Raw genomic sequence first — 72,089 nt, 5'->3', positions numbered from 1 at the left:
TGTGCCCCTTTGCTTCCCTGATCAATTGTCTACACTTCCTAACTTCTGCTTCATATTCCTTACTCAACTTCCCCTTTCTTTCAGTCGTTATATATTATTTTTTATAGCTGCCTTTACTGCCACTCTAAACCAGGTAGTTTTTTTAACCAGCACAGCCTTTTTCCTCATTTCTGGGACTGTGGGTTTTTGGGGCATCTAGTAAGCTGTTCTTAACTAATTCACAATTATTCATATTTTTCTGATTAAATTCTTCCTCCCAGTTGATCTGGCTCAGAGAGAAACACCAAGAGGAAGATTGATAGATAGGGTCTTATCCACTGTTTGGTGGTAGCCCAGCCAAAGCCCTCTTTGGCCCAAGTTCAAATGGATGGATATATTTTTGCAAGAATACCCTGCCTTTTAATCCCTCCCATCCACAAATCTCTGTACCACGTGTACATCAGTTTGGAATATGCTCTAGTCTATACCCCAAACTCCTTGGGCTATATGTTTTGATTCGATGCTTGTGGCACACTCTCTCCTGGAGGTTTCCTCAACTCAAGGGATTTCCCAAGAAGTCCTGCTCTGATCTGGGCTGTGCCATAGGAGACAGAGACAGCAGCTCCACTGGTAGGTCAATGCTCTATTCCCAGGTCCACGCAGCAGATCTGGAATCTGAAGTTCTGCTCTCACTTAACTTAATTCCTCTTAACCTTAAAAAAAAATTTAAAAAAGGGGGTAGGCTGAAAATAAATATCTTATTGAACATTTGATCCTAATATTTGTGCTAAGGTGCTCAAATACACAGATGATGAGCACAATATAAATACCTAGCTAGACCACACATTCACACTGTTGCTCTGTAGTGCACACTGGACTATTTCTAAAGTTACAATGATTGTCTTTGATCTAGTGTATTATAGTATCAGTGACCCTGATGTATTTGCAGATTAAAGGAATGTATCTGCTATCTCTAAGTCCAGTGGAACCATTACTGTTATGGAGTCTCCTGAGATGATGGACTATCTGGCACGGTTGCTACACTGATATTTCTGTAATAAATATTGCCTCTGCATTCTGGGAGAGGCACATGCATAAGGAATTTAACTAGCTTGAATACAATAGGCTCAAATGCCACAGAATGTTTGTGCATCAGTGTGAAATCAGAAATTCGGGGAAGGGTGCTTTCTCTGTCAAAGGGCCAGCACCAGGGGGCTGACAGAGCAGACAGTGGGAAGCGGATTGCATTTGATACGCATCAGCCAATCAAAGACAACAGCCTTTAAAGTGCTGAAAGACTGAGCCAGCCCCTGTTATATACTGTGTAATAGGCCCACTGGGGTCTAACTGGGAACATTCCATGTAAGCTGTATTAGACCCTGGATAAGTCTCTTGGCCGATTTTGAGGCCATAAATCACAGAAAAGGGATACTTCTTAACAGCTCAAATTAAGATAAAATGCCTTAATTATCAGGCCAACAGCTACCTGTGCTGTCCCCAGGGCGTATCATTACTTCTAAAGGGATCAGGCCTCTGCCTTACTGTGCTCTGTTGCTCTGTGACAGCGTGGCACAGAAACAAGCTACTCTTTCTAAATCCTGAAATGGAGGAAGGTCAACTTTCACATGGGCCTGTCAGTATGGCTGGGGATGAACAGTAAATGTTAAGTACTGGCCTGGTAGGGTCACCAGACTGGAGTGATTTCCTGCCCCAGTGCCCTGGCCCACTGCTTCAGAGCCAGGGACTAGGCCAATTATCATTAGTTAATGACTTTTCAATACCAGCCCATTCAAGACAGAGAACAAAACAAACCATGGCCATGCCGCACAGCTGCCAGCCGTATTCGGTCCCTTTTCATTCAGGAGGCCAATCTGAACTGAAATCTTGGCCTAAACAAGCAAACATTAGCCAAGTACTGACAGAGTGCAGGATGGCTTAGGGAGCTGCTGCCCACAGCCGTACTCCAGACTGCTCTTCTCACCTTCCCCTCTGCCTGGGCTGCTAGCAGCATGGCTGCATTTCCCCTCTGTCTGACCAGGCATGTTACAATCCTGCCAGAGAGCGAGTTAAAAAAAAACAAACCTTCCCCCCCTCAATTTAATCCGAGAACCTCCTCTGAAAGGGCCTTTTCTCCAGCCCCCACCCCCCCACCGTGACGGCCTCTGCACTTGGGCCCCATGCCTCCAGCACAAGGCTCGGCAGCTCTCTGTTAAGCATGCACACAGCCAAGGGGAATAAGTAACAGTAGCCTCAACATGTAAAAAACAGCTTTCCTGCACAGCAAAAGGTCGAATAAAGAGGGAGAGGCATATGCCTGACTGAATCTTCTTAACCGAGTCCAGAGCATTACAGAATTACCCAGCAGCAGAGGGTGCATGTGTAATAACTGAGCTACAGTGACTCTTCCCCTCCCCCGGGAAAAAAAGTGCCACTGAATACAAGGGGAACAGATGGATTTTCCATGGGCAAGAGCTGTGACTGTTCCTTTCAGTCAAATGTGTCAGATCCTCAGAGCCTGCTTGTAAATATTAAATCCGCTGCATTTGCTAGGATAGTGATGCTTCTGTAGGGAAGTGATTTTGCATATTTGGAGAGAAAAATACCCAGTCCAGTAGGACAATATAACATGCAACAATTTATCGGCAGAATGTGCCTTTATTGTTTTCTAATTTATCCAAAGGAAACATCGCGTTTGCTCACTTCAGAGCAGCAATGGTAAAATATTAAATTGCACTAAGACAGCAGCAATCTCTCACCACAATGGATTGCCTTTACTGGTGATTGTAAGAAAGAAAGTTGATAAGAGTGTATCAAGTTTACAGGGCAAATATATCTAGGAGGTTATTCACACAAAGCGGTGCAAGCCTCTGGGGTTATTTAGGGCTGAAATGCACTACGCATGGAAAGAACCGAGCACTGAGAGGATAGTGGTAGTTAATTAGGGAGCCTGGCATTTTAATTCCTAATCTCAGTACATCCAGAACAGAAATCTTGGGGGTTCATCAATTAAAACTATTTGGTTTAATTATAAATACAACACATGGTCCCTATGCATCTTTATTAACCCTGGAAATTTAAACTGTTTTAAATAGACTGGGAAGGACAATCTCTGCAGCTACTGCCCAAAGGCAGCTCTGTGAGGGAAGCCCATAGATGACATCATCAGATGGGAAAAACCTTGCAAGTGTCAGTGGCTGAAGTCTTCCACTGTGCCCTCTCCAGAGAGTAAGGCAGGCCAGCCACAAAGCAGAGCACATAAGAAACCATGCAAAGCCCAAAGCAACCACCCTGCCAAAAGGATGATTGCAGAGAAGCCCCTCCTGGAGCCCTGCTGTGATCCAGACCCTCGATACTCACAACCCCAACTAGAGGATGTCCCCCAAGCAATCCTATCCAACCAGCACCACAATCCCATCTCACTCCAGTCTAGGACTGGGTTAGCTCCTGGGAACGAAATAGCACTGGTTCTCACATAGCTGGGTGGGGAGGGAGGGATTGGTGAGAGTAGAGCACAGGAGGCTGGGAGTTCACTTTATGGCCCCTTCCTTCAACAAAATTTGCAGTATTTTCTTACTGCCAGAGTTGGCTGATCGAACACATGTAGGATCTATGGCCTGACAGGGTCTTTGTACCACTGGGGGGAGGGATAGCTCAGTGGTTTGAGCATTGGCCTCCTAAACCCAGGGTTGTGAGTTCAATCCTTGAAGGGGCCGATTAGGGGCAAAAATTGGGGATTGGTCCTGCTTTGAGCAGGGGTTGGACTAGATGACCTCCTGAGGTCCCTTCCAACCCTGATATTCTATGATTAGTAGGAGCATTGCCAGCAAATCAAGGGAAGTGATTATTCCCCTCTATTTGGCACTGGTGTATTGTGTTCAGTTTTGGGTCCCCCACTACAGAAATTATGTGGACAAACTGGAGAGAGCCCAGCAGAGGGCAATGAAAATGATCAAGGGGCTGGGGAACATGACTTACAAGGAGAGGCTGAGGGATCTGGGCTTGTTTAGTCTGCAGAAGAGAAGAGTGAGGGGGGATTTGATAGCAGCCTTCAACTACCTGAAGGGGGGTTCCAAAGAGGATGGAGTTTGGCTATTCTCAGTGGTGGCAGATGACAGAACAAGGAATAACGGTCTCAAGTTGCAGTTGGGGATGTCTAGGTTGGATATTAGGAAACACTATTTCACTAGGAGGGTGGTGAAGCACTGGAATGGGTTCCCAAGGGAGGTGGTGGAATCTCCATCCTTAGAGGTTTTTAAGGTCCCACTTGACAAAGCCCTGGCTGCGATGATTTAGTTAGGATTGCTCCTGCTTTGAGCAGGGGGGTTGGACTAGATGACCTCCTGAGGTCTCTTCCAACCCTAATCTTCTATTATTCTACCTTGAGCATTCATGTACCCTCTTTTGAGTGGGAGATAGTTTTGTGCCACTCACCAAATAGTTAATAATGGAAATTCGAGGAATAATTAATTATATATCACATGTAAATTAAATTACATACCAAAAGATTATGTTAACGAATGTCAAGGTTGGAATGTCAAGCTCTGTAAAGTTAGGAAATACCATAATTAAGACTGTCCAGGCAACCTTAGACCTTCAATAATGCAGCACAGACCTCTATCATGTGAGCTAACTAATTAATTACCACCGCTGGCAGCAGGAGAGGGCTGTTATCCTCAGTGCATTGCCACTAGCAAAGGACTGAAACAGCAGGTTGTATTTGCATGAGTAGCCCCGGTTTACATACAGCATGGCCAAATACTAGGATCTGGCGGTTTCATTCTGGGGAATAGTGTGGTAAAGGCTAGGCTCTTCTCTGCTAGAGATCTGGAGTCTATTCCCATTTATGTAAAACAGTGATGTAAGAGATCTTGGACACCAATAAGGGACATGAAGGGCATAGAATTATTAACAGCAGGCAGTAGAAAAAGTGAGACTTGAACTCATTGGTTCCCAACCCCCCATACATCCACTTAGGCCAAAGAGTATTTCGATGCTATTTGATTGGCCAATGATACTGTGTGTTAGCATGGCACCTAGGAGGACAAGGGGACGGTCAGAGCCAATTTGCACTTTCAAAGGTTCTAGAACCCAGAGCCCAGTCAGAACTGCACAGCAGGAGGGTGGTTCATTTAGATGCAAGTTCTACAGCAGCACAGTAGTTCTACAACAGCCCTTTCTGCTGAGACTCGGGGAGTGGTGTCAAATACCAGCTATATATAAAATAAGAAACAGCGACGAGTTCAAACCAATAAAATGCCGTCTCATCACAAAGTCACATTAGAAACTTTGTACTTCAATTATATTTAATTCAAAGTGTATATATTTCACCTCTTCCTCAGACGTATTTCTCTCACACACTAGAATTCTGATACCTCCCATTAGGGATAAAGATTACATTACAAAATAATGCAGCAAAGAATCCTGTGGCACCTTATAGACTAACAGACGTTTTGGAGCATGAGCTTTTGTGGGTGAATACCCACTTCTTCAGATGCATGTGGTGGAAATTTCCAGGGGCAGGTATATATATGCTAGCAAGCAAGCTAGAGATAACGAGGTCAGTTCAATCAGGGAGGATGAGGCCCTGTTCTAGCAGTTGAGGTGTGAAAACCAAGAGAGGAGAAACTGGTTCTGTAATTGGCACGCCATTCACAGTCTTTGTTCAATCCTGAGCTGATGGTGTCAAATTTGCAGATGAACTGAAGCTCAGCAGTTTCTCTTTGAAGTCTGGTCCTGAAGTTTTTTTGCTGCAGGATGGCCACCTTAAGGTCTGCAATAGTGTGGCCAGGGAGGCTGAAGTGCTCTCCTACAGGTTTTTGTATATTGCCATTCCTAATGTCTGATTTGTGTCCATTTATCCAGATGTACATCGGCCAAACTGGACAGTCTTTACGGAAAGGATAAATAGACACAAATCAGACATTAGGAATGGCAATATACAAAAACCTGTAGGAGAGCACTTCAACCTCCCTGGCCACACTATTGCAGACCTTAAGGTGGCCATCCTGCAGCAAAACAACTTCAGGACCAGACTTCAAAGAGAAACTGCTGAGCTTCAATTCATCTGCAAATTTGACACCATCAGCTCAGGATTGAACAAAACTGTGAATGGCTTGCCAACTACAGAACCAGTTTCTCCTCTCTTGGTTTTCACACCTCAACTGCTAGAACAGGGCCTCATCCTCCCTGATTGAACTGACCTCGTTATCTCTAGCTTGCTTGCTAGCATATATATACCTGCCCCTGGAAATTTCCACCACATGCATCTGAAGAAGTGGGTATTCACCCACGAAAGCTCATGCTCCAAAATGTCTGTTAGTCTATAAGGTGCCACAGGATTCTTTGCTGCTTTTACACATCCAGACTAACACGGCTACCCCTCTGATACATTACGAAATAATGTAACTCATCTTTGGAACAAAGGATCTCGCACATCTGGCCTCCTCTCCTAATGCCATCCTCGAGTTATCGGCAGAAGCTCCAAACTGTATCACTGCAAAACCTTTCCAGTGAGCTGCACGGTAACCCATCTGAATATGTCCAGGCTTGGTGTTTTAGCCATACTTCACAGACTTCTGTTTACTTGACAGTCAGATGTTTTCCGCCCTGGCTCTTACTGTATTCAGAAACAGTTACTTAGCTTCAATCAGCCCCTGTTAAAGCCTTTCCCTTTTGTAATCTCATCAAACTAACCAAAGGGGTTTGTTCTGAAACAGAGTGTCCCATTTTTTAACCTGGCTCCCTATATGAGATCTCTCCATGCACACTCACCCTCTCAGCCACAAAAGGGCTCTGCTTGTCCTAGTGAACTAAAAAAACCCTGCACTGTGTTTGGGTTAGCAGCAGGGGTTAATGAAAAGCCAACCCTGGGGACTCCCACCTTATCTGCAATCATGAATTTATTGAAGAATGTGTTAATGTGCTGGATTTTATTCATCAGAGGTCAGGGCTTTTCAAATTCTTCCCTGCCAGCTCCCCCCCTTTCCATCCCTCCCCAGCAAACTCACAATGCTGTTTAAACAAAGGACTCCGGACACAAAGAGCAAATTTACACAGTAAAGTTTTCTTGCAAGCCCAGTGCAGGGTCTGGAAGAATTCCAGCTTTATACTGAGAAAAGGGGAGTGTATGGGGGGCATTTTACAGGGGATAAAAGGAAACTGAGAAACGTTCCCACCAACGTGCCAGTTAGCTCCAATGTATTAAAACCCTCCAAGGACTTTTCACCAGAAGATGGGGTCCCTCTATCAGCAGAGCTACACTTCAGAACCGATTCTATCCTTGCTTGGAAAGAAAAAAATGCAGTTTGTTTTTTTTAATTGTTTGTAAACTTTACATCATGTTTAAATAGAATCTTTGTCTAGGGGTTAATAACAATATTTGCCATGTAGAAAGTGCTTTGCAAACATTGACTAAGCCTCACAACATCCCTGCTATCCCAATTTTAGGTTGCACACTCAAGACACACAGATTAAATGATTGGCTACAGGCCATGTAGCAAGTGTCAAAGGAGGGTTTATAACAGGCATTCCTGGCTCCCAATCCTACCTTCAGTTCACTAAAACACACTGGCTCCCAAGGCAAGGCTAGGGTCAGGGGATATTTTCCCCCATTCAATTTTTCTTCTGCCCTCAGGAAATGGAGGTGTCCCTTAGAGTTACTGAACAAGACCTCTTCAGATAGCATTAGTTTGTCTATCTGAAATATGTATGTCACAATACAGTTAGGAAAAATTCTGCTTAACACAAAGGATAATCTATACAGGATGCCCCAGGAAAGCCAATGAGACTACAAAACCTTTTCACATTCCGAATGTTTAAAAATTGTGCCCAACTGTGCTTGTGTGACAGAGCCTCCAGGGAGGGTGTGTAATCCTATCTGCTCAGACCAGTTTTAACTCTGCTGGACAGAGTGATGGAGAACTAGACTACAGGAAAGAATCCTGCACCAGTCACCAGGGGATGAACTAAATGATTTGCTTTAGCTCTTTTCCACTCTAATTCCTACAACGTAATTGGTTAATTCTGGTGCCATCTCATCAACACAAGTAAGGTGCAGAACAGAGAGATCAGCCAGCTGAGAGCTGCCCTGCACCTGGAGGCCCAGACGGACACATCATAGTGTCTGCACAAATAGTTCTCACATATTTCATAAACAAAACATACGCAATGTGCATTAGCCATAAAGCAATGATTGTTGGAGACCATGAACCATGTTGCCCTCGCAGGGAGCTGACTGCTTCCAAGCTACACACCTGAAAAATTTGAAACACCTGATGATTTTTATTAAAATAACAGATTATAACCATGATTCCATCTTCTAACAAGTTTACAAGTTCTGCTGCCAAAATGAAGCCTTTGACTCAAATTTCCATTGCTGCATTTCTTTTCCTTAGTTTGCTAGTGACGTGTGTGTCCTGAGCCCCATCCATGCTAACACAGAGTCAGTGCTATTCTCAAAATATCTACCACCATGCAGGGGAGCCTGGAAACACAATGGTCTGAAAAGAACCTTTGAGAAATCATATATGCTGGGGTAATAAATGCAGTATTAGGATCATCTGTTCTTCCTTCTGCTGTGCTGGGTAAGATGTGCGTGTTTCAAAGGCCAAAGACTTTCAGACATGAGGGTCCCCTGAGATATCAGACCTAAACGCCTACTACCCCAAAACAACATTAACAGTACTAAAAGTTTGTTTGCCACATTCACAGTAGCCTCCTCTAAGAAGCATGCATGTTGAGTGTGTGCTCGCGCACACACAGCTACACGATTTACACGTTGTTAGAGTTAGTGCATCATCAGGTGACTGCTGAGGGCCCCACAGATGCTCTGCAGTGGACCCAGCTAGGATATGGATGGCTCTCTGAGTGTTATGTGTACAACACATATTTAGAGAGGCCCTTTTGTGACAAGCATTCCAAAGCTTTGTGCAGAAAACAATTCAAAGGACATAATTACAAGATTTACATCAGTTAAATAGCTTGGGAAAACGGGCAAGTCTACAGCCAGCTTTCAAACTTCAGCAGAGAATCAACACAGTGCAAGCAATAAGCAGGAGGTCAGACTGACAAAAGCTCTAGAACCAGCTATTGGTTTTACCTAAATGGGGATATGATTTCTTCATTAAATTCCAGTACAAACGGGAAACTAGTGCCCGTGGACTCCAAATCACAGCACAGGATGGCAAGACAAATGTCCAGGGAGCTAGCTAAGCACCGCAATGACTACAAAAATCTTGAATCTATTAAAAGCTGTCTGTAAATCCACCATAAAGCCTAGCCAATCACAGAAATCCCATCAGCTTATTTTCAACTGTTAACTTTGCCATGGGATGAAAAGCAGCTCCCAGCCTCTCAGACCCAGAAACAGGAAGGAGATGATCACCATTAACAACTGAAAGCAGAGGAGCAGCTGTTGAGAGTTTATAGTTGGTACCAGTAAAGAGAAGCCTTTGGATACAAGCAGTTCTAGCTGTCATGCAGCAACCATTGCAGGAGCCTGCTAGAAGAGTTCCATGACTCTAGATTACTTACCAGAGAACAAAGCTAATAAAGAGCATTTACCAGAAAAAAGATAAATGAAACAGGCTTCGATAGAGCCCACGGCACCCTCAATCACTCCTCTTGGCCACTGGTTCTCAAACTATTGTACTGGTGACCCCTTTCACATAGCGAGCCACTGAGTGTGACCCCCCCCAATACATTAAAAACACTTCTTTATATATTTAACGCCATTCAGGGGCGGCTCTAGGTATTTTGCCGCCCCGAGCACGCCAGGCAGGCTGCCTTTGGCGGCTTACCTGTGGGAGGTCCCCGGTCCTGCGGATTCGGCAGCATACCTGCAGGAGGTCCACCGAAGCCACAGGACCAGCAGACCCTCCACAGGCATGCCACCGAAGGCAACATGCCTGCCACCCTTGCAACGACTGGCAGAGCGCCCCCCCGTGGCTTGCCGCCCCAGGCACACGCTTGGCGTGCTGGTGCCTGGAGCCACCCCTGACACCATTATAAATGCTGGAGGCAAAGCAGGGTTTGGGGTAGAGGCTGACAGCTCGCAACCCCCCACATAATAACCTCCCAACCCCCTGAGGGGTCCTGACTGCGTTTGAGAACCCGTGCTCTTGGCAAAGGCCTCTTTGTATTCATTGCCTAGCCAGACAAAGGGTACGTCTACGCTATGGGATTACTCTGATTTTACAGAAATCAATTTTTGGAAACAGATTGTATAAAGTCAAGTGCACGGGGCCACACTAAGCACATTAATTTGGCGGTGTGTGTCCATAGTACCGAGGCTAGCGTCAGCTTCCGGAGTGTTGCACTGTGGGTAGCTATCCCATAGCTATCCCATAGTTCCCGCAGTCTCCCCCACCCATTGGAATTCTGGGTTGAGATCCCAATGCCTGATGGGGCAAAAACATTGTCATGGCGGTTCTGGGTAAGTCATCAGGCCCCCTCCCCTCTCCCTCTGTGAAAGCAATGGCAGACAACTGTTTCATGCCTTTTTTCCTGGGTTACCTGTGCAGACACCATACCACGGCAAGCATGGAGCCCGCTCAGCTCAACGCAGCAGCCATGAACATTGTAAACATCTCACGCATGATTGTGCAGTTTATGCTGAACCAGAACCTCCAAAACCAGGTGAGGAGGAGGCGACAGCACGGCAACGAGACTGATGAGGACATGGACACAGAGTTCTCTCAAACTGCAGACCCTGGCATTTTCGAGATCATGGTGTTAATGGGGCAGGTTCATGCTGTAGAATGCCATTCTGGGCCCGGGAAACAAGCACAGACTGGTGGGACCACATAGTGTTGCAGGTCTGGGACAATTCCCAGTAGCTGTGAAACTTTTGTATGCGTAGGGCCACTTTCATGGAACTTTCCGACTTGCTTTTCTCTGCCCTGAAGTGCAAAGACAGCAAAATAAGAGCAGACCTCACAGTTGAGAAGCAAGTGGCGATAGCCCTCTGGAAGCTTGCAATGCCAGACAGCTACCAGTCAGTCGGGAATTAATTTGGAGTGGGAACATCTACTGTGGGGGCTGCTGTGATGCAAGTAGCCAAAGCAATCATTAAGCTGCTGCTACGAAAGGTAGTGACTCTGGGAAACGTGCAGGTCATAGTGGATGGCTTTGCTGCAATGGGATTCCCTAACTGTGGTGGGGCGATAAATGGAACCCCTATCCCTATCTTGGCACCGGAGCACCAGGGCACCCAGTACATAAACGGTAAGGTGTACTTTTCAATGGTGCTGCAAGTACTGGTGGATCACAAGGGACGTTTCACCAACATCAACGTGGGATGGCCGGGAAGGGTTCATGGAGCTCGCGTCTTCAGAAACACTAATCTGTTTAAATGGCTGCAGCAAGGGAATTACTTCCCAGACCAGAAAATAACCGTTGGGGATGTTGAAATGCCTATTGTTATCCTTGGGAACCCAGCCTATCCCTTAATGCCATGGCTCATGAAGCCATACACAGTAGTCAGGAGCAGTTCAACTATAGGCTAAGCAAGTGCAGAATGGTAGTAGAATGTGCATTTGGATGTTTAAAGGGTCGCGGGTGCACTTTACTGACTCGCTCAGACCTCAGCCAAACCAATGTCCCCATTGTTATTGCTGCTTGCTGTGTGCTCCACAATCTCTGTGAGAGTAAGGGGGAGATATTTATGGTGAGGTGGGAGGTTGAGGCAAATCGCCTGGCCACTGATTACAAGCAGCCAGACACCAGGGCAGTTAGCAGAGTACAGGAGGGCGTAGTGCGCATCAGAGAAGCTTTGAAAACCAGTTTCATGACAAGTCAGGCTAAGGTATGAGAGTTCTGTTTGTTTCTCCTTGATAAAAACCTGCCCCCTTGATTGACTCATTCCCTGGAAGCCACCCACCCTCCCTACTTCGATCACAGCTTGCTTTCAAAGGAAATAAAGTCACTATCATTTAAAAACCATGTATTATTTATTAATTGATTATAAAAATAGGGAGAGAACTGACAAGGTAGCCCGGGTGGGGTATGGGAGGAGTGGAAGAGTGAAGGAAGGAAAAGACCACTTCAAAACTTGTTGAATGACAGCCTTTTGCTTGGGCTGTCCACTGGGGTGGAGTGGCAGGGTGCACGGAGGCTCCCCCCCCCGCATTCTTGGGCATCTGGGTGAGGAGGCTATGGAACATGGGGAGGGCAGTTATACAGGGCTGCAGCGGCACTCTGTGATCCTGCTGCCATTCCTGAAGCTCCACCAGACGCCGGAGCATGTCTGTTTGATCCCGCAGTAGCTGCAGCGTTGCATCCTGCCTCCTCTGATCTTCCTGCCGCCACCTCTCATCTCGAGCGTCCCTCCTGTCCTCGGTTTCGTCTCTTCTGCCCTCACGTTCGTTGGCCGCTTTCCTGAACTGTGATACTGTGTCCTTCCACTCATTCAAATGAGCTCTTTCACTGCAGGTCGACTGCATGATTTCAGAGAACATTTCATCTCGTGTGCGTTTTTTTCGTCACCTTATCTGAAATAGCCTTCGGGATGGAGGAGAGAGACTTGAAAAATTTGCAGCTGTGGGAGAGAAAAAAGGAAGAGAAGATATATTTTACAGAACAATGTATGTACTCTTTCACAGTGAACACCACTATTCACATTACGTAGCACATGTGATTTCGGTACAAGTTTGCATTTTGCATCTTAATATTGAGTGCCTGCGGATTTGGTGTTAGAAATCACAGACGCAGGGCTGGGCAACGGAATTCAGCTTGTTTGCAGCCATGGTAAGCTATTGTCTTTAGGTTTCTTCAACCTTCATAAAAGCAGCACCCTCCTTTCCCATACCAAGCAAAGCCCGTTGAGTGCTGCGGTTTTTGTATTAACGTGCAGCAGCAGAAACCAAACTAACCCCCACCCCCCAATCCAATTCTCTGGGATGATCACTTTACCCCTCCCACCACCGCGAGGCTGGTATCAGGGAAGATCCCTGCTAGCCAAATGCAAACAGCTCAGTGCCAATGCCCCCCCGCCCCCAGGCTTGGCTAACTGCAGGGAGGATTTCTTTTCAGACACAGGCAAACAGCCCCGTAAGAACAGCCACTTCTGCCCCCTTAACTAAAATTCCTATATTTCAACCAGGTTACCATGAACGATATCACTCTCCTGAGGATAACACAGCGAGATAAAGAACGGATGTTGCTTGAATGCCAGCAATCACCGGTACCATACGCTGCCAGCCTTTGTCATGCAATGATACCAGATTACTTGCTACTAGCATGGCGTGGTAAAAAGTGTCCTACCATGGAGGACGGAATAAGGCTGCTCTGCCCAGAAACCTTCCGCAAAGGCTTTTGGAGTACCTCCAGGAGAGCTTCATGGAGATGTCCCTGGAAGATTTCCGCTCCAGACACGTTGACAGACTTTTCCAATAACTGTACTGGCCGCGAATGCATCCCAAGTCCTCAGGGAAATTCAATCATTAAAAAACACTTGCTTTTAAACCATGTTTTATATTTACAAAGGTACACTCACCAGAGGTCCCTTCCATGGCTTCATGGTCTGGGTTACCGCCTTGGGAGGCTACTTCAGTCAGGCTGAGAAAAAGATTCTTGCCGTTGGGGAGAACGGTGTGCCGTGTGCTCTCCGCAAGCTCATCGTCGTCCTCCTCATCTTCCCTGTCCACAAAATCTTCAGGCATGGCTGAGAGTACCCCCTCCTCGGAATCAATGGTCAGGGGTGGGGTAGTGGTGGCGGGCCCCCCCTAGAATTGCATGCAGCTCAGCGTAGAAGTGGCATGTCTGTGGCTCTGTACCGGATCGTCTGTTTGCTTCTTTGGTTTTCTGGTACACTTGCCTGAGCTCCTTAACTTTCACATGGCACTGTACTGAGTCCCTATTGTGTCCTCTCTCCATCATACCCTTGGAGACTTTTTCAAATGTTTTGGCATTCTGTTTTTTGGAATGTAGTTCTACTAGCATGGAATCCACTCCCCATACAGTGATCAGATCAAGTATCTCCCATATAGTCCATGCTGGAGCTCTTTTTCGATTCTCAGACTGCATGGTTACTTGTGCTGATGTGCTCTGCATGGTCACCTGTGCTGATCAGCGCTCCACGCTGGGCAAACAGGAAATGAAATTCAAAAGTTCGTGGGGCTTTTCCTGTCTACCCAGCCAGTGCATCCGAGTTCAGATTGCTGTCCAGAGCAGTCACAATGGTGTGCTGTGGGATAGCTCCCGGAAGCCAATACCACTGAATTGCGTCCACACTAACCCTAATTTGAACTGGCAATGTCGATTTCAGCACTACTCCCCTCATCAGGGAGAAGTACATAAACTGGATTTTAAGAGCTCTTTATGTCGAAGTAAATGGCTTTGTTGTGTGGATGGGTACAGGCTTAATTTGATTTAGCACTGCTAAATTCAACCTAAACACGTAGTGTAGACCAGGCCAAACTCACTGAGGGCCATATAGAGATTGCACTAGATGCAGCTGTAAAGACGTCAACATTCTTCATATGAGCTCCAGGACCCCAGTAATAAAGTAGTAAAGAGACCCTGTAAAAACCAAGAGATGCCAAGATGACAGCCATTGCAAATCCCGAAGACAGAGATGGCAGGTCGCAGCCTGACGTAGCCCATGTTAAATGCCAGACCAATCTCTCTCAAATAGCCCCAGTAACTGGCAAGGTAGGAACGAGCCAGATGGCAATAAGGTGCCATCATGCAGATATTTTTCCCGGAAACAGAGGGCTGGAAAGGAGCTGGAAGCCATCAATATGAACTGAGGAAAGCGGGAATCTTCCAGGTACAAAACAAACTGTTTATTTTCAATACGCCATTGCCACAGAATCACTGCCAGCCACAAACAGCTGTAGCAACCTAGACAATAGCGAGAAGAGAAAAAGTGATTCCAATATAGGTACAAATCAAAAGTTAAACTCCTACGTAGAGACCAGTTAAATTAGCCCACGTTAAACCTAATTCAGCGACACAAAAAAGAAAATATTAAAGCTTACAGAGCTCTGCTATGGGGTATCCATCTTGAATTGTTCTGGAGGGCACTGTGGGCTACAATTTTGCTGTAACGTATTCACTCAGGATAACTACGTGTAAGCTACAGCATCCGATTTTAGTGAGATTCTGCTTTTCCTCAGCTGACCTGACTGAAACACACAGCAAGTGACCTAGGCTAGTGTTTAACTGGGTCTTCTCTCCCTCCATGCAGAACTTGAGCAAACGGCCTTAAAAGCACTAACTCAGGAACCTTTAAGAAATCAGCGGCCATTGCTTGGAGTTATGGATTTTTAGATGCAGTTGCAAAACTAGGATCTCTCAGATGCAGAAATGCTGCCACACTAACAGTTCTGATCTGCCCAATCTAAAGCAGAAGTGCCAGACTCCCTGAAACCCACTAGGGTTTTTACTATTGCTATTGATTGTGTGTGGCAGGCACTCAGATACTATGGTGATGGAGTGTATAAAATCCTTGGGGCTTGTCTACATAGTGGGAGGGGGTTAATCTGCAGCTTTTTGCTGTACATCAGGTAACGTGCATGACAAGTTGTTGTCCGGTATACATGCTACTACTATATGTCCTCTGCTCACGTGTACCATGGTGTATACACAGCAGCAGTTTGCTGCCAACTGAGGGCATGGCATTCTCTGAGGATACCTCATGCTCCTTTGCTTTGCTGCTGGGATTTTTCTTACTGTGTTTTGCAGATGCTGAAGCAAAGCTAGTTCAAAATCTCAAGAGTTATCTGTCTCCACCTCAGACTTCCTTTCTGGGCAAGCTAGCACCATTTTCTAGTTGCCGTCAGCAGCATGGACCCAGCATGGACTCCATGCCACTCTGCTGGCAGCCTCAAATGCACAACGGCTGCTTGGACTGTATTTCAGCACTCAAAGCTGGATGAATTCAGCTTGGGACTTCCCCTCTCCCCACTAAACAGATGATGTGGCGGCAGCAGCAGCTCCTCCAGCAGCAGCAAGGTCTTCGGCAGAAGCAGAACCAGACGCAGAAGACCCTGAGCAAGTTAAAGTAGCGGGCCAGTTCCTGGAGCAGCTTCACAGCATGCAGAGGGATTTGTTTCTGGGCCCGGGAAACCAGCACAGATTCATGGGAATTGATTGTTCTGCACACTGGGATGACCAGCAGTGGCGAAACAATTTCAGCATACAGAAAGCAACCTTTTCAGAAATACGTGCTGAACCCTGGAACTACAGAGGCATGCAGTGCCCTATCCCATGAGGTGCTGCATACCAGCATGTGGGGACCTAAACCTATGGACAAACAGGTTGCAATTGCCACCCTCAAATGCTACAGGTCCATAACAAACTAAGCAAGTGTGGGGAGACGGGCTACAAGGGTCATTGGCATGCAGAGGTGTGATGCCATGGGAAAAGGTATTGATGGCACTGTGCTATAAAACCTGGTAATGTCAAGTTATTGATGACACTGAACCCATAGGATTCACAAACAGTGCTGGGGCAATTGATGGGACCCATGTGCCTATTATTTGCCTCCCTCCTTCCATCAGGGCTCAGAATGAGGTATTTCTCCATGGTGCTTCAAGGACTGGTTGACCACTGTGGCAGGATTACAGACATACATGCTGTGTGGTCTGGAACAGCAGCTGATGCTAGGATCTTTGGGCACTCAACTGTATTTAAATTAATGAAGAAAGGGTCTGGGAGGGGAGAGTGGTCTCTGAGTGCACCACTGCAGGGGTACTGCGAGGAGAAGTTTTTCCCAGTAGCCTGAATTGTCCAGAGGCTGTAGAACAAGGCTGGGTGCTGGTTTGCAGTACTGCACTGCAGCAGGGCATTTTGACTTTACATTGCCTCCAGGAGTTGTGTCTGCAACGCCCAGTCTTTTTCATATTGTCTTTGGCCCTAGCAACTGCCATGCTGTCCTCAGCCCCCGCAACAATCACCCTAGAAAGCTCCTTCTCAGATTTCCCCTCAGATACTCCCTCCACCTCTCCGTATTTTTTTTTGAGGGGTGGGGGAGTTGGCACTCTGTAACAATGGCCATGAACATTTCATCCTGTTTTCCATTCTCTCTCCTTCAGGTGTCCCAGGTGCACGGCTGTGGAGAATGGCCATCTCCCTAAGGGACTGACTAGTGCAAGTGCCATAACTGGTGGGGTATTTTGAAAAATGACAAGTGGTTATTGTTCATATTGCAGCAAGGCTTTGATAGCATTTTTTAAACGTGCATTTCTGGCTTTATTTCCTGACAATCTTCCCAGTTTTGGGTGTGTAGTAAGATGAGGACCTGAAACAAACTCTTGTGTCAGAGGCCTAGTCTGAGGCCTAAAGCCTGAACCAAAGTACTTCCAGACACTGCTAAGCAAAAGCTGGGGTGTGAGCCAGAGCCAGGCCTCACTCACAGAAATTGGTGAGAAGAGGGTTGTTAGAAGCAGGTGCGTTCACACATAAGAGCTAATAAGATGAACTTGTGCCAACATGGCACCTGGACAGCCTGATACAAGGACACTCCATAGACATAACAAGGAACAGGCAGGTGTATCTTAAAGACAGGACAGTATGATGGATAGATCTGTATGTCTGAAACAACATGATCAAAGGGGAGACAGCAACCTAATGAGCCAAGGGGCTGTACCTCAATACATCAGGAGGGATGAGTAATCTGTCCTGTAACGGTATAAAAGTAGGTCCCAGAGTCTGCATCTTTGTCCAGCCTAGAGGGCAGTGGAGTGTCCCACCACTGACTGAGCTGTGTCCACTGCCAGGGGGCACATATTCATAGTATGTCCTGTAGAGTCTATAGGAATCTATTACTGTGCTTCGTTTGACAATAAACCTGGCTGGGTGCCTTTGTACCTTACTAGAGTCTGTGGTCATTGGGGATTCTCTCAGGGTTTGCTGTGTCAGCGATCTGCGCAGAGCCGGGGCAGCACACAGAGGGAACACGCATGCAGCCGACTGTTATCATCATCGAACAAGAGCAGAGCTACACACTGGTAGCAACTAACAACGGGTAGAACCTTGGAGATGATCAGTGATGCGTGTGCTGGGATTTCTGACCAGGTGGTACAGGCTGGGTGACACTGCTGTTGTGTGTTGGAGGCTGAGGGGGAAAAGGGTTGGGAATTAAGTTCCTAGTCTGGCATTTGCTTGGAGGTGCCTATATGGTGTCTGAGGGGCTAGCTGAGTAAATCTGGGGTGAGCTGGATGTAATCCTCTCTGCATCTCCTTTAGACTCACCTGGCTCTAGGTGCCATTACAGCAAGGCAGGCAACTAGGAGGCTGAGAATGACCTTACTCAGAAAGGTTCTAGGAGATCAATAGGCGATCTTCCTAGTGTTCAGCACCTTCAGCATGGCAGACACGGAGTGCACACATCTGAACAGACCAAACTAATTCATTTCACAGCAAAGTTAACTCACCGTGAAAGAGGACTCCGGAATTCACAATAAACGCAGAGTCAGAACTACAAGGAACAGCCTCATGCGCACACAAATGTTTTCAAAGCAGATTAATTTGAAAATCTGCAGATTAAACCCTACATACAGACAAGCCCATTTAGTCTTAGAACCTATAGAGCAAGGACTTGAGAAAAAAGGAGCAGACAGCTTGTAGGAGCAGCTCAGCAAATCCACCTTTTTAATCGGGTTCTGTGGAGAAAATGTAGTTAGTATAAGATGTATTTCATCCCATGTTCATTTCACCTTTAAGGAAAGAACTCCAGAAACGTTGCCTAGAGTTCTCTCTCAAGACTGCACATGAACCAGAAAATTAAAACCACATTAACTAAAATCTTAATAAAACCAGGGAAGTGAAAGGTGTGTTTTTTCTCACCACTTTGCATGTTTTCCCTGGACCTTCTGCGAGTACAAGACTGTACTTTTCATGGCAAGAAATAGGAGTCCATAGAGTCATGAAGAATATTAAAATTCATACCCTCAACAGGGTTTCAAAAAATAAAAATGAACAAGATTTTTAAGAGCTCAGCATTACAAACTATTTAAAGCATAATTACCAGATTTAACATAATGCAGTATTGTAAAGATAGTGAGATCTTCACAGGTAAGATTAAAAAATCCCTCTCCCTGTTGATCCCTGGATCTAAGCAATTCAATGAGAGATGATCACATATCCTTGCAGGTAAATTACATGTTTAATTTACTCAAGCGAGATTTTAAAAGAAATAAAGCAATCTCACTACAATGACTTGAAGAGGGTCTCAATACAATTTTTGTTTTTTCTATTCTACTTGAGCTGAGAGTCTTGCATTTTCGATGGGACTTTGGTTTACAGAAAATAGAGGTGATTACGAAAAATCTAGAGGGCCTTCTATGGGACATATTATATTGGTAGCTTAGTTATACGGATACTCAGATGCATTATGTGAGTTACTAACTACCTAATGAAGCATAAAGAGATCCTGGTAAGACATAGGCACAGTGGCTGGTTCCTCCTGTCACACTTGCTCACCAAAAAGTGAAATTCTGAGTTTTTAAGCTGCTAACTGGAAAAAATTGTGGAGTTGTCTCCAGCATTATCCAAAATCACTCTTGAAGCTACTCCCAAACGGAAAAAAAATTGGTTGCACTTTTTTGTTGTTGTTGCTGTGCTATAAGTATAAAGATGTAAAAAGTTGTTCCCCACTCCAATTATATATTTATGGGGGTTGCGTGGGTTTTTGCTTGTTTTCCACATTAGAAAATATCCAGTATTCACTCTCCCTTTTTTGCTGGAGAACTCTTTGGAAGACTAATAGGAATATAGTAGCATAAAAGTGTTTAAACCTGAACTGAGAGGAGAAGAGATTTTGATCATACATATAGAATTCTGGTCTGTCTTGCTTTTTCCTTCCACCAGTTTCACTCAAAATCCTGAGAAACACTTGGAGAAAAAGCTAGGTTTGTGAAAAATCAAATACGCCTGCTCCTCTGACTGAGAACACTTCAGTTCTCTGGCCCTCCAAGGAAGCCCTTGGAAAACAGAGAAGATAAGACTTGATATTACTTGATATTACTTAAATTTATATTTTTTTTCCTGTACAAGCCACCTTTATTGTGGATTTAGTAGTCTACGCCATGCTTGTCAATGTGCTCCAGCCAAAGAACTACTCCCTGGAACATCAGGAAAGATATTATAAAGATTAAAAACAACACTTTTCTAAGAGATAATCATCCAATTTAGTCCTAACCTGTGCTAAATTGTATGTCCAATATGACACAGGTCAGATATAAAAGAATCAAAGATCCTTAGAATTGCAATAGCACAAAATTTGGCTAAGGAACTCTAACAAGGATTTATATGCACTGACATCTTGCTGAATAATAAAACTATGTGAACAGAAGGAAACTTGATGTGTATGTTGTCAAGTATGGCAAGACTCACCAAGGATGAAATTCACCCTTGTCCAGAGAGCAGCACATGGCCTCAGCACCATCTAGTCCTGCCTCCACATGGAAGCAAGTTTCACCCTAAAAAAAACAAACGGGTATCGGGCAGGCAGAGGGAAATCCTAGCTCCAATGAAGTCAATGGCAAAACTACAACTGACTTCAACAGAGCAAAGATTTCACTCTCACAATATCTGAACTGCATCATTTCACAATTCCCAAGAATCTCAGGAAAGACTCTATTCAAATAATTTTAAAACACTGCATGAAATATACAATAGCCACCATTAACATCATATTTATTGTTATTTAGTTGCTCAGTAAAACATATACAGATATATACAATATGCATGAATACAGAAGACTGCACTTTACATATTTAAAAAAAGAAAGAAAAATAACACTCAATTTCATGAGCTATTGTCACAGTCTTCCAACCAAGCATTTAAGAAATGAATTTAACAAGAGAGAAAAAAGATTACAGGATTGCCTAACACACAGCAGAGTCAAGTTTTCATATTTTACATGTGCAATAACATTTTTCAGAAGAGTTTGCTATGCAGTACGGATTACCAGTGTTATGATTCTTTTTTCTTATCCATGAACCAAATTTAGTACAAAGAAATAACATCCTTTTGCTTAAGGCTGTTTTAAAGCTGTAATATTCTTGGGTAGTGAATAGTGATAAAGTTATAACTGCCGGAATTCACAGCCTGCAGTTTCATCAATCAAAATCTATGAACGGATGGACTCAAACCAACAATTTTAATAGAGAAATTCTAAGACAAAATTAGACTATTTCGTCCATTAGCCTTAAGCAATAAAGGAGAAACAATTCTATAAGAATGGATTAAGCTCTTATATCCCATCCACTGAACAGCTGTGAGTCTAGAAATGAAGAAAAGGGTACACTGCAGCTTTAAAAAAAAAAATCAAATTTACCAATTCTATTTCTTCTTAGTATTAGAGCAAACATGACTTGCTCTACAGCAGATAGACTTGTGGTCATATTACACAGCTCTTCATTAAGGAATTAATGAACATTTAGCCTTGGTGTTGTGCCAGAAAGCCTTCAAACTGATTTCCTGGATGGAAAGGTAACTAGCCTTAGAACAACCACCTCTAAATACAGGTTTCAGAGTAGTTCGCTAAATGAAGTAGATGACAAAATTTTCATTTTTATTTCCCTTCCACCCACCATACCATATTAATCCTGAAATCATTCCACATTTGCTGAAATTCACCTTAATTAAATGAAAATGAATCTAAACTCATGTCACTGGAGAGTGAACAGCTTAACTATAGTAACAGAGAAATATTAACCCCATGAGAACATGACCTGGGGAAAACTCCCAAAGAGCATTTAATAAATAAGGCCTATTCATTCTTTTTTGACAAAGATGATTCATTACTCCCCATAACTTAAAACAAACAAAAAAAAAGATATTTTGCTCAATATGCTACTATACTTAAACTCGAAGTGTAAGTATGAGATTTCTTTTAACATATCAAAAAAGTCAGCAAACACTGTGCAGGGAGAAATTTACCTTCAAGGGGTCGGAACTAAAAGATTTAATTTCTAAAATGCTGCTTAGACTACTGCCTAGACTACGTGCCTGTGTACAGCAACTGAAAATGCCAGGCAGACCAAAGTGGACACTGCAGTATGAAGCCATATTATTTCAGGCAGCTGTTTGCAACACGAAATGAAACTTGTACACATGATAAATGCATATTTACCATAAAACTACTGTTTTTACCCCCATGAAGTCTTTCAAAATATGCAGATGCACTTTAAACTTTTTTTTTGTCTTTATGCAGCCACTTTTGCAGCATTTGCAATTCACTGAATTTCATTACTTATTGGATTAGATTGTCCTCAAAGGCAGGAATTTTAAAATTATACTGAAGAAGCAGATAGGCCAATGGGTACTACACTGGACTAGGAGTTAGGAGAACAGTGTTACAGTCCCAGCTCTGGGACTCATCTCAAGTCACTCTCCACCCTGTAGCTTTCCTGCCCTATAAAATAGAGATCTAGTGATACCTAGCTCTCACACAGCATTTTTCATCTTTAGCTCTCAAAGCATTTTAAAAATGAAGACAAGTATTATTCCAGAAACTATTTTTTTTTATAATCTACTGCTTTGCTGATATTTCGTATATGTTTAAAAAAATCAGCGCACTTGTCATCAAATCAATGGAGAAGCTGGACAGGAAACTTATTACAGGTGACAAAAACTTAGTAACAAACACTGACCTGGTCAATAAATGCATACACCTTATTCCACCAGAATTTTGCAAATAGGCACCCTGAAATCCCACTGCAATGTGCTGGTATCACCTCAATAATTACTATTAGGCAGCTGGCATTCTGTCCCTCAGTTAAGGTGAGAATAAGCCATTTACAAGCCAGGGAGACATGGTGGATGGAACAAAGCTACCAAAAAGGTTAAGCAGATCTGTAGTATTGTCCAAACAGTTGTGATAAATAAACAGGCAGTTCCGCAGACCGAACCAAATTTCCTCCCCCTCCTACTTTTTTTTAAAACTTGGCTTAAATTCCATTAAAGCTAATGAGAGAAACACGTGCCTCAAGGAAAGCACATGCATAAGTGCTTTGATGACTAGAGATGGAATTACTTATATTTAAAATTAAGTACTCTGTGGAACTGGGACTTAAACTGTGCTTTCTTGGGTTGGGGCGTGTTCTCCAAAGTGAAGCTGGGTAACAATTGTTACATCGGGATATATATTACCTCATACAATGTTATTTAGAGTAGGTGAAGGGTAGAAGATTTGAGCCTTTCATCTGGATCCAGCCAAGTGTCGTGAATACAAGCTAACTCCATATTCACCAAATTATAGCAGGGGCAAACGCCGTATTTCCAGTAACCGTTCCAGCGTCAATAAAATCTTTCTAAAAAAAGATTAAAAGTTTCTCAAAATCAGGGATGTTTTCTAAATTCTGAAACAAAGAACAACTAAAACTCAAGGACCCTTATTATAATTTCCTAGTTTAAAAAAAAATTCACCCAAGTCAACTCAGTAAGCAGTTACACAACTGGAAAATAAATCCACGTAAGGCCAATGAGAGCTTGTTCCAAATAAGAGAGCTAGGAGAACGTGACAAGTTAAATACCATCTGTAACATCATTTAATATGTTGAGAGTTTTGAAACAGCATGATTGAAAGATTTCAGTACCACAATATAGCATGAGTTTTTAAGCACAATTCCCTCCCCAGTGGTATCAATACAGAACTCTGCTTAAAAACCAATGGCCCAATGCGACCATCCAAGATAAATTCAAGACAGACCTCTGAACACCAACTCTCAAAAAGGGGCACACTGTGAATCCATGAAGCAAGTGATAAATAACCATGGTGTTTCAGTCCTTTATTTCACAGCTATGATCTAATCCTCCAGCGGTCTTAGTAACCACAAAGGAGTGGAGGAGACTGAGTGCTGGAAACAGGGGTGCTGCCACACCCACTGGCTTGAAATAGTAACAACCACCCAAATACATGGTTTCCACCTTCAGCACCCCCACTATAAAAACTGTTCCAGCATCACTGGACTGAACACATCTGAAGAACGGTGGGAGCGTTTAGTCCTACTGTAAGCAGAGGCTACGCAGATTATAGATAACGTTACGTAAAACCACACCAGTGTCCGATCATCTTTTAATTTTTGTTTTTAGCTCATTTGTTTCCAGCTTTCTGTCCTGATGAGTATTATCTGTGAAGGGCAGGAAAGAATGGTTTCCTTTTATTGTATGTATCTAATAATACTGTCCTTAAAACACGACAAACGTCAAAAAGAAACTGTCTTTACCAGCAGGAATTATGGGATCTACTTTAGGCTCCACCAGCACCCTGGGCAGTTTAGAGAATGCTAATCTCTGACATACAGGTGCACAAATGTGAGGACTGGCTAGAATGAAAAGGATACCCACCAGTACGTACTGATATGTACCAAATTTCCCAGCTTCATGCTTGGTTCCACTCCTGAAAATGCCTTATCTCACATATTCAACATTCGCAGTGACATACATTAAAGGGTAGCACTTGGAGTAATGGCACCAAAGCCCTGCTGTGGAAAAAGGGGACAAGCAGCTACACTAAAAACTTTACCAGCAATCTGAGGCACCTTCTTCTTTAGCCAAAAAATGACGCCTTTGCTTCAGTGCTGACTTGTGACTAACTTTGGTCATTTAAGGCTACATCTACACTAGAGAGCTTACAGTGGCACAGCTGTATCGATGCAGCTGCACTGGGGTTGCCACCCACCCAGGTTTTACCCACGCAGTGCGGCTTTTGGCTTCTGTGTCCGGTTGCTAGGTGCCTGGTTTTCAACCGGAAAGTCTGGTTGAAAAAGGGACCTGGCAGCGTCTGGTCAGATGTACTGACCAGACACCAACAATCCAGTTACCGCAGGGCAAGGGGAGGTGCCGAGTCATTAACTCCTGCCAGCCCCCGCTCAGCTGAGGCCGTTCCTACCTGCAGACAAGCTCCTTGTCAGGCTGCAGCAGCTCCTGTCCCAGCCCGGGAGCAGAGGGAGCCTAGCTGGTGGGTGGGGTGGGGTGCGGTGAGAGGTGGAGATGATCCAGTGAGCAACAGGGGGAGGTATCTTGGAGGGGGGGAAGGGGGGAGAAGAGGCAAAGAAGGGGGCTGGGCCTCGAGGGAAATAAGAAGTGTGGCAACCATTATCTGTGCCACTGTAAGATCTCCCACATAGCTACTCTGTGCCGATGGTAGAGAGTTCTCCCGTCAACATAACTAAACCACCCCCAACAAGCAGCAGTAACTGTGTCCGCAGGGGAAGCTCTCCCACTGACATTGCACTGTGCACACTGTCACTTATGCTGGCGAAACTTATGTCGTCCAGGGGGTGTTTTTTTCACACCTCTGAGCGACGTAAGTTTTGCTAACATAAGTGGTAGTGTTGACAAGGCCTAAGTAACGGCTGGATGGCGGATTTAAATTTAGCCTAGCACAGGGGAGTTCCTCATGTCAAGGAATCAGAGCTTTTTTACATTCACGTAACCAGGAAGTTGTTTCACAGGAAGAGTACAGTACAAACGGTGTTTGGTATGTGATTTTCCTTAAAAGGAGCCCCTGCTTCAACCGTTATAGAGATAATGTGGTATTTAAACTTCCCTTCTTCTGGGAGCAAAATTAAAGATGTGGGGACTTTAGATACACACTGTGTCCTGGAGGTGATCTGCACTCCCCAAGCCTCCCTAGTAAGAGAAAGAAGGGTGTAAGGAATCCCACTCAAACCTTGGCCCTTGGTGGAGAAGGGATTAAAATGCTTTAACTAGCAGTTTCAATTTTTTTTAAAACACGTTTGGTCAACCAGGCTTCACTGCTCCAGGCCCTATTGTTCAGAATAACACTCTATATGTGGGCTTCAAGTCAGCAAATAAACTGAATAGTTGTTTCCACTTAACAGCAGATATGAAGGCTGAATGTATTCTTGATAATAAAAAATAAATTATCTCAGGAGAGACAAAAATCACAGACTGAATACTTAATAGAGCATTAATTGTTTGGTTTGGTTTGGTTGTGACTGACGAAAGCTTGGTGTCAATATATAATATGATGACAATTTCACTTCAACCGGCATTTATTCCTGAACTGCCATTCTTCAGGATTTCCATTTTAATAAGCACTGAACAAAGCGGAGGAGGGGGTGGGGCAAAAAAAAAAAAGAAGAAAAAACAAAAAGAAGGAGAAGTGTCTGTCTTATTATGACACACTACTTGGACATACGTTGAGATGAAAGGAAAAGGCCTCATCTATAAACGTATGCCAAGATCACGGAATAATGGGGGAAATGATCTAACAGGAAAATCTTAAACAAAAGTGTGCTAACTGCAGAAGGGTTAACACTGGTAACATACTGTGGCAGAAGATTAAAAAAATTGAGGTTTACTTTAAATTAACCCTTTCCAGTCCATATGCCACTAAGCAGGTACCAACCTAGAAAAATAGTCCACGTAGAAGTAGCGGCCCTTTAAAATTGAGAGAAAAAAATAATTTCCTTTTGTTCAAGTCAGGGCAGCCACAAAAGTCCCAAATCTGTTGGAGATGTCTGAGTGCAGGGATCTCCATGTCGGCACCGCAGTCCGGCCCTTCGACTCGCCCATGTCATCCGTGCAGTGGACCGAGAGGCATTGCAAATGGCTGCCAGTCTGCGCCGCAGCTGAGGTCTTGTTCTGGGGAAGGTCGTGGGCTGGAAAGGGTTAATAGAGAGATTATTATAAAGGTCTGTGCAACATAACCACTTACAAATTTAAAACAGCAGCAAAGAAAAAGGAACACAGTTCACTGAATACTTCTGTGATCAATCAAATACAGGAGACAGAGAGAACTGGAATCAAAACAATCCAGCTGCAGCACTGACCATGAAGGGAGGGGACATGCCTGGCCTACAGAAGATGAAACTCTTGCTTCTCTCAGTAACTCAACACAAGTTTTATTATTCAGTAGTGCTCTGTTTGTAGGGGTTTACAGCAGGGGTGCCAGAACAGAGGGGAACAGAGGGCTATGCCCTCCTACTTCTTAACAGCCGTAAAGGCGAGCAACAGGGTGAGGGACAGAGAGGAGCGAGTGGGTGGAGCTGTCTTGGGGGTGAAGTGGCGGCATGGGGGGGAAGCCTCGGGGGAAGGGGCAGCTGGGGGTAGGGCCATGGCTTAGGCGCTAGTGCCCCCCCCCCCACTTTTAGGGACCTTCTGCCACTCCTGACTTACAGCAGGACTCTACATATATGAAGGTACACATTGCTAGTCCCGTTTACTATCAGCAACTGTGGCCAGTTAGGAAGGCGCTAGAAACCCCATCATCGATACTGACATAGTAAGCTGCCCTTAAAGGAAGTTTCTTCCTAACCTTCATCATTAGATTTATATCCTTCAGTCATGAGAGTTTACAGCCCTTGTATTTTTTTCCTGTCTGACGTAACTGTATGTAATGTAATGTATTAACAGGAGCATCCTATGCAAGACACAGGAGGTAACTGTTCTGTTCTGCATAAGACTAGTGAGGCCTCACCTGGAGTACTCTGTCCAGTTTTAGGCACCATATTTTAAGAAAGCAGTCAAGAAACTGGAAAGAGTCCCAAGGAGAGCTACAAAAATGATCAAAGATTTAGAAAACCTGACCTTTGAGGAATGGTTGAAAGAACAGGCATGTTTAGACTAGAGAAAAGAAGAATGAAGGCGGACGTAATAGTCTTCAAAGTCCTTAACGACTCTTATAATGAGGATGGTGGTCAGCTGTCCTCTATATGAACACAAGGTAGGGCAAGAAGTAATCATCTCAGTTTGGAGCAATGGAGATCTTGGTTAGATATCAGTAAAAATTTTCAAAACTGTAAGTACAGTTAAGCACTGGAACAGGCAACCAAGGGAGGTTGTGCGATCTCCAGCAGTGGAGGTATTTAAGAACAGGCTAGACAGACACCTTCAGAGATTGGCTAAGTATACTTGGTCTTGCCTCAGTGTGGGGTAAATGGACTAGATGACCACTTGAGGTCCCCCCAGATCTCTATTTCTATGATTGTAAAGGTTTTTGTTATTTATGTATTAAATGACTTTATCAAGTCCAAACAAATCACAGGATTTAATATCTTGTGGCAGTGAGTTCCACAAGTTAATTGTACATTGTGCAAAGAAAGTATTTCCTCTTGTTGGTTTTAAATGTGTTGATTTTCAAGTTGATTGAATAATGTTTTGCTCTTGTATAATAACTGGTGATTAGGAATGCCCGATGCATCTCCTCTGCACCATGCATTATTTTAAATACCTCTATCTCAGCAGAGGTATTTGAAATAATGATAAAGACCTAAAAACAGTCTTTTCAACATATTTCATTATACCACAATCCTTGAATCTTGTTTACCACCTGTCCGTGGGTCCCTTCTCCTGTTACTGCTTTCCTTTTAAGATAGGATGACCAAAAATGAACACACACATTTCAGGTGATGGCATCCTACAGATTTGTTAATAAATGGGCTCGCATAGAATAGAATGGGATTATAATGTTTTCTATCACATGCTTTATTCACCGTAACAATCTGTTCCCTTTTTAATCACCAATACACAAGAAAGAGGATTTTAAAGAGCTGTCCACAGTGCTGCCCACATCTTTTCCCTGAGATCTTAATGCTAGTTTAGTACCCAGTAATATGATAGTACAAATTATTCCTTCCAACGCATGTTACCTTGCATTTGTCATGAGTGAATTTCATCTGTTCTTGTGCTACCAATTTGCCTAGCTCTGGTCTTCGACCTTCTCTAGTGTTGGCTATTCTAAATAATTTTATGGTCTCTTCAAATTTTGGCACCTCATTCCTCACCTCTCCCGCTTTGTAGACCATCGATAACTATATTAAAAATAGATATTTGTAGTCCCCCAAACCTTTTATCATCCTGAAAATTGATTGATTATTTCTATCTTTGTTTCTTAGTCAATTCACAACAGACTCTTATATTTGACCCTGTGACCATTTAGTTTCCTTAGTAGCCATATGCCCAGGACTCTGTCAAACACTTTTTCAAAATCTAAATGAACTAGAGACTCTCATACTTTACTGCTTCTGTAGACCAAACTCATGGCCCATACCAACAGCTCCTGGTTGGTAGGTTGGCTGGCCAGCTAGGAGGCAGGATCAGCCAACCTACATAATTTCAAGTAAAATTTTGTTGAAATCAGCATATACCCACAGAACATGTCAATTTTGATGAATTGGCATTTTCTGACAAAACATCCCACAGGAAAGTTTCCAACTAGCTCAACCCCTAACCTTGTGTCACATCTTCCCATCCCCAAAAGGCTGTAGCCCCCACTCCCTCTAATCCTGTGGTTTTCAAACTTTTTTTCTGGCAATCCAGTTGAAGAAAATTGTTGATGCCTGTGACCTAATGGAGCTGGGGATGAGGGCGTTGAGTGTGGGAAGGGCTCAGGGCTGGAGCAGAGGGTTGGGGTGCAGGGGTGAGGGCTGCGGGGTGGAGCCAGGAATGAGGGGTTCAGGGTGTGGGAGGAGGCTCAGGGATTGGGCACTGGGTTGGGATGCAGGAGCAGGTCAGGGCTCCGAGTGCAGGCTCTGGGATGAGGGGTCTGAGGTGCAGGAAGGGGCTCCAGTATGGGGGGGCTCAGGACTAGGGCAGGGGATTGGGGTGCAGGGCTACCACAGGCAGCTCCTGGTCAGTGGCACAGCAGGGATGCTAAGGTAGGCTTCCTGCCTGTCCTGGCACCACGGACCACACTGCGCCTCGGAAGCAGCCAGCAGCAGGTCCGGCTCCTAGACGGAAGCATGCAAGCAGCTCTGTGTGGCTTTTGCCCACAGGCACCATCCCCCACCCTTCACCCCACCCCTCATCCCCTCCAGAGCCAGTGCTTGGGATGGGGACAGCACACAGAGCCCTGTGCCCTCCCCCTAGGAGCCAGACCTGCTGCTGGCCACTTCCGGGGCGCAGCATGGTGTCAGAACAGGTAGGGACTAGCCTGGCAGTACCGCCGATGGGAATTTTAATGGCCTGGGGTCAGCAGTGCTGACCAGAGCCATCACGACCCAGTGCCCTACATTCCAAAACCCAGTACTGAGTCGCGACCTGCAGTTTGAAAAACACTGCCCTATTCTCCCTCTTCTCAGCACCCAGCTCCACAGTGTGATTGGTTGATAGGCGTCTGAGGTCACAACTACACCTGCTTTCAGTGGAATCAGGCTTTCTGATTATCACCAAAGATTCTTTCCACTGATGCCAGGAGCACTCCCTGAAGTTCTGGAACAGACTGCATATGGCCTCCAAAAATTACCACCTTACAAACAAGGCAATACCAAGGTTGCGTTAGGTCTCATTTCGTTCAGCCAATTACGTAACTGAAAATGCTTTATTGTGTTGAATACTAACAGATTAGAGAGGTACAATTTTCCTTTAGAAAAGCCGTGCTGGTTTCCTCTCCTCCTTCCCCCCCAATATTACATTCATTTAGGAGTCTTAGAACTCTAATTATTATTTAAAACTATTTGCCTCATAGAGAAGTTCAGATTGCTAGCTGTAAAACCCAGGACAATGCACAATATGAGTTACATTTTAATTTAGAAAAGCCACTGCAGTTAGAACATATGTGGACTCTGTAGTAAGACAGCCAAAGATTCTGTTTTCTGGAGGAAATCACAGCTAATCCTGCAATCCATCATCTTTCAGTTTTTACATTTTTATTCCCATCCCAAGATACAAGTGCCCTTTAACTCTCCACTGAAGCCTGTTACGAGGCAGCTCCCCCAAAGGACCAGATGAGGGCTGGCTTGCAGTTACACAAGGTGCTTAACAGCCAAATTGCACTGCCTCCCATCCCTTATTTGCAGAGCCCTGCCATCAGAGAAACAAAGCACTAACCCTGAGGTTTCAACTACTAGAGCTGGGCTGACCCAACAGAGTTTATATGTGGCCTCGGCGTGCAGAAACAGAAAGGAGTGGCTTATTCATTTGATTTTATCTGGAGACAGCCCAGCACACTGATTAAATAACAAGCTTCCTAAAATTCAGCTGACAGTCATTGAAAAGAAAATGAATTACATATTCACACCTGGGTCAAAATTCAATTGCCAGACATGGGGAGTGGGAAGAGGGCAGATTAATTTCATTCCATTTCACCTTCCATTACAGGCATACCAGCTCCTGAACAGGAGGTGACTTCTGGCATCACTCCAGCTTTAAATTTACTTGAGACCTGAGAGAGGAAGAATGAACTAGTTGGCTTGGAAGGTCCTTTCCAGCCCCTGCAAGGATGCCTTGCAGAGTTCAAGCTCAAAAACCCACCCTGTACTTTACATTACAAATGCAGGCTAAAAACCAAATCTAGGCTGGCAGTCTTCATTTTCTCTCACATTTGACAACTTCACCCAGCATTTACACACACACACACACACACACACACACACACACACACACACACACAGCAGCAGCAGCATGAGTAACACACGTGAACAGCATGCCAGCAGAGACTGCTGGACCTTCACAACAACATGGAATTTCACTGCTTCTATGACCCCATTACATTAGTTACAAGAATTCTCTTTGGGTTATTAGTCGTAACCACAACACACCCACTTGCTACCCAAATGCCAGCCAATGCTCAGGGTCACCACAGAGCTTGAATCAAATGACCATTCTCCAAAACAAAACATAACTATCAACAGCAGATAGGAAAGCCTCTTCCTTTAGGAAGCAGGGATCTGTATAAACCTTTACATATAACTCAGAGCAAAGTCCCATTTGAAATCCCACACTATCCCCTTTGCATGAGTAATGATGAGAAGGTCAGAAAACTGGTGTGAATGTTGAACTCTATTAAGGCTTTCCCCCACTATCTCTCACTTGTATTCCATACGCTTAACTAGTATTAGCTTATTACATGTCATGGAGCAAGTTAAAGTTCCCTCATTTAACCTGCTCCTAAATCAACCATATATGAAGAGGATCTGAATTGTTACAAAATCATGAGGATATCAATTTTACATTAATCATAAAAAAAAATCCCAACACAATCTGACAGTACCCGATTTAAAACTGAAAATGCTTTTAATGCTGGATTATTCTCACTCTTACAGGATCACTACACAACATGGAGAAATAGGTCAGAATTGGGGACAGTGACACTCTATGTAGCCTTTATACAAGAAAATAATGTGAGCTTTGTTTTGGATCAGTGACTTAGATACCTCCTTAGCGAGGTGCTCTCTCAGTATGATAATTTGTAAAGGCAACACAAAACAATATTACAGGGCTGCCTGCCTAGCATATTGGTGTTTTCAATTTGAATTTCTAAGCTAGAATGAGACATCCTCACTCTCTGCTGTGATAATAAACAAAAAGTATAATTAGGTCAAAGATGCTGAGGTTTTCTAAACACTGATGCCGGTCAGAGTGCCTTGTAATTTACAGAGCTGTAAAAATTATTTATTCACTGAACACCCAGAGTTGTGCTAGTCCTCCCCTCCCCATCATAAGAGACATGGACTGAAACAGGCATCAAGCTGGAGGAGTGAAGGCGCAGGAAAAGAGACAGTGAGCAAGGCAATAATCCAGGCAATGTGGGTATTCAACAAGATGTGCACAAAGCATGATTGATTTTTCCTTTTAAAAAATGCTTGGTTGATTTATTTCCTGTAGGTATCCCGGTAAAGACAAGTCTTATGAGGATCTGAATGAAGGATGGATGGCCACAAGGAAGGAAAAGCATGGGGAAATAGCAGGAACTGCTGAGAGCAGGAGATAAACAGAGAATAAAGGGCACTCAAAGATAGACTCTGTTTTTAGCAGTGGTCATCAGCGGGTGTTTTATGTCGCCTCCTGTCACTGATGTACCCCTGCTTCTCCTCTCCTGATAGAAACTTATTTATAACGAAATCACCCGAGAGCCAATTTGGTTAAAAGAAGAGACAAAGCATACCTCCTTTCAAGGTCAGGAAGAGCTGAGTGACGGTTTTTCCCCAGTTGGTGATTCTCCGACCCTCTCCCAAAAATATAGCTTCCCTGAACAGTTACAACAGGACGAGTTACCTCACTCTGGACACCCAACCCCTGCCACGTGCACAACAGTCACTCATCTGCTGTGGAGTTGGCCCACCTCAGGCATCCTGCAGCATGGGCCATGCCAAAGCCACACTCTGTCCAGGCCAAAGAATAGCAAACAGCAGCTTCAGGATTTATTATTAACTACATCAATTGCAAAGCCTATCAGGTGGAATCCAGAATACTAAGACGTTGGCACTCCAAGAAAACTACAAGGCAAGGACTCAGGTTTCTTTTAGGAACATTAAAAAATGATTTTTTTTTATTTAATGATTTGCCCAAATTATAAACACTTTTGCAATGTTGGGTTAAAATAAAAAACCTTCTTGAGGCAACAGAGGAATAAAAAAGGATCAAATAGAAAAATCTATTTTTTTCAACTATGTCTAGTTCATGCCTATTACATAATACACAGGACCTGAATTTTTTTTTCTATTTAGGTCTCCCTTTAAGTGCAGGACACACTGGTCTCAGTACAGGAAAAGCCAGTGCTTTGTGATCGGTTTGACAGCAGAATTCTTCCTCTGCTGGAGGGGAAAAAAAGAGGAAGTGTATCTCTGTTGGCAAAGGGATAGCTATGGAGGTTCACTTATGTTTGTTTAAATCAATACAGACTTTTTCATTCTCAGTGTGTCAAAGTCAGCCCCTGACAAAGCAATAAGGACAAAATTCTGCTCCCCTCCTCACATAAGCAGTCCCAGGGAAGTTACACCAGAGACGAATGTAAGTCATTGACTGAAGTGCGGCTACTCAAGTAAGTAAAGCCCTAAACTGGTGAAGTATCATTTATAGGCATCATCTAGATGGGTAGTAAACGGAGTTAGCTGGCACTGGCTGCTCTTTCGTTAGACACTGAATATGATATAGATCTAATACCAGCAGGGTGACCAGACAGCAAGTATGAAAAATCGGGATGGGGGTGAGGGGTAACAGGCGCCTGTACAAGACAAAGTCCCATATATTGGGACTGTCCCTATAAAATCAGGACACCTGGTCACCTTAAATACCAGGTGTGGCAGAGAAGACGGCGAGTGCTGCAGATGGGCCTCAGGGGACAAGAGTCAATTCAATAGCAATTTATGGGGTGAAAGTTCACATACGGGGTCTTCTGTGTGTTTGGGGCTTTTTAAATATAGATTTTTCCTTGATAAAAACAGCAATATTTTAAAAATCAGCAAGCAAATATTTTCCTGTGGGAATCCTGCTCTGTGTTGAAAATGGAAGGGCGTCTGTTCCACTTGATGCGTAACATCGCAAACTCTACTACGACACTTGTCCCAAAACAACAATGCAGCCTCAGCAAATCTGTGTCACTAGGCCTGCCCCAGCATTTCATTGCCTCACTTAAAACTAACCACGCCACATCACACCACCTGCTTTATGCAATGCACGCTCAATCCTGAGGGGGGGTGTTAGCAGAGACTGATGGGACTCAGCAGGTTAAAATTAATCAGATAAAGCAATATGCTGTCATCAGCCTTTCACTGCCTCAGAGTGGCCAATTTCAGGATAAACGATGGTCAATTACAGTGTGCACCTAACTTTCTGTAAGCAAAGAATTTTAAAGATGCTTTTCACACAGGAGTTATATTTAAAAAATAAACTAATCCTATGAAAACGACTGCAAGAAAGCTGTAAAAGTTCTTCATAAAAGCAATGGGATTGTTACCCTGGCATCAACAGAGCTGTGTTGCCTGTTGGATCCCTGGCAACTGTGTTGGGAGACTCCCTGCTCAACAGTGACATTTATTGTATGTTAGAACCTGGGATGGGTGCGAAGGAAAAAAAACTGATTTGTAGGACATGCCACTTGAAAATGATCATCTCTTGTTGGTCGATGTTCAACTACAGAAAAAAACTGAAATGTTTAAGATACATTATGTGTGCAGAGTAAGGTGCCATACCTCAACCAAATGAAGCAATTAGTGTCCAAAAAGGAGTCTGGATATGTACTGCATCAGCATGACATCAGAGCAAAACAAAAGAAAAGCAAGATGAGGTCAAGTCGATAGCATACCAACTTCCTTTCTAGAAATGTCCCGCTCTCTTCCATCCAGATCCTCAGTGGGCACTCAGCCCGTACCTAAGAGCTACCTGCTTCGCGACCACCTGCTGAGTTCCCAGCCTGCATTTACCCTTTCAAAGGAGCACTTCCAAGCATATTCTCCAGGTCTCTAGCCCTTTACGTCTGGGGGAGACACAACTGCAGGGCTCAGGTGATCATTTTGCCTCTGGCTGCAGCTAGGGTCCTCCAGCTCTCTCACCTGAAGGGGGAATGGGGAAAAGCTCTGATAATTCTAAACCTACCATGCAGAGTTATTGCAAATGCCAAGTTTAACATTGGGAAAATGTTCAGAGGATAGTAAGGAGGAACACACATGTCCCATCAAACCCATTATCCTGCATATAACAGCATCCAGCATCTGGTGCTTCAGAGGAAGATGAAAAAAATTACACATACACACGCACGCACGCACGCAGGCCAATACTACCACATTGTACACGATGGAGAAAATTCCTGCACCAAACACTAAATGCCCTGGAAGTTAACATGGACAATTATTATCCTCAACTTGCACACAGATCTTTCCAAAAGCCAGACACAACATCTGAAGACCGGGGTAAACACTACAAAAAAATTATTTGCAATCATTTAAATGAATGAAGCCTGACTACGTTCACAAGCACATGTGCTTGTTTTCAACAAATATTCTGGTTAACTTGTTTATTGACAGAGATATTTGTCCAAACTGCAAATTTTAAGCAAGTATTTCAGAACATTCACTGAAGACTTTTTTTTATGAAGTGATGAATATTCACACACATTCTAAGGGCTTGTCTACACTGTCTGAAAGAGGACTATGTTAATATAAACTAGGTACCTTAACATTTGTACCAGCAGTGTCTACACAGAGCAGTCAGAGTGCAACTGCCACAGGAATGGGATACTGTGGGTTCCGCAGGACCTGCTGCCATAACAACAGGAGCAGGTAAAAAACACACTTTGTTCTGGCGGGATTGGGGGGAAGAAGCGGAGGGAGGGGAGACAGACTATGGTAATTTGTGGAAAACACTTCAAAACTTAATACTTAAATTTAAGTGAGGGATAGAAAAAGATTTGATGTCTATTATAACAGGAGGTATTTTAAGCAAAATCTGTTTTATTCTTTTAGTGGTAAAAATTATGTCTGAATTTCTTTTTTATATATAATATATTAACTGACTTTGTTTTTTAGTAGCATAAGGGAATCAGTCTCTCGTGAAATCTAAGGTTTTTGCAGGTGGAAATGGGATAAAAATGCAAGAAACAATGCGGGTGTAGGTATTTCAGGGCAGGAGCAGGATTAAAAAATAGTCCCACTGCCCAGGCAGGGCTCTGCCCTACAGTCCGCACTGTGGCACAGCGTAGGCATAGCCTCAAAATCATGCTCAATCAATGAAGGAACAGAAATATCACATTTTTCTTCCTATCTTTTCCCATGTTTGCATTCTTCAACTAACAAAATGGCATTTTCAGGACTGACAACCAAATGAAGGCAGAGAAGGATGTATACACATAGCATCAGTAAGCAAAGGGATGAGAGAGAGTACATATTTTAATAATAAAATTTATCAAAAAGACTACACACCAAGCTTCAGCCCAGACACTCTTTATGGCCAAGTTGTAAACCCTGATCTTTTGAGGCTTTATAACAGCATACTTCATGCAGCCCTTTTCATACCTCAGATACACCCATTCGCCAGGATCCTACACATTTAGGAAGTTGCTCTTTTGCTTCTCCTGGGCCGTCTAGCATTGCGTCCAGACTAAAAGAGGAGCTGTATTTTGTAACTGTGTGTTAGCTAACACAAGGTAAAATCCTAGTGTGGACAAGACAGTAGCTTTCACATGAGTGAGCAGGTCAAGTTAATATATATACTATGGAGAAGCCCAGGTTTCATCTCGAGCAGCAAACTCACTACACATGTCCGGTGTGAAAATGACAAAATGCGTCATCCACACTAGGAAAAGCACACCTTTTTTTCTAATGAGGCAATGAACCACATCCTTTCTTTAGAGCTTCCATCTTCTCTCTTTCTCTTCAACCCACAACTTCTCCATGAAGCTTCTGCACATGAAGATGCTACATAAAAGACATTTTAAAAATAAACACCTATTCTATTCAGTTGGATGGTACCACTCAACCAAAGATGTGCCCTGACTTCATTTCCAGAAACTCTAATTCCATTAAAACATATCTCCACCTGCTCTGGTAGAACATATATTACATATCCCCACACCAAAGGTGAGGTTAATTAGGGGAGCTCATAGCTAAAGCAATATGAGATGCTGTATAAAGGCAATGAGAGTTTAAGCTCCTCGGAATATGGAGTCCTGCCTGTGTCATTTCTCTAATTTTGCCAACAACAAAAAGGAGGGGGGACAGAGATGCAGACAAGGAGTGAGAGAGAGCGTACGATCACAGTCTGGTAACGGTCTGGTTTGGAATGGGTTCCACTCTACATTGCAGCATTACTGCGAGATTAAAGTGACAAACAGGAGGTGAAGATCCCTGGAATGGCTACTTGCCTCAGGGCTTGTCCCTTACATTGCTTCAAAGGCTCTGACAAAGACGCTGCTACTGCTCCTTGGCTGCCCCAGAGTCCCATCTACCCAGCACAGCGTGGGCCCAGTGCACAGCAGCACGCCCTCAATGACTAGCCAAGCATGAAGCTCTCAAATTGCTACTGATCTTGTTAAGGCTAAATCAGATGTTTTGGTTCAAAATCCGGTACTCCCTGATCAAAGATCAGTTTCCTCCTACTATTCCAGAACAACTCAAAGGCTACATTAATGGGCTTTTGTTCATTTTGAGCCTGTTAAGTAAGGGCCAAACTAGTCTAAGAGGGACTAGATTTCAATAATGATCTCTTATGGACTACAACCCTACATAGGGTGTTTAAAATTATTCCCTTAGGACAAGATGTTTTTCACCAAATCTCCCACATGACAGTTTGACATATTGGTTCAGGCACATGGCTCTGCATCTGTGCACGCTACAGAACAATCTTTTTCAGTTTTCAAGAAAAACATCTGAAAACATTTCATGTTTATCTACACATTGGATTTAGTCTCTCTAGATCAATTTACTCTTAGAATTGAAATGTAAAACAGAATCAGTCTGTTCATGTTTGTAAACAAATGAGCTACTTAACTGCTCACTAACCTAATGCTTATAAACTGTTGGACAAAATATTTTCTTGAGCCTTAAGAGAAGAAGTATATGCTATTTTTTCCACTTTCATCTATAAATACGATGAAATATAACATGAGATTTATTTTTAAAAAACAGTGTGATAAATCCACCACCCCCCCACCCCCAGCACATTGTGTTCATGCACTGGACTGTCTATTGTGACTAAACACCTTAGAACAGGAACTGTGTTTTGCTCTGGACTCTGTACAGCACCAAGCACTCTGCTGCCACAAGTGTAATCTGTTCCACCACTGACCTATTCTCCCTAGTATGGTTTTTTGCTTCCATCTTTTTTTTGCAACTTGTGCAATCTATACTTCTGATTTAAAACCAATAAAACAAGTATATGTGGAACATTCTTTTTACTTACTGTTTAATCTACATATGAATAAAATTAAAGAAAAAGATGAGGTTTCTGTGGTTGCTCAGATGAGCGGATAAAGCCTATGACTCATAATTATATGCAGTTTAAATATGGATTAGGCGATTTCTTCTTTGTTGCCCAGGAATGGCATGCACAGAACTCCTCAACTGCAATGTATGGGCCACATCTTCATCATTAACATTTTAAGAACTCGTTTGGTTTGGCCAGCCCATGGATTTATTAGAGACCTAACCTAAGAATTTTTATAACCAGCAGAGTGACACTGAAGAAGCCTTTTCTCACAAAGAAAGAAAGGTTCTGTAGTCAAAGTTGTGTGCCTAAAACAGAGCATTGTCCTAGACCACTAATATATCCCACAACAAAGACTGAAAAGCTTTGCTCATTAAAGCATTAGACTTTGCCTCAGCTAGAAGAGACATCACTCACCTAGGAGAGAGAGAAAAGCAAGGACCACCACCACCGCTCCCCAGTGTGGGGACATCACCTATTTACCCTTCATGTTGCATCAGTGCACCACTTCCTTGTCAGCTTGTCAAATCTGGCAAGCATCCTCTAATCTTCCCTGACTCCTTTCTGTGGACAGGATGACTAATTGGAGGTGCATGCAATTCTAAAGGGAGCAAGTATCAGACCATGTTGCAAAGATGTTTATTTTGCTTTAAGCAGTCAGAGCTGGCAAGGGGCTCTGCTAATCCTCGCTGCCTGCCCAGAAGTTAGGCAACAGAACACAGTGAAACACTTGCTGCAAATATGAATTTTTATTTTATTCTTAACTTCTGTTTTCTTTGTATTTCCACGAGGAATGGCAGGAAGAGGAAAGAGATCCTGAGAGTGCGTGGCAGAGTTAACAGCAAGTCATTACCTCCCTCACCACGGGCTGGAGTCATTTCACAATCTCCCACTTTAAAAGCCCCAGCGTGCACAAAAGGGGGCATGTCTCTTGGATGCACATTCAGGCACTAACATTATGCCCAGAGACAGTGCGTGCAGCACCTGGTAGCGAATGACTTGTACTGTCAGTGGAGGCGGCAGTCAGCTTACAGCACAGTGTGACCATGAGTAGGCAGAGAGAAGGGTGTGGGGGAGAGGAGGGGTAAGGAAGAGGGAGAGACGCAGTTTAAGCAGATTTGTTCTTTTTATCAAGATCACTGGAAAAGGCACAGAAATCCCCAACACCTAGCAGGGAAGGGTGAAAGGCTCCTCCCTGTCCGAACACACTCCCCCACTGCCCAGCAAGAGTGAAAGCCTCCACCTACTTATTTCCATGGAAGTTATTACATTATTTCTCTCCTAACTACGTGGCTCCCTGAGAAGCAACACATCCACAGGGCTGGATTTGAAAGGTCTGGAATTCTGGAGAAAATTCAGTTTCCTTCCTTGGAACAGGACAAGCTTCTGCTTCCCCTTAGGTGACAATGGCCAGATTTTAACGGATATCGTTCTTCTTTTCTGACTGCCCCCGGGTCCTCTTCTCAATTTAACACAAAGTCTTTACTGCATCATATGCAACTCCCACAGAAAAGCTCTTTCTGCCCTCTCTTCAGGGCTAATTTGGGAGATTTTAGTGCTCATGAAATAAAAGCTGTGTGGCAAAGCCAGAGACAATTCAGACAAACCTGCTCCACAGCTCCAACAAACCATCTCTGCTAACATGCACTTGCTTCTAATCCTGGCCTTTTCCTGAACTGGTAAATTGTGGCTAACTCTGTGATGTTCACTAAAAACTGAACAACCTAGAACAAAACTCATTTTCCTTTACCTACATCATTGTAGGTCTCCTGAACAAGAGGTCAAGCATTTATCTGCTCCCACATGAGAACAGACCCTTGGAGACATTCCGTACTTTTCTTGAATACAGGCCTGAATTTGCAAAAGAGCTTCATACAGTTAGAATCTTCTTCTGGGTCCAAGTTATGACATCCTTCTCAAAAGAACACCCCCAGAGACTAAATCACTTTTGTACAGTCCTAGGAGAACACAAGTGACAGTCTAGAAATTAGAATATGCCCCATTTCTGTTGATTCAATTGTACACTGCCATTTATGTCATACCAGAGGCCACTAAACCCACAGGGAGCTCTGAGTTATTTCCCAATGCCTCCCTTCACCATAGAACTGAAAGTGCCAAAGAACAGGGAATAAAGACTTTTTTGACGACTCACTTTGGGGAGGCATGAAACCTCATTTGTGTAAACCTATTATTGATAAGAATGGATACCACTGTCTACACTAATAACATACCTGCAACTCACAGAAGAAGCTGCCGTTCATAAAGAATAGATGGGTGTTTATGAGTTGCACAGCCCCTCCGATGAAACACTGCCACCTTCCCTAACAGCTCCAAGTTTTGGGAAGCAAGCTTTCACACAAAGCACCATCTCCTCTTTACTGTCCATGACTCCCTGGAAGGAACTCCAAAATTGCTGCTGTTCTGAAAGGGGGCCAGGACTGGACAAAGGCAAAGAAAAAATTGTCTCTAATCTGTCGACTTTTAGTGTCTTGCATTTCAAGTTCTCCAAATGTTCTCACTTAGGGACACAGAAAAGGAAATTAAGCCCAGGGTCTTACATCAGCTTGGCAGGAAGTCTATCGTGAGCGCGCACACACACACACACACACACACACACACACACCTCCTCTTATGCTTGCATCCTGAACTGGGGTTGTTGGCTGTGCGCACAGATCAGGACAACTATGTTTTCAGGGAGCCTCAGTCACCTAGCCACTCCTGTATTTAAGGCAGAGAGGAGAGGTCAACTCCACGGTTGCAGTGAATACTGGCTGACTGGAAAGATGTTTCCCGTGCTGTTGGTTTACTTCACTCACTTGCAGTTTAAATATTTTGAGCCCATTTTACATTACAACCTGTGTACCCAGAACAGATGGGATGCTGACTTTTGCATCCAACATTTGTAACTTTGCCTTGTATTCCCTAGGTGCTTCCAAAACAAATCACTACATGGCAACTTTCCACACCAATCCAAACCCAGTGAATTCCATCTCATGATATCCCAGAACTCAGAGAAAATCTACAGACTTCCATAAGATTCAGGGTGGAATTTTTCAGACCCCACCAAGGCTAGAAAAGAATTGTTAAACATTGGTTCATTTAACTGAAACCAGTTCCCAGAGGCTGCTTAGCATTATTTCAGGACAGACTGAAATTGAGTGAAACTATGTTTAAATACACTGCTTTAAATTGCCACCTTGACATTTAACAAGAAGCTAAGCCTATTAATGATGACTAATGCCTTCAATTTCCATGCACTTGACTCTACTTCACAGCCCCCTGCCCTCCCCCAGGAGCCACCTACCAACCAACCACCAACAGTGCCACATTTTTGAAAGCAAGTTATTACTCACTGAAAAGCTTTAAACAACTTTAAGAAGGCTGTCCTATGAATGAAGCATAGGCCTGAAAACAGATTTTATCAAATTGTGTGCTTTTTTTGGTTATTAAATTACTTTAATATGTGTGAAATTAAAAAAGGGCCCAGTGCTGGCTTGTGAACTCTGGCCTGCAGGCTAGAGCATAGCCATAACCACTAACACCAGCCAGAAAATGGTAACTGAAAGAGCAATATTTACTTTAACAGTCAGTTCATTCTATAACCGGTGGTATCATTTTGGTAAGCTTTGCTGCAGCTCATTTCATCTTGAGGGCACACAGGTCAAAAGTACTAATATTACCTTCAGTCTAACATGGGCTTCCGTGCACAGAATGAGCTTCCAAAAATAGCATTAAAATGCCCACTCATACTGGCAAGGGAAGTGAGTGTATTAATGGAGTTGGTAACAGCAACGAATAAATGGTCATTATGCACAGAGAGAAATGTACATTTCAGCTTATTCTCCCCAGATTCATACAGCAGCTTCTACATAATTGCTGGAAATGCAGATATGGCAACGCTAAGTAGGAGACTGTGAATCCTGCACATTACATATTGAAATCACTACTTTCTTAAGTAAACTGAAGGGAAAGGTGAGAGACTCCTTTCAAGGGAGTTTGTGGCTGCTTAGTTTTAGGACACAAATTAAATGAGCTCATATTAACCTAGAGTAAAAATGAATCACATTAGTATCCATTGTTCCTTTCCTGTAGTACTGCACATCTCCCAGGCCTGGAAGAGTTGGGCACAATGTTTATTCTAATCATTAGAGCAGGTGTCTCTAGAGTCCACTGGCTACTGAAGAAAAGTTTTCCACGTGTTTCTGGATTTCCTTTCAGTCCCTCCCACACCTCTCAATGTTTTCCCCAGTTCTGCCTGCAACTCCTGTAGGCGCCTCTGACATTCCCATAATTCACAATCACAAGAGACTGCAATACACAACTGCCACAGGCAAAGGCTATAGCTCCCATGAACCTTGTGCAACTCAGCTCTTCGAGTGCCATGAGGTGATGACCATTTGTGTGAAGAGTCTGGGTTAAGCTGCACAGGCATATTTGTGAATATATAATTGTGGTTCACAACAGGCTTACAATAGCTAAAGGAAAGTGTAGAGGACCTTTAGCTATTTTTGTCCCATTTATTTTTTAGTATTACCTTGAAATATCTCCCAATCCTCTTTAGGGGGCCTCCACTGTAATTTGTTTTCTCAGAAGAAGCAGGTTATACAGTGAGTCCCTAGCAAACGGTCTGCCCTAAAATCAAGAGGAGTTCAATCAATCAATTTCACCACTCAACACAGCAAGGAAAAGTAACCAGATCAGACACAAATACAAAGGCTGGGAATCTACCACAGCGCAGACTGCATGGATGTATGCTACTGATATACACCATTCACGCAGATAGAATGCAATAGGTGGCAGGGCACAGCGATAGCTTTTGTTTTAACATGCATTTTTAGGTGTGTTTTTGTTAGTCATTTTCCAGCTATTTTAAGTGGCTAAAAATCCCAAATTTAATATGCACAGCTTGGCTGCAACTCAGGAAAGGAGATGAAGGCAATATCACCAAGTGCTGGTCCATCTCGAAACAGACAGGTGAAATTGATGGACAGATCTGGTGGGCAAGGTAGCTGAAGCTCAAACTGATGTGGTTTAAGGTTTGTTTGTATTGAACATTTGTATATGAAATCTCTCTGAAGAGGAAATGAAAAACAATCAGACAAAAGAATGCAGTTATGTGAAGGAGGGCCACAGATGACAGAAATTCACTTCTAAAAAAATGGAATGTGTTAACCAGGTCCAAGGGTTTCACTGCAGAGTAAGGGGAAAAAAATAAGCCTATTTTTTCTCCAATAGCCATATCTCCATGGAGTCCACATAGCTAACTCTCAAAATTGCAACAGGGCAGGCGCAGGCAGCTGTTAAGGGGAGCAAGCTCAGTGGAAACAAACTCAGAGAGCTTTATTATGTTTTCTCCTCAAGCATTCACCACTTGAACCAAAATCAACCACAGTAACTCCTCAAAGTCATCCCGGTTAACATTGTTTTGTTGTTACATTGCTGATCAACTAGGGAACATGCTCGTTTAAAGTTGTGCAATGCTCCCTTCTAACGTCGTCAGGCAGCCTCCTGCTTTGTCCACTGCTTGCAGAAAGAGCAGCCGTTGGAGCTAGCTGGTGTGGGCTTGGAATCAGGGTGCACCGGCAGCCCCTCATCAGCTCCCCTAAATTCCCTGTACTGCAGCCACCCAGCAGGCTATCAATTGCTCCCCGAGCCCCCTGCTTGCTGTGTGGAGGGGGGGAGCTAATGTCAGGGTGTCCCCCTCCCCTCTGATCCTGCACCCTACTTATCCCTTCTCCATATAGAGCAGGGTGAGGACATGGGCAGAGAGGGACAGAGAGCGCCTGGGGCAGTAGCTGCTGTCTCAACTTCCTGATCCACTTAAACAGACAGTGCACTGAGGAGTGGGTCAGCTTCCTTAAAGGGGCAGCGTGCATCTCTCTCTCCCCCACACACAAGGTGTGTGTCTGTCTCTGTCTGCTGTGCCGTCTCCCCTCCCCTCCATTCCTGCTGCCTCCCAGAGTGCGAGGCTACATTAACAACAACGTGTTAACTCTTGAGGGCTCAGCCAAGTGCTAGTTCATCATTTAGCAGCAAGGCATTCCCTGCGAAACATCCCACCGTCTTCCAACCTCTAACTTCACCACCTCAGCCAAGCTTCACAATTATCATAGCTGTAAACAGTATTAAATTGTTTGTTTAAAACGTATACTCTGTGTGTGTATATACTAGTAATTTGTTCGGTGAAAAAAAATTCCCTGGAACCTAACCCCTCTCCCCCAGCTTTACATTAATTCTTATGGTAAAATTGGATTAGTTTAACATCATTTCGCTTAAAGTCGCATTTTTCAGGAACATAACTAGAATGTTAAGCGAGGAGTTACTGTACAGGGTTTCCAAAACCAGCATATCAGGGAGATGTGCCAGGAGATTGTATCTGGGACACAGTCCCATCTACTTGCAAACCAGAAAGACACTGATCCAGCTCTCCTTCCAATCATAAGGCCTTTGATTTTCTGCAGAAAAGTCTCCCAAAATAATTGCAAGTAAAATTTAGGGGGGTTATCAGTGATAACTAAATGCAATTAAATTTGGCATTTACCAGGTGGCACTTTTCTGCTTTAAAGTAATGAGGTGACATGGGTCCTCCTCCCCAGAACTGCCACATAGAAAGTGTGGAATCAAGCATAAATGGAACACTGTCAGGCTGAAACATCAAATCACATAGTATTTCTGGAAGCCTCATATGGACCATTCATATAGGAGTTTAAGTTATTAAGATTTCCTTTATGACCCAGGTGCCACTTTGGCTCTCACTAGATAAGAGTCCATTTTTACCATGGGCTTGAATTTGGTTAGATTCTGTACATTTCTGAATCTGGCTATGACCATTCTACACAAGTCAGAGATTTGAGGTGCCCTACAAATGCACAGCCTACTAAGCAGACAGAAAAGCACAGAACTGTTTGGGTTAAGTGTAGTTTGAGTATTTAAATACTGAAATCAACATCAACACCTAACCACACAAAGTCCAAGCTGGCTTCTGGAATTACAGAGAATCTATGAAGGCATTAAATGTCTACATTTAGGAAACAGAACTATCAGATCGATCTAGCTATTCAGCCCAGGCATCGAGAGGGCTGCAGACATGTGCTTTATGGAATTCATAACAGAGGCACAGACTTAAGATCATCATACATTCAGGTTTTCCCAGATAAAGCCTCTTTTTTGAGCCTCCGTCTTCTGTCCATGGAGATTTTTCAAACAACAGACAATGTCCGAGGTTTTTGCAGAGCAAAGGCTGCAGCTCAGAAAGAGCCCCAGTTGGTCTGCTTTCCAATTGGCTCCTCCCCTGCATCCGCAGCTGCCAGATCCTGTCACCCAGCTCCTAACTCCCAGCCCTGGGGAGGGGGCGAGGTCCCACCGGGAAGTGCTAACTGGCGGCTGTCTCTGCATCCAGGGCTTGCACTAGCCGCCCTGCCACTGTGACAGGGACCAACACTGCCCCCTCAGCCTCCAATGAGTGCCCCAACCGCAGGTACCCTCTCCCCCCACCGTGTCCTCGTTTTGGAACCTGAAATATGGTAACCCTACACAGACTACCCCACTGCATTTGAAGGTTTGGGTTTCTACTACGATCACTCTGCTCCTAGTGGTTGACTCCCACCTCATTTCCTGCACTCCTCTGATACATGCTCCCCAAGGCTTAGCCAAGTGCCACAACTTTCATTAAACAAACTAACACAAGGGAAGGGGAATTTTAGAGGAAATACTATGTGTAAATAAGACTAAAAGTGAGAGACGTATCACTTTTTCAACCCACCTCAGCTTGCCCGGGTCTCCAAACATACACTGGGGAATGGCACCTGCATCACCACAGGTGTTGGTAAGCCCCAGTGTCACACACTCTAGAGAGCTCCCAGCTGGTCACCCCCAAGGAGGGCTGTGAGAGGAGTCCAAAACTCTGTAATCCGGTTCCCCTATGGTGTATTAAGCTTCTAGAGCAACAGCAGGCTGCAGCCCTGGTTCCTCCCTTGGCCTCTCTGGCATATTCCCTGGGCACTGATGCTCAGTCTCTCACCCCTTCTCAGATATAGAGCTCAGGCACCTGCGCCAGGAGCCCGGATCAGCACTGAACCCTTACACACTCCGGTTACTTAAACACACCCCCTTCCGGAGCTCCACCCTAAAAGCGTGAAGCATCTGGTTTACCGTTTAACTCTCTCCGGGCACACAGTAGATGTGATGCATTCAGAAAACTTGGCACAGAGTCTAACACATTTGTGCTTCTTTATCCTTCATTGTGTAAAAGTAAAGGAAAGTACGACCATATGAAACAAACCTCTGAAACCACAATGCCCCTCAATAGCTCACCTTTCTCTTGGGAATGCTTAGGGATCACTTGTGCCCCAGCAGTCAGGATGCCTCCTGCCTCAGGCAGGTTGGCACATGTGCCCAGAGAGAAGGCCCCCAAGCAGGCTCTACAATTTTAAAACCACCCTGTGTCAGGTGATTTGCACTCTTGCCAGCTTCCCCATTTGAGCCCGAACCCCTGCCAGGGGCACTGCTGCCAAGGCAACATCCGTCCCCCATTCCCCCTACCAGTGCTTCTGGGCAAGGACCAGACCTTTGTCTCATGTGACTAGATTTCAACAAGAGGGTACTCAGCATCAGCTATTCTCTGTCAATCTTTTGCCACCAGCCTTTGGAGTTCCAGCCCAACACAGAGGCAAACAGAGCATAGAGAAGGCAACGGATTGCACATTCAAAATGGAATTTGCAGCCTGACACAGGCACACTGAGTTCATAATTCACCTGAATTGTACAGACATATTCTCAGTTCATCACACCCAGTCTAGGCATAGCAGGGAGCCATTAGAAGTTGAGCTGTAGCATGATGGTTCTAACTGTTGTGTGTATGAGGGATACAATTAACTCTGAAAAGCTACAGTGGAGTGTACTGCTTTGGCATATTCATAACTACTTTTAAAAGCGACTGCGTATTTTAGAGTAAAGAAAATAGCCTACCCTTGTAAACGCAATTTTTAGTTCTATGCTAACATTTGACAATTTAACAGCCTTCCTGGTCCGCAAAGCATGCATGTGCAAACAAGCGCACTCAAACCACGTGTACACAAAGTTTAAAGCCTGGGGCCAACATCATCAAAATCAGTATAATGAGGACATTAGGAAGAGTATGTCACACCTCACAGCGCCACCATTTTGACTTGCTCCTGTAGTGTACTGTTTGTGGCTCCTGACTTTGCCAGAGCAGCGCAAGAAGAAAAATCTAGGAGACCTTAATCCAGTCTGTCACCCCAGCAGGACTATTACAACCAAGCAACTACAAGACCAACATGTGGGTCTAAGTGAAATCATGCTGGCTATTAAATATGGGGGTAAAATCCTGGCCCCACTGATCAATGGCAAAACTCCCTCTGACCTCAGTGTAGCTAGGATTTCACTCAAGGGAATTTACAGACAACCTGTGCTGTGTAAAACCTGGTATTGACCCAACATAACAAGAGCATAGTGGTGCTAAAATATTCCTTTCCCTGCAAATGGGATGGTGCAGACATGGGACACTGTGGTTCATCCATTCAGAATGTTCGAAGGACTCCACTGAGTAACTGGTCAGTTGTTTACTAATCATTGTACACACTGAAGCCAGCACAACGTACACAACTTCAAGACTACATGTTAAGTGGGAAAGGTCGGTAGGCTGACTAAACTGGCACTTGACAGTGGTCTTTCTGAGGGCTGTCACATCACAACCTTCAGGACTGAAAAAAAAATTAAAAGGCAGTTATGTCCTTTATGGCACATATACTGCTTTGTTTACTGCAAGACTTGTGCAGTAAGTTGTATGTCCACTGGCTCTTGCTGATTTAGAAGGGCAGCACAGTGAAGTTTTTCTGCAGTTTCCTTCCTAGATGCCAGGATCCATGCAGACATATCCTCCAGACACAATGCTGTCAAGGTAGGCAAATTTATAGACCTGCTGACTGAGGCAAGAGGCCTGAAAAAAAGCTGATCTATTCAACATAAATTAGATGGTAAGTCTGAAAAAAAAGCCGGTTTGAACCTTTGTGGATATCAGTGACAGACATAAAAGCAACTCAAAATCTGATGATGAACTAGTTCAAGTCAGATTATTGCTACTATACACATTCTTCAGTTCTCCTTGAGTAGAGAGGCAGCTGTGCTGGAAAGAGTTAACCTTTTCTGGAACATCTCTGATTTCTCAGAAACTCAGACTGCAGCTGACCTGCCCTGACTGCTTCCCTGCCTGCCTGCAGCCTGACCCCTGACATTTCCACTCTGCTTCTCACTGGCGTACAAACTTAACCATATACAAACAGGCTGGGCAGATAGATAGAGGAGCCCTGGAGAAGAACAGGGATCTCTCTCAAATCTTCTTTAAGGGCTGTGATTAAATAATAAAATAATAATAAGAAGCAACTGACTTGGGTGAGGGGTAGACGTTCAGCGGTAAAAACCTAAAGCATGCCTGGCAAGACGTTTGTTTAATTAATCCTGAGAGGGCCCCTTTCCCCTCCTCCTTCATAAGATATAAGAGTTTAAAGACACAGTGGGTTCTTTTTAGTGTTTGAAGAACCCTAGGGAACAAAAATCCGTGCTCAAAAACCTTACCAGGATTTAAAGATAAAGAATTTATCGAATGAGATTTAATAGGCAAACCCTAATTAAAGGATTATTTTCAGATGTAATTGTATTTCAACCTATGCAGTAAAATTCATATTAAGCAGAAGCATTTTTACTCTGACCTAATGAAAATCTGCAAATACAGAATTGTCAGACAGGTTATGCTGCCACAGGCCCCATGCAGGCTCTGGAGCCCTCGCCATTTCATTAGAAAACCTGTTTCTAAAGAGGTTATAGCTCAGGCACTAGAGGGTCTAGCCCTAATGTACTCCTAGTACCTTCCAGTTTTCACTGCTCTGGCTACCCGTACCACCACCCTATTAGCTCCAACCTCATTCATGGACCCAACAGACCTGGAGCAATCACAGACCTAGGCAATTTTTATTTGCACTGAGCTGAAATTTCGTACTCCAGTTCCTGCCTGAAGGTTTTTTTTTCCTTTTAATCTTTTTAAGAATATTCTTAACGAGTTTTCTTATGACTTCAGATCATTTGTTGCATCTACCTTGATTTCAAATAGGTTTGGCAGAATTCGATTTTTTATTTTATTTTTATATATACACATATATATACACACTAATTTCTACAGATAATATCAACATTTATTTTTAAGCTTTGTTTTACTTTGAGCGATGTAATTTTTCAGTTCAAAATTATGGGTTTAAAGATTTTTTTTCTATTGTTATTTACTTAAAATTTTACATTTGCAGGAAATTATGCAGAATCAGACAATGGGAGGGTCAAAATAATTAATGACAGTTGACATTGGCCATTCAAAAAGTTAGCTTTATAACCATTCACACACAAAATGTCAACATCATGTGCCAAAATATACAAAGTAAATACTCTTAAATCAAACTCTGAAGTTCTCAAGGAGCATTTTTCTTACTTTGCCTATCTGTAAATGTTGATGATCAATAGAAATATTTTGTCAGTCTGGGGGCGTGTACAATTAAATTGATATTCATTTACGGTAAAAAATTAATCCTTCCAAGCCTAGTTTTAAAACATTGTTCTGCTTAGTTTTAATATAAATTTCATGCTGGTTCAGGAGGCCAGATTTCAAGCCATGGAACAGGGAACATCAAGAACAGACAAGCATCTCAAAACCATTCCTCACCAGTTTGTCTCACCCCTGACCTGGAGGAACAGCTAGTAGGAGGTAGAGGGTAGTTTAGAGTCCTTGGCCCATTCAGTCTTTGGCCTGAGTGTCAGTTAATGCCAGTATTCGTAGTGGCTTTGTGATGTGCACACTTGTCCATCAAGAAGGAGACAGACCACCAACACATTTCACATAAGTCAAACAAACATGATTCAGATGGAAATGACTTTGGTCACTATTGACCTGGACTGGAGTCGACCTGGTGATCTAAAGGGGAAAGGTCCTGTAGCCCATACCCAATCCTTTGAGCCATGAAGTTACCCTTAAAAAAAAAACAAAAACAAAAAAAACCTCACCAAAACCTAATTTGAACACAGACTACAATTCCTGTCAGGTCTGTACTTCCATGCATCATTCTCAAAGGGCAAGCAGGTGACTCACAAGACTGCAAAGCACACTAGTTCTAAGAACTAGAGCTAGGCAAAAAGTGGGGAGAAATGCACTAAAATCTGGAAGACAAGCGTTCTGTTTGACTTTTCTTAGGAAATGTAAAGCATGACATTTTGCAACAACAAAGTGGCTGCACAAGTCCTAGAACCACTGTTTTTGGGAATGGAGCAGGGGGAAGAACGGAGCTGTGCAATGATATTTACTGCATGTTGAGAGTCTGCATAGTCAAGAACTGCATATTTGTGTGTGTTTATAAGCTAGCTAGCACAATGGGATGCCAATATCAATACCTCAGACTACTAAAGTAATATAAACATTCACTAATAATAGCATGTTTTGGGATACTTCAGATGTAACATACGCTCTATACTACACTATACACCAGGGGTCGGCAACCTTTCAGAAATGGTGCGCCGAGACTTCATTTATTCACTCTAATTTAACGTTTCGCGTGCCAGTAATACATTTTAACATTTTTAAAAGGTCTCTTTCTATAAGTCTATAATATATAATTAAACTATTGTTGTGTGTAAAGTAAATAAGGCTTTTAAAGTGTTTAAGAAGCTTCATTTAAAATTAAAATTAAAATGCAGAGCCCCCCCGGACCAGTGGCCAGGACACGGGCAGTGTGAATGCCACTCAAAATCAGCTCATGTGCCGCCTTCAGCACGCTTGCCATAGATTGCCTACCCCTGCTAGACACTTTCAAATACTAGAGTTGAGCAAGCGTAGGAAATAGTGATTCACAAATGTTTAAATTACAATTATTTTGATTCAACCATTTTTGTGACCTTTTTATTTTCCTTTTCCACAAAATTCAAGAGCTCATGCTTCATTGTCACAATACTTGCAAAGAGCAAATGTTAAACTAAAAAACTTAAATTCTCAAAATTTGCTTTCAGTGAATTACATATTTGATTGCAAAATACATGATTTGTAATCTGAACTGTACTGGCTACATGAATCACACAAAATGAATGAAACTGGAACTTATACAATTGAATATATAACCTGTACCTCAAGTTGTGTTGGTAAATTACCTAAGTTACGTAGTATTTTTCTTTTCATAGATTGGAAAATCTAACTAGTCAACAGCATGATTTGCAAACTGTAAATATTACTCACAAAAATATAATTTGCAACTAGTGTTTTAGTTAGGTACATACATCCTCCAGTCAAAGCACAAACAATGCTAAGTGATTTACATAGCTAACCAAGACTGAACACTGAGAATCACAAATACTTGCAAATTCACAATCTGCAAACCAATAATTATTTGCTGAAGAAATTTTGAATCTTTAATTCCAGAGTTCTGTTATCGCTTTACCATTAATATGCAAATGGGGGGGAACTATTCAACAAATAGTTTATTCTTTGCAAATTAGGTCTACAAACTGTATCCTGTCAAACAGATTAACCCACAGTTTTCCGATTTCTACCTTTTTCAGTTGGTAAAGCAAGAGTCATGGTGGGGAGGAGACGCTTGGAATATACCGTTTATATACAGGAACGATTTTTTTAAATTTATTTATTTTTAGTGAATGTAGAATTTCCCTCCCCACTGGGTTTGAAGATAGATGAAAGGCTTTGAATAAAGCACTGTTGACACCTCAAGAAAGAGGCATTACATTTTGTCAAGCTTTGGCAGTTGCTTCTGCGTAGGGTTCTTTAGTTGCCACCAAAACTGCAACATTTTATTCTTTTATCTGTGAGATATACCCAGTTGCAGACTATACACATTTTTACTATTAAGAAACCAAAATAAATCAGACAAGTGTCAAGGCTATTCTGAATATGTTTAAGTAATTGAAGAATAACTGTAAATTAAAATAAAATTTTTAAAAGACTAATTTGAACAAACAGGATCCCCACCTCCTCTTCTCTTTGTATCTATAATATTAGAGTCGGTGAGAGTTCTGCCACTTACCTAAATGGGAACGGGGTCAGACCCTTTGAATATAGGTGGAAGAGCAAAAACTGAATTGAAGCCCACCATTGGGCAAGGGCAGAGAACTTAAAGACTCCAGTTGCAGGGCCACTGCAACAGAACTGCCAGTTTTTATAAAATTTGCCGATAGATGTATTTTCTAAGCAGTATTATGGACATTAAGTCCGCTGTTGGTTTATATGTCTAGTATTGAAATATTTCAAAGGGCGGGTGCTCTGCAAAACAAGGAAGTCTCTTTTGCTGTATCTAATGTATCGTAAGAAAAACAATTTGCAGTAAAGAAAAAGACACCTGAAGACACGCTTCTTCCAACAGGTATTCCAAGAGGCTGCCTAAAAGAGATTGCTTACGCAGATTTTTATTTTGTGAGAAGTCTGGGGCATTGAGGGATATTTACTCCTATTCTTTTTAAATCATCATGAATATTTGTTAAATATAGACTGTGTGTTAATAATACTCATCAGAACATTGCCAAACATGTTTTTAATTAAATGCTTTTTTCTATGTAAGCATGAGCAGTGAAAATCTGCTTGAAGCAGGGTTTTTCCCCCACTAGCCCCACTCCTAAAATATAATTCTCTATTGTTATATTCGCCTACCTTTATTAAAAAAAGAAAATGTTAAAAGCATTACTATAAGGTTTAATTTTCTATTGCCCGAGACTGGTTATTTATGACTACTGCATGGTTGCCGGAAAGCTATTATAACCCAAATGTGCTTGCTTGTCTTATGAATACCTACATCAATGGAAGAATGACCATTACTCACTCATATCAGAGAACTGCTCCTTCTAATCCAAGGAAAAGCTGTCACAGGGAAGAAAAAATACCTTGGGCTTTCACATACACTGGCTAATGACCCATGACCGCATGAAGCCAGAGTCAATGACAGCAGCACATCAGAGTCTGGTTGTGACATACATGCCCTAAAAAGAAAACAGCAAATGCTAATAGAGGAAAAGAATTACTGTCACCCAAAATTGGGGTGTGTGGGTGCGTGTGCGTGCACACCTCCAAACTGCATAAAATCTTCTGTCATTGTGTCCAACGGAGACGAATCTGGCACAAATTTACTACTCTCAGCCATGCCTCACAGGCTAGGGACCAAAAATACTAGTAGGATGTACTGCACTGATCTACTTGGCACAAGAGCCACTACAACTATCCTTCCTGGGGACCACTGGCCTTGTGCTACCTAAATAATGAGAAAACAAGAGCAACAACAGACCAGCCAAACAGTAAACACCACAAAAGTGAAGACAGACAAATTCCTCAGAAGCACTCTTTGAGAGAGTGACTCTTTCAATGGGCTTTCCACCACAGTTTTTCCGATTACTCTAGCCAACGATTTCCTTCTTTTCCATTAGGTGTTTGTTTATTTCAAGAGGAAAATAGTTTGTTAAAATCATTCTGAAGATGCTTAAGACATTTAAAGAAATTGTTCTGGGTATTACTTTCACAAAAAAATGCACTCATAGTATAATAATGCATCTAAGTGAACCATCTGTGCTCGAGATTTATTAAAATGATGGATTATCACCCAGCACGCACACACAAATAAACTAGGTAGTGACCACAAAGTAAACCATCTAACCTTTGACTTTCATATTTCTTCTTTTGTAGTATTTCTTGCAAAAATGAGTAAGTGACATACTGGTGTCTTCACTGCTTTCTGGCTATGGGCTGAGTGCGCCTAACAAAGCCAGTAAGAACACAATTGACATTCAGATCAATCGATCAGAAGGCACAAATGAAGATAGGAAATTTCATACATAAGAAATTCACAGTAACTTAGTTCCTGAAGAAGCAAGAGAGAATCTAACTGTGCTAATATTTGAATCATACACCTTTGGACCTAACATATAAAAAGTTTCAACAAAATTCCAGGATATGCTACAGTAACAGCCTTTTCAGCAAGATTTAACTAGAGAAAAAACTGCTGAAAACTGAGGTACCAATTCTGAAGGGATAAAGAGAAATCAATTTTGTTCTAAAGTTTTAAATGAAACACTCCTGTTTAGAAAAGAATTTCATTAAGGCAAGAATATAATAATAGTGCCCACTCAGGAAGAATGTACTATTAATTCTTAGCACTGTATGCGGAAGGGAAAATTACATTTTTATCTAAACGGTTTTTCTGCATAACCCATTCTTTTACAGCTCAGTAATGGGCACTCCTCACCATTTTTATTTGGGCCAGATCACTATTGAAAGCAAGAGCAGTCATCAAAAACCATTAAAAAAGTAAACCCTTTAAAATCTATTCACTAAAGGGGGTGAAGGGGTGGGGGAAGAGGACAAATAAAGTACTTTTTGCAAGGTGATAGGGAGGGGAAAGGAGAAATAAACCGGCTTTACAAAATGTTTAAAGCAATTTTTTCTGCTTCTCTTTTCAGACCTGAAGTAGGAAAAGCTATTGTTCGATTGAATATATGAGCCCAATATGACCAAATACCACAATTAAGTGGCACTACTACTTTGAAAATTATACAGGATTTTTTCTAACTGTGGTAGGCTAGGAATCCAAAGTTACGACCATGTACAAAGACAAAACAAAATGTAGGACATGAAAAACTATTTTAATTATTGTAAACAATCGCTCCTCACCCATTAAAACCAGTTTCCTTCAATCTGAAAATGAATATAATCTAAACAATAATTTCAAGCAAATGATACACTGTCCTAATGGTGTGGCCTTATCCACATACAACAACCAGCAGAAATACGCTCCATCAAAAAGTACAAACAGAACCCAGAACTAAATAGGCCTGTTTAATTAGGCTTTACCTGAACAACATGATTAGATATTAACATGAAACTGACAAAATATCCTCAGTTTTACATTTTATAACTCCATATCCTAAATTTGACCAACATAAAAACAATCGTGTGCATGTTTAAAAAAAACAAAACATTTGATCCTTAAATGTTTGAGATAAAGTAATATTCACCAAAAAATAGAGGCTAAGACTAAACCATTTTCTGAGCATTATTCATTTGATAGTCCTCATCTCTGATTTTCTTCTGCATCTTCTTTTAACCTACTTATTTTTGACAATCATAGCAATAAATTTTCTCTCTCAAAACAGAAGTTCAGAAATGCAGTAATTATGGCTGATACAATTGGACAGGTTTTATCCCTTTTACCGAGCTGTAGTTCTCCCTGCAACACAGTAATTACAAGAAACTATTTCGGTATTAAGGGTTTAGATAAAGAAAGATTGTTCCAAATTTAGGGCCAGCAACCAACCCTCCATTATGCTTAATAGGTACACATAAAAATGTCACTGTCTTACCATCTCTCCAACTGTATGTTTTTCTAGCTCTTGAAGTTCATATCTGTTTGATTCAAGGAAGAGATTTTCAACCTACTCTTTCTGTGATGGAAAATATTTGAAAGTCATTTGTATAAAGAGGTTTAAAATAAATTATCCATATGTGAGAGGCTTTGGGTAATTATTTGAACTAAAAAGTAATCGCTCTCTTCAGAAAACACAAACAAATTATAAAAGCAACAGGTCTGTCAGCAGCTGGTGCTATGAATCTTTGCTTCTATTTTGGCAACAAGGCTAGGTCAAATTATATTTCCATTTGCCAATGGCAAAGAATTCAGAACTAGAACCAATGACAAATCATTCCTCCAGTAGTGGATATCTGAGACCTGGTGCAAGTAAGAGCAGCAAGCTACACTCTTCATTTCTGAAAACATGCATGTGTCATTTCTTGGATGTACATCAGTCCAAGCAAGCAAAACCAGTGTATTAGAATGATGTGTCCACTAAACACTTTTTTTTTATCTAGGACATTTGATATAATTAGGTGCACAGAGAAGTTAAAACTGTGATTAACCTCAAGGATTTGGGGGGTTCTTTACGTTTCAGTTTTGTAACTTTTTACATGTTCATTGCCTCCATCTCTCAGCACAGTCAGAGATCCAGCTAAATTCATACCCATTTTGTAGACAGCTAGAATTAACAAACATTGATGTTCTGAAACTCTCTACTGGAACAAAAAAAAAAATGAAGGATTTTGCTTCTGCAGGTTCTTCTGTAATCTTTACTATGTCAAAACAGCCAGACATCCCAGTCTTAATTGTATGTGAAGTGGTCCTACTTTTCCTCTGCTGCTAAAGCTAAGGAATTATATGAGTTGAGCACAGAAAGATGGTGTGCTGGCTGCTCTGGTGATCATAAAAAGAGCACCATGCGTCTATATTTAGGGTAGGGAGGGGCATTACAGCACCAAAGTCATCTTACTGATTAGAACTATTTTGCTTTCCAGAACATTGCTTTCATTTTATTTTTAAAACAGGGAGTACAAGGCTGGTCATGTTTCGTCCAAGTTAAAGACATTTGGCTGCTCTATACCATGCAATAATTAAATTGGTTCTGTGTGGTCATTTTGTCATCACATGGCTGCAGGCATACTAAGGACTGCCCAATATTTTCTTATCTTGTGTTGGATTTGACTGTCTTCTCTCAGTTGGGTTGTAAATCGTTCATGGTGGGGAAGAGCTCTTAAGTTTGTAAAGAGCACTATCAAGTGCTCATGTCAATTTATAGCTCTATAAAAATTATTTTAAATAATAATAAAGTGGAAACCTTTTTAAAATAGATTCCACTGTGATCAAAAGCAAATATAAACTCAAGTCACCACAAGCCAAATGGTAATGAGTTGACCAACTGTGCCATCTAGCCAAGAGACTGGCTACTGACATACTGTACATATTTTCTGTTCACACTGGCTGGCATAGCCTAGACAATCAAAAGCTGCATCCATAACAGTGCACAGCAGAACACATGCAGCATAGTCTCTCCAGAAACAGTTAAGTGGTTACAGTGCATTTTTATTTTACTTTTTAGAATTTCCTTCAATAACTCCCATCCTTCCCTTTCTGTCATTTCTCACACACAAGATCAAAAGGTACAAAATGTCACTGAATGGGAGATTATGTAAAAATGCGAACGAGAGCTTTTCTGGGGAAAAATACAAAACCCTAAGATTCTAACCAGACAATTATAATCCTTAGTTCACTTCTCATTCATGTGTGTTAATGGATCAACTTCCTTGTGTTGCATTTTCACCAATGAACTGATTCTAAAATATAAAATAGTAAAAGGTATTAAATCCTCGCAATTACATTTTTTTGGAGGGGGTAGGGAGTTATGCCTCATTCACTGGATTAAAAGTCTGGATTGTAAACCAAAAAGTTGTTTTATATTTGTTTATTTCTTACCAAGAAATATGCTGCCTTTTTTTTAGTTATCAGTCCTTCTTCACCCTTAGAATAATCTTTTCATTAGCAACACAACCTCACTAAAATATTTCATGACTATTGGCCTTAATTTTAAAATAGTATTTTGCCATATAAAAATGCCATTTCAAAACAACTGAATGATGAAATGCTTTCCTGGGAGCATGACTAAGGGCCTACCAAGGAGTATCCAAACAAATGGGGCGGGGAGGAGCAATTAGCTTGTAACTCATTTCACCTCATCTAATTTTTCAGGTGCTTCAAACACTGTACATAGCAAGATAAAATAAATCAAATGCACAAAAGTTCAAGTAAACGAGCTTGTATGGAAAAGACGGTAAGTGCAATGTCTAATAAAACATTCTGCAGTGAGGCACCAGCAGAACTCTAAGGCTTGTACATTTGTTATTTTTGCATTTAATCTCAAATGAACTATATTTACTTTAATGCAAAATCTATCATTGGAGCACTTAAACATGACCAGATTTCTGCATACCAAACCAGAGTAGGTTCTTCAGACAAACCTCAAAACCTAATAGAAATTTAGACACTGTAACTTCATGCACTGCATTTTTTATGTTCAAAGACTATACAGAAATAAAAACAAATTTGCAAAAATTTTTATTAGCACAGATGAATGATGCTTCCAGTAAAATGTTAAACACACAAAGACAAGAAATGTCTTGTTTTCAGTAACTGCTAGTAAACACTGCAGTGTGCACCTCTGGGAATGAAATAGTTTTAAATAAGATTCACTTATGCTGAATCTGTTACTGTCAAATATAGTCAAGAGAAAACTTTCTTTGGAAATGACAGCATTTGGATTAGCACTGCTCCAATCTAAAAGATAGATATGCTGTACACTTAAATAAGGTCTCCTGAAGAGATACACACTCATTACCCGTTGCTGTTGAACACAACACAAATTCTAGGTCTCCTAAACCAACCCGTGCACTGTTACAGAAATGAAATTAAGTGTCAGAAAAACACTAATAAAACAAACGTCTTTTTTTTTATTAATATATATTTAGTGCAACACTGACCAAGTGCAGTTAAAAAAACTCACAACTGATTACATCAATTAAGGAACACATTAATTCCTTCCTTGCATAAGTGGGCTTTTGTCATTTGAAAGCAGAAGAGTGAAACATAAAGACTGGATATTTTGTGGATTTTTTTTTTTGGCAATCCAGTATCATCTAAGATGTTCTCTTTGAAGTATTAAGAAAGTAAGCTTGTTAAAATTAATGGGTTAGACCTCCAGCTGTTAAATTCACAGCCTTACATTTAAAAGGTATTTAACTTTGCAACTCTTGAATATAATCCTTAAACATACTTCACATTGCAATAAACTTCCTTGTGGTGTTCCTCCACAAAAGGAAAGAAAACAATTGTTAACACATTACTAATTATCAACATTTCAAGAGAAAGATGGCTTAAGTGTCTCAGGAAGATAAAGCAGCCAACTACAAAAGACATTAATGTTTTTGTCTAAATTATCAGTAATATCACTATGGTCCAAGTGTGGGATCCAGCTACAAGATATTGAGGAAAATGCTGTTTAACATCCATTTTAAATCAAAACTAAGAATTGGATTATTTAACAGTGGCAAGAAGAGTCAGCTTGGATTTTGTATTTCTTAGATAAAGTGATAGCATCTTCAATGTTATTTCTGAGAAGATACCCTCTGCTGTGCCATTGTTCTCAAAATTAAGAGCCTCAATATAAAACACAGAGTAGGAAAACAGGAGCTATCAAGTCATCATGTTCTAAGTATATCTCTAACCAAAGATGTTTCTTTTAAACGTCTCCTTCACCTAAGTAAATCTCAAAAAATTCTTTAAAATACAAGGGGTTCCTTCAAAAAGAAAAAAAGGCAAAACAAACTGATGGAATGATTACTACTGGTTGCATTACAGTCCCACTACAGATTAGCATTCTGAAGTTGACAGATTATCTATGTTATTATGTATATAAAGCACTCCAGCCTGAAAATAAGGAAAAGGACATACTTTACAGTAGTTACAAGACAGGCGACAATTCCGCTGCCTAAGAATTAACGTCTTACTCTAGATATTTTAAATATGTTAGAATCAAGTAACAACTGTTTTGGGGATGTCAGATCAGTATTTTCTTTTTTTAATGAAAAATTTAACAACATGAAACTTCTCTTTAAAAGGACAATAAAGGCAGCCCACAGGATACGCAGAAATTCATACTTTGATATAATCAGGTTCTGACTAAGCCATTACTACACACACACACGCACTTTATACACATACATATTTCACAAACAGATTCACATACACACTTATAAATTATACATATACACACATACAAATACTAACTGTACAGTCATTTGTCTAGTACTACAATTTTATATGAATATATAAAAAGCATTTTGCTGTATCAAAATCCTTACTTTGTCTAGAAGACCGCAGAGGCTGGGATTTAATTGTTACAATCGTTGGAAGTCTATTTATTTTTAATCACTCCTTTGTTCAATGCCTTATAAAAATCAGAATTTGATGGGTAGAAGTAACAATGGAACAAGATATCTTACAAAAAAATTGAATTACTATTTTATAATAAATTGTTCAAACACTACTAGATCATTTGTTAGAAAGACAGCACACACACAAAATCACAGAACAGAATAAATCTCTGCTTTGACCTATACTTCTAGTTTCACTCAGTTCCTTTAACACTGCATGTGAAAATTTGAAGAGACCAAGAGTATACTAAATATATTGATCTCGATCTCTCTCTCACACACACACACACACACACACACACACACACACACACACACACACACACACACACACACACACACACACACACACACACACACTTTAAATAATATTCCTGTTACAGGCAATCCCACAAACAAATCTCATTAGAAAATAACAGAAACTGTTACCAAAATAAAAAATTAGCCTACTAACACTGAAAGCCAAATCTGAATTCATGCCAATCATCTATTACACTGGACTGAAAAATCTGAAGAAAAAGAAATGCAAGACTAAGAAAAATACAGACAAGTACAACATTAACTGAAGCCAATAAATCCACATACTTGCTGCATTAAATATTTCAGTATTTTAGGTTAGTTATAGCAATTGATACTAAAAATTTTACCCTTATTCCCAGTCTTGTCGGATATTTAGCATATAAAGCTGCAAATATTTTCTCTCTAACAGCAGATAAAACAGAAGCAAGTGTTTCTGAACAGGAACATTTTTCTATAAAATGATACTGCAAAGCTAATGGCTGATCAGAGTAAATGAAATGGTGCTACTGTCATTCAAATGAAGCCGAATCAGTCAGGAGCAACCTTGCTAGATTTTTACAGATCAGAAGAGTTTAAGAGATCATATTAAATCCAAATCTAAATGCACAGTGAAATCTTCGTTGCAATCTGCAGTGGGAGTATTCTCTCACCATAAATCAGCTCGCTAGCCCAGATCATTTATTAAAGACGTGTATTTCATATCTGCAGAGTATATCACATAACTTCTTGGCAAGGGTAATTGCATTTCTGGTAACTTAAAATTCCTCATGGAAGTTTAAATACCTCCATCAAGCAAACAAAATAGCACCAGGAATCATAGTTTCCCTGCTATAAAGTAAGTTTAGTCAGTGTTAACTCATTTCCTAGTCCTTAGTACAGTACAAGTCACTTTCAAATCATATATTGCTTTTAATGTTATTTCAGCATTTGAAACGCCGCACAGGAAATTTGACAAATTCTGACACAGTAAACAAATCTATTCTCCTTGGTAAAACCTCTCAAATAAGTTAGCAGCTTACTAAAATAAAAACCCACCAAAGAATGTATTGGGAGCTAAAAGAAAATTTGACAATGACTAACACCCGTATCGAGAGAGAATCTAAGTCCTTTTTTAATATATTGTAGAAATGTACAGTTTTAAATAGTTTGCTTGATTAGCATTTTATGTCTTGGCTTGTTCCAAAGACAAGTTTATTACTGCTATGAAATAGTTAAGAACAAAAAGATTCGAAATTAAACATACTGAGCTGGACTTGGAAATGAACATGGGCAACCACCAATGTAAGAGCCACAAAGGGTAACCACATCTATTTTCATTTTCCCTGATTAACACCGGTGTGGTTTTAGGTTACATATTCCTTTGGTGCAAATGTCAAGTGAAGGCACCAATATGGACCTTAGAAATTTCAATGGTGGGGGTGGGGAGGAACAAAAACCAAGAACTTTAACTATTGGCTTCCCAGAATGTACTAATCAAAATTCCATTGAAGTAAAAAGTTTTCCTAGTTTAATCAAATTAAGTAAAATGAAACATACTCAGTTCATCCTGGGCTCTGCAAGTGATCTTGGTCCGGCTTTTCCTAATGACAGTTAGCTCAGGTTTTAAGAGTTATCGGTATTTCTACAGACAATATTAATGTTCCTCAATACTAGATCCCGGGTGAATAGCACAGAGAAGGTATAAAATTCTATCAAGCTTTATGGAAAACCCTACTATTCACCTCACAAAGGTTATTTTAGTATAAAGAACTTAATACTGGAAATATTCCTAATTGATGAGGATATTTTAATAAATCTTGTAATAGGATGAAACTTCCAAATACATAATCACAAAATGTCATACATGCTGTATGTGTACACACGCATGTGTTATCTATTGTTATCTATCCTTAAATTCACTATTCACACAAATAATGATAGACATGACAAACACTCATTCTAGTACGACTACCAAAAAAAAACAGAGCATCAGCAAAGAGTCTGTACGGTCACTGCAACAATTATTCAGACAAGTTGTTTCTTCCATTAGTGTGGGTATTAACTGAATATTTAAAAAGTTGCCTTCTACAGACAGAAAATACTTCAATTAACAAAGCTCTTAACAGTCACAGTACAACTAACTAATCTTAAAAACACAAAAACCACACACACTTTGGATAACGGCCTCAAGAACATGGAATGCTGACTTCAGTGCTCCATGAGCTAGAATTTCTCCATTCACCCTATTTATAACCTCCAAAAGAAGTCCACAGAAGAATCAATGCATGTCACGGTAGTTGTGTGTTACGTACAAAACAGAAGAGGTTCTTTCTGACCCCGATGAGTATAACTTAAAAAAGTTCAAAATATTTGTTAGGGAGATTAAGCTGTACTTCAGAAATATGAGCATTTTAATAATATAACAAAATTAAAAAGTTTAATAAACTTATGTAACCTTTCACACTGTCTTGTATTAAACGTTACTAATGCTTGGCTCCTAAATAGTGATGTTTGAAACCTACATACATTTTCTGTATATGCTCAGCTGGAAACATTTAGAAACCTACATTGTTTTAGGCAAATTCCAGTTGACTAAAAATGGATTGAACTTTAGTCACATGATAAAACAAAACCCCTTTCTTAAATGCAACTTCAAGCACGTACAGATATGATTTAATTAAAAATGTAATACTACTTATTTTGTGACAGGGAAAAGAACTCATCTACTTTGCCTCCTATCATTTCAAAGGATAATTAAAGTGAATTCTCTATTTATCTATATCATTTGTCTCATTTGAAGAATTGGTCCATTTAAACCTTCCAAGGGGTAAAAATGGAAAGCAAAATGAATATATCTAACCAGTGTTATAGAGTTAGATCAATATCTTATTTTATGTTAAGAGGTTTAAGTACTAAAACTTATCCTTATATAGGAATGCAAGTTATCTAGTTTTCCTTCCAGGAACATCAGCACAAGAGGGATGATCTGGCTCTCGTAATAATATTTATGATTATCATTATATGAGAAGGAAGAGTTATTTCCTTAAAAGTACTCGTGACTATCAAACAAGTCCATTTTTTTAAATATCAAACTGTGTGTAGGGGAGTTGTCTCAAACAACAACAACAACAACAACAAAAAACTCCACTGCCACAGTCACATGTACACAAGCTGTACCAAAAAAGTCCAAAAATATTTCACTTTGGTTCTTTTAATCCAATAAATTAAAATCTAAAAAATTTAGTTTCATTTTTTCCCCAATCTGCTTTTAATTAGAGTGTGCCTAAGTGTGTGTATGTCTGACAAGGTAGAACTGACAGGAACTGTGATTTGTGCTAACTAGCTATTGATCCAGTCAGCTCTAGATGTTGTGTACAAGAAACAATAAAAGAGAAGGGGCCAGGAAGGATGCTGTGTGCAACTCCGTTTAAAAATGGAAAGAAGGGCCCCAAACAAACCAATTTATGTCCTTGCCTGGGCAAAGCATGGAGAATGCCGATGGGTTTCCTAGAGTCTGCTGTGCATGCTAAGCACTCCGGCTTCAAATGAGAGTCTCCTGTGCTGGGCATTAAACATGAACAAAGAGACAAACAGTGGGGGCTAGCATTCATGCTTCAGAAAATGAAAGCTAGAAAGCCCACCAGAACTGCAAGTAGGAAGTTATGCAGTTTCCAAACCACTCAAACTCCATTTTCATTTTAATAACATCTCTCTTTACCTAAATTCCAACTTCAATCAAGGGTACGACAGAAAGCAGCTCTTAAGAGGAGACAGTGAATATAGATCTGAACCAGCCTAATGTTAGCAAAATGAACCATCAACATAAAATACATGATACATATATGTGTACAGGATATAATATATACACACACACACGTGCATACATATAGACAATTTTACACATATAGTATGTGGGGGAAGGGTGTGATAAAATGATAAAATGGAAATTATTAAATCTGAAATCATCTTTGTTAAGGAGCATCTATAACTAAAACAGTTTTCCATCCATGTATATTTTTCATATTAGAATTATAATACCCTCTAGATAATAAAGAATGAAAACTAAATGTTGATATTAAACATCAACGCAGCATGTTTTTATATTGACAAAGAAAATATAAAATCAGGCTCAGTGTTTATGTTAATAATGGTAGAAACTTCTTAGCTCTTTTAAAAGATAAACAGGAAAATACTTAGAGACTATGCAACACTAACACCAAACATTTTTGCTGGATTCACCAAAACCTTTATAATACAGAATATATTTTTTTTTCAAAAGTAAACATTGCCACAGCAGGAAGTTCTCTTCTGTCAATATACTTATTTCTGCAAATTAAGTTGAGAACCCCATCGGAACACTTGCCATGTATATTTAAACTTACCCTGCATAATTAGTCCAATATGAAAAAATGAGTTGAGTTCACCCATGTTAACATGGAAATTACATGGCTTAGAATACTGCCAGATCGAAATGAGAATGAATGTGTTATGGGCACAAACAAGTTAAGATTTTAAAACCATCCTCCTAAACACTGTCAAGAAACCGGTTGTCTGCTTCCTCTACAGTAAGAGTTCTGTTAGTTTTAAGTAGCAAAGAGCCACTATTCATTTAGCCAATGAATTTCTAACTGTGTGGGTTTATAGGGGAGGGGCGGTGTTTTGTTCCAAATCTGAGCTGTGGATTCCATTCACCCAAACAGGCAAAGGTTCCCTAAATCACTAATCACCTACCTAACCTACAGGTAACTCCCCTGTTTAAATTCCCGACCAAACATATTTCCTCTTTCGAGTTCACAGAGGAACAACTGTTCCTTTGTGTGTGAAGGGATGCCCAACCTAGTCTTGGAAAGCAACAATCCAAGCACGCTGCTGTTAGCAATGCATTTCCTATTAGCAGGAGACAGGAGTTTATTTTGGGTGCTGCAGCCAGAGAGAGGTAACAATCCTAACGCCCCCTTACCAACCCCGATTAGGTAATTATCTTTCCATATTCAACAGTGCTTCGAGGAACAATGGATGCCGAAAGCCTGTATGTTTTCATTAGAAACTGGCCTGCTCGGGATAGTTGAAAAACTGCAAAACAGGAAAGACGGCCCACCTGACTCAACCTGCCACACAGCCCCTAAGGGATTTCCACGGGGAGGAGGGCAGCCCCCAGCGCCCCTTGCAGGACACCAAGTCAAGCAAGGCGAGTGGCCTGTGCCGGGAGGAAGGTTCCCACCAGGCAAACGTCTGAAGAGAAGCACGCGTGCTACCGAGGTACATTCACGCTCATAAAGGGATCAGACATAGATACCTTCTTTGCTGGGATTCTGAGGCTTTGACTTCTCCCACGGTGCCAAAGGTTTGTCCTCCTCTTGTCCCTCCATCAAGGACTTCTCGCTAGGCATGTACCAGGTGGAGTTATGCTCTGCCATCAGAGAGTCCAGGTCTATCGTGCTCATGGCACCTTTGACGTTATCCGAGCAACAACTGTTCAACTCGCCCTCCCCGTTCTGGCCGGGGCACTCGGCCTTTTTGCTCTTCATGCCCAGCGGCTGATCTTCGGAGATGCTGAACTGCTGCCGCTGGAGCTGGATCTGCGCTTGCAGGATCTCCAGCGGGTGGATCTCGTCCTGGGCCGACGTGCTGGTGGGGGTGCGCACCTGCTCCAGGCCCGGGGTGGCCGGGTGGGCGCCCGCGCCGCCCAGCCCGTAGCCGTCCGGGGCCGCGGCCGCGGCGCCCAGCAGGCCCAGGGCCAGCGGCTTCTGGGCGCCGAGCAGCGCGTGCTCCGCCCGCGGCAGCTTGGGGGAGCCGCCCAGCAGCGGGCTGCGCGTGGGCTTGGCCAGGGCGCTGTCGGAGCTGGAGGACACCTCGTCCTCGTGGCCGTAGGCGGGGCTGGGCTCGTCGGGGAAGTCCCCGCGCGGGGAGCCGCCGTCCGACTTGCTGGCGCTCTGGATGCCGCTGTCCAGCGAGGCCAGGAGGTCGGGCTGCTCGGCCAGCAGCAGCTCGCCGCCCTTGGCCCAGGAGGGCGAGGCCAGCGGCTTGTCGGGCGGGCCCGGGCTGCCCGCGCCGCCGCCCTCGGCCGGCGGGAACTTGTCGAAGAAGCCGCCCGGGCTGACGTGGCCGCTGTCCCGCTTCCGCCGGCCCCGGCCTCGCCCGCCGGCCGCCGCCGCCGCCGCCGCCGCCTTGCCCTCGCCGGCCGGGGCCTCGGGCGCGTAGCCCGGCGACAGGCTGCTCTCGGGCGGGGCCTTGGCCGCCGGGCCGGGGAAGAAGTCCGGGCCGGGGGCCGGGCCGCCGTCGGGCTCGGGCGGGCCCAGCTTGCGCTTGCCCTCGGGCGGGCTCTTCTTGGCGAAGGTGACGTGCAGGTTGGGCGCGCCCAGGCTGGCGATCATGTTCTGGCAGGCGGTGGAGAGCGCGGCCAGGCAGCTCTGCCCGAACACGTTCTCCTTGGCCGGCTTGGCGAAGGAGCCCAGCGACAGCGCGCCCAGCTTGCTGGCCGGGAACTCGGGCGGCGCGGCCGGGAAGGCGCCGGGCGAGGCGCTGGCGCTGTGCGGCGGGGCCGCCCGGCCCGAGGCGCCGAAGGCGAAGCCCGCCGGCCCGCCCAGCGGGGGCGCGGCGAAGTCGGGCTGCGGCCGGCGCTCGGCGGGCGCGCTGGGCAGCCCCACGCCGGCGCCCGGGGACTGCAGCGGGGCCAGGCCGGCGCCGAACGGGGCGTGCACGCCCGGGGAGTGCAGGGCCGGCACGTGTCCTTCCACGGCCGGCCGGAAGAGCAGGCCGGAGCCGTTCTGCGGCAGGCCGGGCTCGGCGGGGCCGCCCATGCGCCGCGGCAGCAGCTCCCCCGGCGGGGGCGGGCCGGGGAACCAGCCGCTGTCCGGGGCCAGGTGCGGGGCCTGCGGCTCGAAGTTGGGCCCCCGGCCGCCGCTCTCGCGCTCGAAGCCGGGCTGCGGCATGTTGCCGACGGGGCCCGCGTGCACCAGGCTGCTCGGGCCGACGTCCGCGTGGTGCCCCAGCTGCTGCAGGCTGGGCTGCCGGAGTCTCTGCTGCTGGTTCCTGGACGCCATTTGCTTGATCATCAGGGCGGCGTTCTGGCGCTGCTGCAGGGCCTGGGGGTCGGGGCCTGCGTGCTGGAGCGGCGGCCCCGGCGCAAAGCTCTCCGGCACCGGGGGCGTGAACTCGCCCGGAAGGCCGGGGTAGGCGGAAGGCGATAGATGGTTTTCCAGGCCCGCGCTGTGCAGACTGTTATTCCAGGACGCGCACCTATCGACAGCGGGGTTACCGGGGAAGTCAAACCTAGGCCTCTTGGCCACGTTCATGTAGGGGGCATCGAAATGTTGCAGTCTTTGATTTGGTTGCTGCTGCGGAGGAGGGTGCTGCATATTAAACACGGGATCAGTATATGGATGCATATTCCTATTCTCCAGTCTATGAATAGGGTATTCAAACTGTGCATGCTGGTTCTGCATTATTGGCCCATTGTCCTGCAAGTTGGGGTTGGGAGTATTGGCTTCTGTTTGCTGTTGCCTAGGAATTGTTGGCGGACAGGAGTTTTGTCTGGCCAGTAAACCTGTCTGTTGCTGCTGTTGCATTAAAGGATGTCTGGCATTAAGGCCAGGCTCCATGCCCACAGACATCTTACGAGCACCTCCAAACCTTTCAAAGAACACACCATGTTGCTGCTGCGGGTGAACTTTGGACATCCCCGCCATGCCTGGTGCTCTGGGCAAAACAGACGTGCCAGGGAAGCTGCCGCCCCCAGGAACTTGTCTGCCAGCACCATAGTGAGGAAGCTGCCCGTCTGACTCGGAAGGAGAAAACACTGGGAGATCAAAGTGTCCTGAAGGGCCATCGCTAGGGTAATTGTATTCCAAAGAATCGACGCCTCCCTGGTTGGGAAGCCGCCTCTGCTCCAGGCTGTGGGAATCCGAGGAGCTGGAGGCTGGAAGCGCATGGAAGGAGGCAGCCCGGTTGGGGGACTGATCCAGTGGCAGGCAGGGTGCTGGCACGGCGTGGTTAGAGGCGCTGGAGTTGTGCTGGAAATCAGGCATGTTACCTGACCTTTGCTGTCCAAAGCCTTCGCCTCCTTGGTTCTCGGCCATATGTTCATATCCCTCCGCAAACGCTTGCTGGCTGCCCATGCTGTTGTAGCTCATCAGCCGCCCTCCATGCAAGCAGGAGGCGCTGGGCTCGGACCCAAAGTTGCCGCTGAAGTGCGGGTGATGCTGGTGCGGGTGGTGGGTGGTGGGATGACCGTGGTGAGGCTGCTGGTTGCCGAAAAAGCCATGAAGCGGCTGAGCCTGCATCCCCCCTGCATGCAGCTCCGAGTGGCCCCGGGCATGGAAGCCGTACGCTTCCCCAGTCATGTTCATGCCCAGGATGGGAGGCTCGGCCAGGGCGCTGATGGCCGGGTCCGCGGGGCCCCCAGAGTGGAAAGTTGCCGATTTGAAGTGGGAGTTCATGGTCAGTCCGGCCTGGGTAAAGTTTCTTTCTCCTTGTCCGGCGTTTCTGCTGCTCATCTGCGGCTCAAACTGCTCCAGCCCAAACATACTTCTGGGGATCAGTTGGGCATGGCACCCCGGTGCGCGACTCGGACCGGCTCCCCCAGGAGCGCGCTCGGAACCGCAGCGAGCGGGAGCACCCAAGTCACGGTGTCCCTGCGGCAGGCAGCGGCGGGGCGAGCCGGGTCCCCAGGGAGCTGTCCCCGCGCTCACATCTTGCGGGGCAGGTGGCCAGGGCGTGGGGGCGCTGAGCGGGGATGCGCTCGGGCGGGGCGGGCACGGAGAAACAGGCAGCGTCAGCCCCGGCTTCCAAACAAAGTTCCAGGGAATGAAACCGGTCCGCCTGGGTGCGGGCCTCCGCCCCACGCAGCCCGGGGCTCTCCGAGCGGCCGCGGCACTTACGCCTGGGAGTGCCCCGCTCCCTCACACCTGGTGCGGCGGCCGGCGGGGCTCGGCTCCGCAGCTCATCGGCTCCAGTCCCCGGGAGCTCCGCTCCGCATCGCCGGGCTGCAGAGGCGGGTCGCGGCGGGCTCTGCGTGCCGGGCGCACGGGATCCGCGGGGCGCGCCGAGGGTCCCGTCGGCCGCAGGCGGTGCGGGGTGCCCGGCTCGGGGCGCTGCAGGGTCTCCGCTCCCCTCTCTCCCGCTCCCTCTCTCACCCAGAGCTGGAGAAACAGCAACAAGTTTTGCATTTCAGCAATCAATTCCAGCCATTAGCGCTGCACCAATGGCGGGACGCCTGCTCCGGCCCGGGGCGGGGCTCCTCGTTAAGGTGGCGCCTTCCCCTCGCTCCGCCGCCCCTGGCAGCCGGGCTCTGCTGCGCTCGGTGCCCGTCACCTTCCTACCCGCCGCGCCGCTCGGCATTTAACTCCCTCCTCTCCAGCCCCGTTGCAAACTAGGCCATCAACAAATGTCGGCCTGAAAGCGGGTCCTTTGTTAGCGCCTGCAACTCGCGGCGGCTCCGCGCAGAGGACCGGACGGGACGGGACCGGCGGCCCGAGGGGAGCGCAGGGCTCTCCGCTGGGCGCAGGCGGGCGGTGCGCGCTCTGGCGCCGATTCCCGTGTAAACAGTGCGCGGCCGGGCCGGCCGGATCCCAGGCGGGCAGTCAAAGCACACCCCGGCTGGCAGGAGCCGTTGGTGTTAAAGACTTTTTGACATCCCAGCTGAAGTGCACCGTCTCGGCAGCGGTTTGCCGTGGTCATGCCCTGGCTCCTCGCGGCGGTGCAGGGGTGTACGTGCCATGTTCACACAGAGCTCACACACGTTTGCCTTTGCTCCGCGAGGCGCGGGGCGAGCGCTGCCTGCCAGGGCTATCGCCTTTCGGGCCGCGGGGAGTGGTTCTGGTGAGGGTAAGTTTTCCGGGTGAGCCTGAACTCCCCCAACGCGCCTCAACAACTGTTCCCATTTCCCGTCCCAAAGGCTCAGCTCTGCATCCGGCCGCTGCCGCGGGCCGGGGCTCAGGGCAGCGCCGCCTCCCTTTTCCCCACTCGTTTGTCAGTTTGCCACGGCAGAGGACTGCAAAGGGCCGGGGGGGGGGGATCTATTGCTCGCTGCTGTCCTCAGGGACCTGGGCTGAGGGACAACAGAAATCCGTTCTGAGCACAAGGCTCAGCCAGTGCAAGGTACAGGCTGCATATTTTATTCCTGGTCTTCAGTCCTACACCTTGCTTCAAGCGTTGCGCGAAGTGCGAGTGTGTCGAAGCAAGATTTCTGTTGTAACATTGATAGTGTTTTTTATTATTATTATCATTCAAAGTAATGGCCAGACAGCCAAACCTCCTTAAGAGATCAATTAGTCTAGCGGGGCCAGGAGAGGAATTGGGTTGTGATACCAAAATCAATAAGTGTAATTTAATATCTGCTCTGCTCTTTATGAAATATTTATCCCAATAATCTTAGTTAAAATGTTTAGCTCTTTCGGCTCCCCACGGGGGCTGAACCCCCCGCAATTCGAAGTTTGCAAAAGGGTGGACAACCTTGAAATCAGGTAGTTAAAAGGGATCTTGGCAAACGGGTACATTAAAAAAAACTCAATTACAATTACGCTAACTCATTTAAATATAAATAAAACTATTACATAGAAACTCCGTTTAAACATGTGTTTAAGGTCGGTGAAGGTCCGTTCCGTTCCACTTTTTTCAAAACTGCGCATCAAATAAATGTTTTACAGAAATTATTCTCAACCCAGGTCTTTTTCCATTTAGACTTGAACCGAACAGGCAAGCCTACAGCCGGGATGGTAGGAGCTATCCAGTTCTCCCCATCATACTCTGCTCCTTAAAGTGGGATTAAACTGAATCCAAAGGTTTAAAAATATTGGGAGAAACTCCTCCCGCCTTTGTGGATACGCACTGGGCAACGGGAGAACGTCAAGCGCCAGCATTTCCAAAGGAAAATACTGCTACTTTTTTAAAATCCTTGGATTTAGAAATAAACTACAACTATAAGGCAATTCAGGTGTTCGCATTTTCTAGATGTCAATAGATTTAAAAAAATAAAAATGAAAATTACTCCCACCAAAAAAATGAGATCTATAAATAAGCGGCCAAGAAGAAGTATTTGTATATGGCAGTAGAGTTTTAAAAGGATTTTTCTGCAGGATCAGGATGCTGGGCTGTGATTAAATATTGATTTTGTGTAATTAGTTTTCATGTGAACTATCCTCCTTGCTGATGGCTTAGAGATTTCAGAACTAGAAAAGAAATGGAATTGGACATGGAAATTATTACTTAGCAAAGTGAGGGGGTGGGGGGAAGGAGAGCTGTGAAAGGCCTGGGGTGCGTAGTTTATACCAGAGGATGGGCAGGAAATACAATAAGTAAAGACTGATAGTGATACAAAGGAATAAAATAAAATGGTACCGATTCCCGGGAAAACAGTGACAAAAGGAAATGCCAGCTCCCCAACCCAGCGGCTAATACAATTTAACCCAGTTCCGAACGTTAC

At 43.5% G+C, this 72,089-nt stretch overlaps 1 protein-coding gene across 1 annotated transcript; it reads right to left on the bottom strand.

Moving 5' to 3' along the window:
• Positions 1 to 21,707: 21,707 nt before the first annotated feature.
• Positions 21,708 to 69,547, bottom strand: MN1 (MN1 proto-oncogene, transcriptional regulator). Its single transcript, XM_030583168.1, has 2 exons — positions 65,964 to 69,547; positions 21,708 to 26,558 (listed from the first exon to the last, which is right to left on the bottom strand). The coding sequence occupies exons 1-2, from the start codon at positions 69,190 to 69,192 to the stop codon at positions 26,374 to 26,376; spliced, it is 3,414 nt and encodes a 1,137-aa protein (XP_030439028.1). The 5' UTR covers positions 69,193 to 69,547; the 3' UTR covers positions 21,708 to 26,373.
• Between the last annotated feature and the right edge of the window lie 2,542 nt (positions 69,548 to 72,089).

The sequence above is a fragment of the Gopherus evgoodei genome, chromosome 13, assembly GCF_007399415.2.
Source record: "Gopherus evgoodei ecotype Sinaloan lineage chromosome 13, rGopEvg1_v1.p, whole genome shotgun sequence".
NCBI lineage: Eukaryota > Metazoa > Chordata > Testudines > Testudinidae > Gopherus > Gopherus evgoodei.
Note: the sequence above shows the minus strand (reverse complement) of the source record. Positions and strands in the feature narration are given on the sequence as shown.

Bases quoted from the DNA above. Each gene is read 5' to 3' on its own strand.
- MN1 (XM_030583168.1), bottom strand. From the start codon at position 69,192: ATGTTTGGGCTGGAGCAGTTTGAGCCGCAGATGAGCAGCAGAAACGCC. The intron at 26,559-65,963 runs GTATCTATGTCT...AACCCTTTCCAG, and splicing joins TCAGAATCCCAGCAAAGAAG to CCCACGACCTTCCCCAGAAC.